The sequence below is a fragment of the Diabrotica virgifera genome, chromosome 8 (genome assembly GCF_917563875.1).
Source record: "Diabrotica virgifera virgifera chromosome 8, PGI_DIABVI_V3a".
In the NCBI taxonomy this organism is placed as follows: domain Eukaryota; kingdom Metazoa; phylum Arthropoda; class Insecta; order Coleoptera; family Chrysomelidae; genus Diabrotica; species Diabrotica virgifera.
In genome coordinates, this window is record NC_065450.1 from 41,004,781 (window position 1) to 41,076,869 (window position 72,089).

Sequence of the window (72,089 nt, forward strand, 5' to 3'; positions counted from 1 at the left end):
AATCAAAGTGGAATTTAAAAAATTATAAACAAAAATAACTTTTTTTAAATTGACAACTAACATACTATTAGATAGAAGTAACTAAAAAATATGAATATGTATTCGATAGAATTTTTAAAATGTTTTTAAGGTAAGAAGTTAAAAAAATATAAAACAATACACATACCTCTCGCACCTTGCAAATATACTTAAGCTTCAGTGGAAGTTGACGACATCAACGTTACATTTCTCATAATTTTTTGCGATGGAAATTTATTTTGGTTAGGTAACATTTTCACAAATTATTGATTCCCAATGATCATCATCTGGAACCTACTGAAATTTGACTGAAATAAATCTACAACATGGAACCAACTGTCGCATGTTACAGATACCTGCCTGCAACAAGGAACCAAAGTTACTTGGTTCGAAATTGAAAACCTGTATAACCGAATTTATTAATCTGCAATATGGTTCTATCATCCACTAGATGGTGCTGACGCGCCAGAACGTTTGGTTCGTTATTGCAGAACATGAATAATATTATTTCCAGTCTATAGGAACCAATAACTCCATTTCCGACAAAATGTTAGTTGGTTCCTTGTTGCATAACTGGGTCCAATTTATCTTTAAAAATTAAGGAAAACATTAATTGCGTGTGATTGAAATGATGTACCGAATTCAACTGATTTATTCTATTACAATGATGAGAATGCGTAATTTTGGGCTCTATTACTCAACGATGGGATGTGTTAGACATAAACAAATATTAGAGTAGCATGATTTGGCGTATTGTTTACAATTTACAATATTCAAATAATAATTATTTTAATTTTGAATATGACTTTTGTCCACCTACTAGCTTATGTGTCCTTAAGTGGACTTATTGTCCACTTAGTAGCTAGGCTCATCGACACACTGTGAGATGGTCACGTTTATTTGTCCCTTGAAAATACCGTAATCATTGTCAGGCCACATGCACTCATGATACTACGACAACCAGAGATAAAGCCAGGCGCATGAATAAGACTGTCTCTCTCTCTCTCTCTCTCTCTCTCTCTCTCTCTCTCTCTCTCTCTCTCTCTCTCTCTCTCTCTCTCTCTCTCTCTCTCTCTCTCTCTCTCTCTCTTCTACGCCTACGTCACTTACCGACAAACGCCAGGCCAAATGTTCGATTTTTAACTTGGGTTTGTTATTTTTATGCAGTTTGCGAAATTTTTCGGAAAGCATAAAGCTGTATTTGCGGGATAAAAGTTTTAAATATAATTAGAAATAGTCATTACTGCCCTTTCAGCATGGTATTATTGTTAGTATTAAATCTTTGCGACTACTCTTTCTAAATTTAAAAAACGATTTTAACATCAATTATATAACAACATATAATTTAAATCAAGATTGCTTAGAAGGACTATTCTCAGTGATACGAGCGATTGGAGGTTTACATGATCATCCGTCTCCTTTGCAATTTAAATACCGTCTTCGTAATTTTATTAAGGGTCGGAACGATCAAGTTATTTAACTCTCAGCTAATGTAAGTAACCTACCAGAAACAACAAACATGTCGCTTCAAAACATGAAAGCAGGAAGCTCTTTGAATCTAGATTGTTACAACAATGACATAGTAGATTCAGTGATGATAACCGAACCACTCTTTAGTCAATTAAATCTTCCAGTAACCTCAGAAAATGGAAACCATCAAACAGATTTTGAAATGGAAGATAGTTGTATCATGATGAACTAGAAAATTTAGCTGGTTTCATAGCTTTCAAGCTACGACATGAAGAGAGTTTGGGCAGTTCTACAAATAGTGACACTTCTTCCTCGTGGGTAAATCATCTCTCAGCAAGGGGTTTGGTGAAGCCTTCAGAAATATTACTTACGAACTGTCGTGAACTAGAATCTATATACTAGAATCTTTATGGGAAAGATCAGTTCATGTTAAAATATCTGGTGATGTGAAAAAACTAGTTTTTAGATGTCGGATGTATTTTCGAATGCGAGTTTTGAACCAAAAGTTGAAAGAAAAATCTAAATTACAAAAAAAATTGCAAAAATCGTTAAGTAAAATGAATCAAATGTAATATTGTTTTTTTTTTGTTGTTTTTTTTTTGTTTTGTTTTTTTTTGGGGGCCGAGGGATGTACTCTTTTTCTAGTCGGCGTAAAGCTGAGCGGGAAAAGAACTAACCTCAGGGAATGAGTTTTGCTTGGAGAGTCTTAGGGCTTTGCACCTCCTTAAACCATCCCAAGACCGCTGGGTACTCCCAACATTGATTGGGGGTGTGTAACTTTGATTGCATCATTCTCCTGGTGGCCCTGTTGAAACTAAAGTTGAAACTAAAGTTAGTGGATCTGGACTACATAGATAGTCGATAAACAATCCCTGCGGTAATATGCAGATAGATAAGGTTATACCTGGAGAATAGGTTAGTAATATCAACTCTAGTTAAAGCAACCATCAAAGCAAGAGTAGGTGGAGGCTGTCCACAAGGAGGAGTTCTGTCACCTCTACTTTGAGCAACCTTGGTAGATGATCTCAAAAATCTCTCCACAGAAGACTTTTTTGCCAAGGATACACTGACGATATATCAATCGTCATCAGGGGCAGGTTTGCCCAGCTTGTGTCTGGGAGAATGTAAGCAGCCCCAAATATAGTTGACGACCGGTGTAAATAAGAGAGACTGATAGTCAATGCTTAGAAAACAAATCGCCAACTATACCCAAAGGACAGCACTAGAAGGCTTAAGACTACCGGTGCTGGGAGGAACAGAGATTTCATTTGCCAAATAAAACAAAATACCTTGGGGTTTATACTGATCATAGGCTGAAATGAAATACTCACATCCTGAAAACCACACAGAAGGCTACTATGTCCTTTGGCAAATGTAGAAGAACGTGCGGTGAGAATTGGGGCTTATTGGACCTTTTAAAAAGGGCCAGACTAAAGAGTGTAATCTAGAATTAGAGGACCACAATAGATCTGAAAAGGTAGCAGTGGAATAGACTAAACGGCCACCTCTTTAAATCCATCTAAATCTATCTACTTAATTTTGTCTTTGTAATTTTAATACTTTTTTGAAACTTTAGTTTTTTTATTATTTGTTAATAAACCATCTTTTATTTGACGCGGTTTATTTAAAGTTTTCTGCATGTCAAGAAACCTCTTTAATTTTTGCAGTGAAAAACTATTACGTTTTTTAGTACAGTACCTACATAATATATTGTATTATTTTACTGGTATGATTATAATAATCATCAAAGTATAAATTAAACAGTGTCACAGAACAGACGAACGGCAATTTCAGTTCTTTAATAACACGAGAATGTATAAAACAGTATAAAACTCTATGCTTTCCCATAAGTCTCCGTACAAGTTTGTCGAGCGCTGACGTCATGCGCGCACCGGTTAAAAGTTGTTCTCGAAGTGGCTTTATCTCTGGTTGTCGTAGTATCACAACATGCACTAACTCAGTAGGTGCACAAAATCCTATGCTAAAACGTTACAGGGAGTACCCTTCTATAAGGTCTATACAGGTCCTTTTATGTAAGGTTCTTTGGTCCTACACAAAATTATGATAGGGAAGCAAAGTATGCTAAATTTGCAGTCACTCGAGCATTATGGGGACCTATTGGGTTGTGATTATTAGGTCCTAAAACCAAAAAAAGTTAAAGAAAATTTTCCATTTTAGTGGGGACTTTCCATTTTTTAATTTAATTTTCCATTTCCAACAATCGTTTTTTCCGATTTAACCATAGTTTGAAAAAATGTCTCGAATAAAAGATGCTTATATTTACGTAAAGGATCCAAATTTGTAATAAAAACTTGGGGGTCCCATTTAAGATTAAAGTAAAACCCCCCACCCACCTCCGTGGGGGGTCGTGTTTGGTACCATTCGATATATTTTTCAAAAACATTTTGAAAGTGTATTTTGCAGTGTTTCGATCTGATGCTCATTATGCGAAATATCGCTGGGTTTGTATTTAAAATTTTAAATTTACCCCCGACCCCTCTCCGTGGGGTGATGTTTAGTACATTCGATACATTTTTGAAAAATATTGAAGACATATTTTTTAGTTTTTCGATCTGACGTACGTCATCAGTAAGTACGTTATCAATAAAGTGAATAGGTGACGAAAAAAAAACAAAAACTGCAGCCCTCCAAATCATTTCTGAGGTTCACGGCGCCACCGTGGCGTAACGGTTTCGGAAAAAAAAATGGGGATGGATTATAGAAATTTGTAAATAACACCAGTACATGGAAAATCGCTGAAAGTTTTTTATTCTAGCATAGGCGGTTCAGATGGTTTTAAAAGGGGTTTTTTAAAATATAACGCCCTGTAAACTGTAACTGAGTTGCCATTAAGTCATTGGAATGTAAACAACTCAATTTGCATCCCACGTGTTGGAAAATTCAATACATTACCTTGTGCACTTTTAATGCATCCATGTTATATTTAAATAGTTTTTACCGGAATATTTTTCTTTGGTGGCTCAGCTAGCATCCAGTCTACCTAACACTAATGATGATTTTTTTATAAAATCGAAAACGTTTTGTTGTGATGTAGACCTTTAAAGGGATTTTAATAAAATTTTATACCTTTTACAAAGGATTTTTTTCCAATTTTATTATACATTTATTTTTGTAATCAGTGTATCAAAAGCTTCTAAGTGAGGTGTCACATGATGTACTTTCCCATTTAAAAAATCAAAGTTATGCCTGTCACCTGAAGACAGATCGCGTAAAGTTCGAAACATTGAAATATACTATTACTATTTAAAAAAGCGACCTGTCCGAGCGTTTTGTTTATGTGCTAAAAATAAATAAGTTATTAAGGGGGGGCGGTAACACTTATTCCAGCGCACTGTATACACAAATAACATGTGTACATAGAACGCGATGATATGGACAATGATCGAGTAATCAGTTCAATTGGTCATTTTTTGCAAAAATTGCATTTATTTCTAACACATAATTAACACATATTATGGTAAACGAGAAAATGTTATTGGAAGTCCGCATTTTGACTGTAGGGCAAATGATTTCTTCTCAAATTCAACTGGGTCAGGAGTATTTTCGCATTTCTCAATATTAAAGTTTAAGAGAATATGTGAGAGACATGAAGCTACAGCTAAAAGTCCTAAGCGTTTACCTAAAAACAATGTTTATATTTTAGTTTATATTTTATAGACGACATCATAATCCTAACCTTCGTCGGGCGGCATAGGTACAATTGTAACTTTTGAGTTTTCAAATTGTGATAACATTTTTTTTTCAAAGACTTTAACTTTTGTGACATCTATATAGTCCAGAAAGCCACTGCGCATCCGCTAGGAAAAATATTCTAATTCGGATTTTTTGCACAATCTTACTCAAAAAGGACTCCTTTTAACAAATTTCCATGTTGCCAGGACCAAAAGGTGGTCAAAAATTTTTTAAACGTTTTTTTTGTTGTTTTTTTCCTAAAATTATTTTTATTGCATGGAAAAAAGTTTTTTTAGGTTTTTTGGATCATTCCAAACAGAAAAGGTCTTTAGTGACTTTTTTCTAAAAATGATAGTTTTTGACATATAAGCGATTAAAAATTGAAAAATTGCGAAATCGGCCATTTTTAACCCTCAAAGACTATGTGAAAAACTGAAAATTTGAATATTGCCAAGGTTGGTAGATATTCTTTAAACATCGATTGATGAAATCCCGAAGAGTTTTTTGCAATACAATATTCAAAACTCCTTTGTTTTTTAATTGCGAATCAAGCGTGCGCGACACTATTTTCCACCGACAGTATGGTGCAAATGAAAGGAATAAATTCGTTATTTCGAAATCGGCGACTTTAAGGAAAAATCCCGAAACAGGTCGATTTTTATTTTTAAGTTATGATATTGTGGCATATATGGTATACTAGTGACGTCATCCGTCTGGGCGTGATGACGTAATCGATGATTTTTTTAAATGAGAATAGGGGTCGTGTGGTAGCTCGTTTCAAAGGTTCTTCAATTCTCCATCAAGTAATGTAAACATTTACATAATTTTTTATACAGGGTGTCCTTCTACTTCTTTTTTTGTCAAATATTTTAATTTAATAAACATTTTTTGGACACCCTGTATAAATAATTATGTAAATGTTTATATTACTGAATAGAGAATTGAAGAACCTTTCAAATGAGCTAGCACACGACCCCTATTCTCATTTAAAAAAAATCATCGATTACGTCATCACGTCCAGATGGATGACGTCACTAGTATACCATATATGCCACAATATCATATTTTAAAATTAAAAATCGACCTGTTTCGGGATTTTTCCTTAAAGTCGCCGGTTTACGAAATAACAGGATTTATTCCTTTCATTTGCACCATACTGCCGGTGGAAAATAGTGTCGTGCACGCTTGATTCGCAATTAAAAAACAAAGGAGTTTTAAATATTGTATTGCAAAAAACTCTTCGGGATTTCATCAATCGATGTTTAAGGAATATCTACCTACCTTGGCAACATTCAAATTTTCAGTTGTTCACATAGTTTTTGAGGGTTAAAAATGGCCGATTTCGCAATTTTTCAATTTTTAATCGCTTATATGTCAAAAACTATCATTTTTAGAAAAAAGTCACTAAAGACCTTTTCTCTTTGGAATGATCCAAAAAACCTAAAAAAACTTTTTTCCGTGCAAAAAAAATAATTTTAGGAAAAAAACAAAAAAAAAACGTTTAAAAAATTTTTGACCACTTTTTGGTCCTGGCAACATGCAAATTTGTTAAAAGGAGTCCTTTTTGAGTAAGATTGTGCAAAGAATCCGAATTAGAATATTTTACCTAGCGGATGCGCAGTGGTTTTCTGGACTAATACATTTATGCAGTAGATTATGTGAGCCAAATATAACAGAAAAATATTTATTCAGTTCCCAGAAGGAGGCTTAAATAGCTCCTACCCCCATAAACGACGACATAGGTACATTTTTTTACCGTGTACATTTAGTGGAGTCAATGAAGGTGGATATAAGTTATTACCTCAGATTTCATTGAACCTCCATCGATTTTCATAAAAACTGGTGAGTGGTTAAAGTATACCTCAAAGAAAAAAGGTGACATAGTGCCAACTTGCGCTTTTTGCATTTTAGGGGTGAAATACACCCCTTTTTTAAAAATTATTTTTTAGATTTCTGAAAGTGCAGTCACTGTAAGTTTTCACTTCCTATTTTGTTGAACCTTCATCGATTTTCATGAAAATCGGTAATTAGTTAGAGGATACCTTAAGCAATAAAAGATATATAGCATCAACTTGCGCTTTTGCATTTTAGGAGTGTAATACTACTTTTAAATTGTAAAAAATGCAGATTTCCGCATTATGGCGCAAGTAATCTCGTTTAATTAAGAAAAATAAATATTTTTTATATATTTGTGTGCATGAGTTACATTTTTTTTTTATTTTTCAAACCTTATAGCAACCAAAAATCCGAAAATTAACAAGTCGAAAATCACGAAAACCTTATTCTTCTATATTTCTGAAAGTGTAGTCACTGAATGTTTCCACCCACGATTTCTTTGAACCTTCATCGATTTTCATGAAAATGGTTGATTAGTTAGAGGATACTTCAAAAATCAAAAGTGATATGGCACCAAGTTGCGCTTTCTGCATTTTAGGGTGAAATCCACCTTTTTTTTTAATGATAAAAATGCAGATTTCAGCATTCTGGCTCAAGCAATCTCGTTTAATTAAGTAAAATAAATATTTTTTTACATTTATGTGCATGATTTATAGTTTTTATTAATTTTTTAAACCTTATAGCAACCAAAAATCAGAAAATTAGCAAATCGACAATCACGAAAAAAATTAATCTTTTATATTTCCGAAAAGGTTTTCTCCCCTGATTTCGTTGACCCTCCATCAATTTTCATAAAAATTAGTAAGTAGTTAGAGGATACCTCAAGAAACAAAAATGATGTGGTACCAACTTGCGCTTTTATCCTGGGGGTGGATGTTACCCCTTCTCATGGGTGAACACTATTTTATTAAAAATAACCCCATAATTAGCTAGAGGAGTAAATTCTAAGCAAACTTTCTTTTATCAAGTTTATAAATTTTTTATTTAAATAATATTTCATAATTTAATAAAATATTGTTGGTACAGTAAAACCTGACAATAACGGCCACTAAAAATAGAAAACAATTGGCCGTTATAGAAATGTGGCCGCTAATGCTAGGTTTCCTTTTCCACAAATACATAAAATATAATTGAAAATTTATTTATTTTAGTAATTAAAGCAAATCTAATTTAATATAATTCTACAAACAAACGGAACATACTAAAACTAAATTCAATTTACTACAATATAAAACAATATATCTATACGAAAAAACAACTACAAGAAAAACAGAATTTTTGTTTGTTTTACATTTTTTTAGATAAACGAAACATACTAAAACTAATTTAATATAGGTAATACATAATATAAAACAACATACTATAGCTACTACGAAAAATACGCTTATCACTAAAGTATCGTCGTGTTTCCATGCTATATTCAACAAAACCAACTTGGTAGGGCCTTTAATTAGATATCGCAAATCACTTTGGCTGATTTTGTCTGCATATATATTATGTTTGAGGAATCCCTTTTTTTGTGAGACTGGATATAGGACATTTCTCAAGTATGAATTCACATTCATGGTATATCGTTGCTATACAGGGATAATAATCTGTGCAATGTTATGGTACAGTCTACGTTAAATATGAAGTAAATGTGGAAGATATACACTGGTTATTCATTTCAATCTAATTTGATTGCTTTTTAATCGTTTACAATATTTAAAATAATTAAAGATATAAAGTTAGGGATTTCAAAAATAAATTCAGTTCTCACTGGCAGGGTGGGAAATAATAAAGTGCCATACAATAGCATTTCATTACAATGCTCATTACAGGCATTACAGGCTGCTCCGTTTGAGAAAACTCATACTCTCAAACTTTGAGAAAACACTCATTCAGTTTCGACCAACCCTGCATTAGCTAAAATTAAACGTTTTGCTAGATTAATAATTTTTAACAATAATAGATTATATTAAAAATCACTTGAACATAACTTGATTTTCGTATGTCAAATCACTACAATTATACAGGGGGTGAATATTGCTATGAAATTTGAAAATAAAATGTAATTACCTTTTAAACTACTTGGTATAACATCACAAAACCTGATATTTTAAGAAATAAAACATAGGGGAGAATCCAAAAATGTAAAAATATACAGAGTGTTCCATTAAACAAAAGATAATTTTGTTTCACCCTGTCAATATGGGTGGCCCTGTATATTTGGAAATGTATTTAAATTCTGATATTATCTATACCCCAATCTCACCTAAATAAACTTTTTTCGTATCTCCTACAACAAACGACTAATTGGACTTCCCACAACCTGTATACATACAAAATCTCCGCTATAAAATTTTTTCAAAGAAAACGTTATTGGTTTTTTTAAAATAATTCCGTTAAATTTTGAAACATGAGATTTATCCAAAAACCATTACAAAGCTAAGTAAAAGTTCTATAACACTGTATTAAACATAATTTTCTAAATCTTTTATTTTTTTTAAATACAAGGTGAAAGGGCCCCGGTTACATGGTTCTCGCAGTAAAATTTAGGTTTTAAATGTTTCTATCTCGGTTATTTTTTGTCGTAAAAAAAATATTAAAAAAAAGAAAAAGCTTGAATAAAGTTAAAACTAAAATTTTATTCTCTACCATTTTTTAAGTATATCGAGTATTTTTGGAGTTATTATTAAAAGAAAATGAAATTCACGAATATTTGAAAAATTCTAATTTTTTTTAATCGTATTTTTTTTTCAAAAATATGCATTCTAAACCGGTCAAAATTGTTGCAGTTATTATAGTCCTGTCGCCAGGGGGGGTACAACGGCCTCGTTAATTCAGATGGACTTACCCAAGTTTTTTTTATGTATTTTGACCCGTAGAACACGAATTTTTTGGGTAACAGTTGATCCGGATGTCGATAAGATTGTTATAGACCAAGAACTTGAGGAATCAAATAACAGCGATTTTTGGCAAAACAAAACAATATTTTGTATTTTTTGGGTCATTTTAAGCAAAAAATATTTCTACAAGTTTTTTAGTAGGATGCACAGTTTTCGAGATAAACGCGGTTGAACTTTCAAAAAATCGAAAAACTGCAATTTTTAAACCCGAATAACTTTTGATTAAAAAATAAAATAGCAATTCTGCTTAGCGCCTTTGAAAGTTCAAGTCAAATTATGTCGGTTTTGATTATTTGCATTGCTAAAAATTTATTGTGTTATTGTTAAACAAAGCTACAAACAACTAGTGCGTGAGTGATGTTTCTATGATTTCTCATTTAAAATCGAACGAGTAGGTAGAATAGGTACTAGTGCAATCAAGACTATTTCTACGTTACATGCGTTAAAACACATGTAAAAGCACGGGAAACCCTACGTGTTTATAGCTTTGTTAAACAATAAAAAAATAAATTTTTACCAATGGAAATAATCAAAACCGATATAATTTGACTTAAACTTTTAAATGCGGTAAGCAGACTTGCTATTTTATTTTTTAATCAAAAGTTATTCGGGTTCAAAAATTGCAATTTTTCGATTTTTTTAAAGTTCAACCGCGTTTATCTCGAAAACTGTGCATCCTACGAAAAAACTTGTAGAAATATTTTTTACTTAAAATGGCCCAAAAAATACAAAATAGTGTTTTGTTTTGCCAAAAATCGCTGTTATTTGATTCCTCAAGTTCTTGGTCTATAACAATCTTATCGACATCCGGATCAACTGTTACCCAAAAAATTCGTGTTCTACGGGTCAAAATACATAAAAAAAACTTGAGTAAGTCCATCTGAATTAACGAGGCCGTTGTACCCCCCCTGGCGACAGGACTATTACTCATATTAAAATAAATAAAGTTTTAAATGGATTACTATAAATTTTAATTTTTGTGGAAATGACGTATGTTTCATTTTTAATTCTTCCCTAAAAAATCTGAAAGGGTCCTCTTATTTCCATCATAACTTGCTTAATTTTGATGCTATCGACTTCTTATATCGCTTTTTGATAGTTACCTTTAAGTACTTAATTAAAATGTTTAATATCTATATTTAACAAAGTGCATCGTTTTCCTGTTATTTAAGCTTGAATACTAAGATTTGAGTACTCGCGGAAAAAAAATATACATTCAATTGCATATAACTCACTTTTTATATGTAGTAATGGATTTTTCGAATAAGGAACTTATTTATTTTTATATTATCTTCGATTTTGGTAATAACAACTATTTTGAAGAAACTTATGGTTTTTGGGTTATTTATGAACAACTGCTTTAAAACATGGATTTTTTTCAGGAAAAATCAAAACTTTTGATCTTTAATAACTCAAAAACTATTGATTTATTGAAATAACTTTATATAACAAATTTTACTTATAATTTGTCCCTCTATCGATTAGTGGTATTATTTTTAATAAAATAATTTCCACTCCCGAGAAGGGGTGGCATCCCCCCCCCAGGGTAAAACCGCAAGTTGGCACCATGTCACCTTTGTTTCTTGAGGTATCCTCTACATACTTACCAATTTTCATGAAAATCGATTGAGGTTCAACGAAATCGGAGGTGAAAACCTTCATTGACTCCACTAATTTTTTTAATTAATATTTTTAAAAAACAATACATTTTGTATTTAAATGAGAGCTTATTTGAATCAAAATACAAAAATGAATGTTACTGTGGATTTTTGCAACACGAACATATCGTATTAGACAAAGAATGTTTGTCACACTCAGGTAGAAAACATACTACACAAGTATTTCTCGGTTTATGCTATTTTTCCGTTCGCTTTGATAAACATGATAACTTCCAGTTACTGGAGTAGATCCACAAAGCTGTGAGATACTTGAGGAGGAGTATCTACATCAAATACATAGTCTGTTTCGACCAAGGACCATTTCTACAGCACCACGAAGAAAATGACTCCTCATCATCATCCGGTTTTTATTTTGAGATTGAAATGAAGGCAACCAAATATCTTTAAAATAATGCTTCAAAAATTTCCTGCGTTAGTCCTTTGTTTTTTGTAATGGATTATGCTCTCGATATACAGGGTGTCCCGAAAATATTGATCATAAATTATACCACACATTCTGGAGTCAAAAATAGTTCGATTGAACCTAACTTACCTTAGTACAAATGTGCTCATAAAAAAAGTTACAGCCCTTTGAACTTTCAAAATGAAAATAAATTTTTTTCAATATATCTAAAACTATTAAAGATATTTTTTATTGAAAATGGACATTATCATTTTTATGGCAGGATCATCTTAAAACAAAATTATAGTGAGATTTGTCCACCCCATAAAAATTTTTTGGAGGTTTTGATCCCTTAAATCCCCCAAACTTTTGTGTACGTTCCAATTAATTCATTATTGTGGTACCATTTAGTTAAAGACAACATTTCTGAAACTTTTTTGTACCTTGGCATTTTTTCGATAAGCGAGTTTTTATTGAGATGCGGCTTCTTTTTTAATATATTTACATACAAAATTTATGGGAGTTTTGTTCCTTTAAACTCCCCAAATGTTTGTTTACGTTCCAATTAAACTATTATTGTGGTACCAATAGATAAACACAATGTTTTTAAAACTTTTTTGACTCTTATTTTTTTTTTGGATAAGTCACCTTTTATTGAGATGTGGCTTCTTTTTCAAAATATAACTAAGAATGTAAATTATAAATACATTTTCAGATTATTAACAGGTATCTATAATCGTACTTAACCATATACAAATAGGTGGTGGATTCGAAAAATATTCAAAATATCTCGATAAATACTGGCTTATCGAAAAAGTCCTAAGAGGCAAAAAAGTGTTAAAAACAGTGTGTTTAACTAATGGTGCCACACTAATAATTAAATTGGAACGTACACAAAAGTTTGGGGGGTTTAAGGGAACAGAACCCCCATAAATTTTTTATGGGGTACACAAATTTCACTTTTATTTTTATTTAAGATGCTGCTTCCATAAAAATGCCCATATCCATTTTCAATGAAAAATCTCTAAGAGTTTTCGATATATGAAAAAAAAATTGATTTTCATTTTGTAACTTCAAAGGGCTATAACTTTTTTTGTGTGCACTATTGTATATAGGTAAGTGAGGTTCAATTAACTTATTTTGACCCCAGAATCTGTGGTATAATTTATGACCAATCTTTTCGGGACACCCTTTATAATGTATCATGCTAAACCAGTGACGTCAATCATATCATAAAAAAAGGCCAAGGGCCAACGCAATGTTCGACATAAAAGTCTTGGTGAGTGTACGGCCAAATACTCACCCAGCATTTTATCCATGGCATCAATCACGCTTTGGTTTTATTGTAATACTGAATTATTTCTGGCTTCGCCATATAAGATATTTGGTTAAATACCGAAACCTCAAAAGCCAAAATTTACAACTTTTCAGGAAAGCGAAAAAACTTCGCTGCTTAGTACATGTTTTTTTCTCAGTATTTATTTATTTATTACTTAAAATAAAAAATATGAAAATAATTTTTTTTTCTACCACCGTGTTAAAAATCGAGCGTTAAAAATGCTACTTTAAAGCACTAGTGCTTTAAAAAAATTTTAAGGCACTGCAGTTTGTTCGTATTGACCGTATTTTGATGTAATGTCAAAAAAATATAAAATTGGAATGTCAGTCAAGTTCAAGTAAAAGTTTTTGTAGATATTGTCCTGTAATTACGATTGTAGAAAAAATATTGTATGATATGCCTGTTAAAAAGTACATTTTTAAGGCACTCATGTGAATTGCAGAACTCGCTTTCGCTCATTCTGCAAACTTTCACATGCGTGCCTTAAACGTGTACTTTTAACACTGATATCATAAATAACTATTAAAAAACGCTTTTCTTTAGTTACGAGTGACTAAAATTAAAAATATTATAAAAAATCAACTAAAAAGCAGAAAATAAAAAAAATCAAACTCGAAGGATTATTCGAAAAAAAACGGTTAGATTAAATATACAAAAATCTCACACATTCGTTTAAAAATTGAAAAAATCCAACATATTCGTTAAAGGAAAGCGTGGAGCGCGTCTTCATCGAATAAACGGTTTTCGCCCCACGCTTTTCTTTAACGAATGTGTTAGATTTTTTCAATTTTTTAACGAATGTGTGAGATTTTTGTATATTTAATCTAACAGTTTTTTCGAGTAATCCTTCGAGTTTGATTTTTTTTATTTTTTGCTTTTTAGTTGATTTTTTTTATAATATTTGTAATTTTAGTCACTCGTAACTAAAGAAAAGCGTTTCTTAAAAACTGTTTTTTTTTCATATATTTTCATTTTTTACTTTTTAGTCTTACACTTTTCAAACATTAAAATATATCGTCATGTTTATTAAAATATGTGTATAAAACATATATATACTAACATGAAAAGTAGTCGGAATCGGCAAAAAAATTTGAAACTTTATTATTTATTTATGAAGCATAATATAAACAATGAACGTAAAAAGTGAAATTATGTATAGCTCATATAATTAGCTACAATCTGTAAAAGTTTCAAGTTTCTTCATTTTAGAAAACAAGAAAATTTGAGAATTTTCCGTTAAAATTGTTTTTTTTTATTTAAACAATTAATAAACATAAAAAAATATTTTTATTAACTATTCGTGTATTGTTCCCGCGAATGCATAATATGTCTGCAAATTTTCATTCATTTGCCTTGAAGAAAAGGCAGTCAAATTAACGTCTAAAGATTTGACCCAAACGATTGAACTAAAGAAAAGCGTTTAAAAATAAATGTCAAGATATACTTTTCTACAGAAAAGAAAAAAGAGAAAGAAAAAACATGTACTAAGCAACGAAGTTTTTTCACGCTCTCCTAAATAGTTGTAGATTTTGACTTATGATGTTTCGGCATTTAACCGTCGATATGGAAGACTAGGCTTTGGAAATAGGAATGATACTGGAGATGATAATTTTCTGATTTAGCAACGGCATTAGATTTGGCGATTGTTATTAACACATCGATTCAAAAGAGGTCAACTTATCACATAATATTATAAAAGTGGACCTAGAAAACTAAAAGAAACAGAGTGTTATACCAACGGACTTCTAAGAAGGATTTGTATTGTATAGAATTAAAAATTTATAGCTTTGATCGAGCAGTACGTCCTGGGTATACCCAGAGGGAGAACGCCTGCGCATTACAAAATTGGGCGTTCGCGGAGTCCAAATCTTTCCCTCTGAACACCCTCCGGATTTTTAATTCGGTGTTCGCGCAGTACAGAAAAAAGATCCTGAACATGTCCGGGATACCCTCTCGACGTTCGAGGATTTTGTTTCGGATTTTAAGTTCGCACAGGCGCACAAAATATTTGGGAAGAATTTCTTGACATTCTGTTCTTACTCCTTCCAATTCTTAACCTAAAATATTGTTTTGTTAAACAACTTGTAGATGTAGATTCTGGTTTTTGAAGTTTTGAAATTATGTAAAGTGTTGTGTCATTTAAATATTCTTCAAAGAAATTTTAATATTTTTTATATTAAAGCTTTTTTAGTTGTTTTTGTCAATGTTTTCCATTTCGTATGTTTATAAATAAGTAGGTACCTTTTCTAGTATTATTTTCATTCGATATTCGATAATTATCTATTACGGTAGTATGTATTACAATAAATTGTACCCTGTTTTTACTTAATTTCTTCTATCTAAATGAGCTTATAAGTACCTACATATTCTTGTGGTTTATTTTTCAGTTTTTATGAGTTAAATTAGTCTCTTATTGAATATAATGAAACATAAACAATACACCAACCTTATTGGGTGAAGTCGAGTTCGCTCCGCTTCGTTCAGGTATATTTTAGAAGGGTACGAATTGGCTCCCGCATGAATGCGGGTAGGCTCTCATATAATCGCGGAAACATTAGACATTGTTGCCAAATCGTGTAATATTTATACTGCTTAGGAAATTTACATAGTGATATAGACTTTTTATAGGAAAATTATACTTTTAGACAAATACTTTTAGAGTTTGTTTTAGTTCAACATTGGCATATGTGGCAATTTTAACACAAATTATCGGTGTCGGCCCGTATGCGCTCGACCGTTTTGCGCTCTTACCTGAAATCGGCCGGTTTGCGCTCTACACTCTAATACCCGAAAGTTAAGTTAGGACCGAAGGGTTAGGTCTTCCTCCTTTCCCATAGATATTTTTAGGAAGGTACCTGTTTCTAACAAAAAGAGAAAATTTGAAAGAAGTGACAACGCTGGGTGATATTTTCGACATGTTTAGGTAAAATAAATTTTGTCTATGGGAGCCAATTCGGACTCCACCTTTTTTAGTTCAGGTAAAATTCTTACCATTGGGAGCGAACTCGACCCCGTCCACTTATTTTGAAACTATTTCTTGTGTCTTGTTATATTTCATTATTTTTGTGGTGTAATAAACCACAACACAATGCCACAACCCATCAAATTCAATACATAGATATCAAAATTGGAAATGATTGTTTTACTAAATTATTCCTTCCTTCAGATAATGTTCAACCCCCAGGAAGTTAAAGGTAATTTTTATATCTAAATATCAACAATCTTTTACTCTCTACAAAAATGTAAGCTGGATTTCCGAGTGGAAATAACCACATTATATTGTGGAAATAATAAAGAAAGACTCTAATCAAATTTCTACCTTCTAAGAAAAGCGTTGAATTATTGAATAGAAAGTTAATCCTTTGCCCGTTGCTTTTATTCTCTTTTATCTTTCTCTTTGTTGACATACAAATTTGTTGCATTTGCATTTTTTTTGACATTTATTTCGAAATAAGAAAGAGACCACAAAAGGCTTCCTTCTCTAACCTTAATGTATGCAACCCGTCATTACATTGCGAATCCGAAAATTGTTCGCGGAGCGAAAAATCCTGAGCATGTCCAGGATAAGTTTACGTTGACGCCTGCGCATTGGAAACTAATGCCGAACTTACTCTGAATACGTTCGATTTGTACTGCGCGAACACTACTATTATCACCAGTAGCGTCACAGATCTTTATGAGCCAAAGTTTTCTTCAGAATAATCCTCCATTCGCCCCTGTCTCTGGCAACTTTGCTCCATGCTCTAATTACAATAGATTTTATATAATTCTCTAATGCCTGGTTGAACCAACAGAACTTAAGCTCCAGCTTAGCTAAGCTCTGCTTATAGATTAAGACCACCGGAAGTATCACTTACGTTGCACCATAATTTTGAATTCTTACCTTGTTTTCAAGTATATCTATTATTATTTATATTCCTATTATATTCCTAATATTCCTAATATATTCCTATTATATTTTATTGTAATTATATTACATTGTAATTGTAATTCTTATGATATTCTCGCCTTAAGCCTAAGATTTGTTGGTGCAAACAGGCATAAGTTGTCTTGGTACCTAAGGTGGTCTTCCTCTTGCTCGTTGTCCTATCGGCCATCTTCGGTTAAAAATTTCCTGACTATGACATCTTCTTCTCCCCTCGCGATTACATGCCCGATCCATCTAAGTCGTGCTACCTTTATGAATTTTACAACGTTAGGTTCTCCAAACCTTCTATATAGCTCAAAGTTGTAAAGACTGCGCCACAAACCTTGTTTTTTATCCCTCAATATTCTTCTTAGGATTTTTCGCTCGAAACGTTTGAGCAGTTCTTGGCCATTCTGTGTAAGTGACCAAGTTTCTGAGCCATATGGTAGCACTGGTCTTATTATAGTCCAGAGAAATAAGATTTTTCTCGTGACACATCCCCCTCCAGGCCGAAACCAATTTTTTTGAGTAGTATGGACATCTATATTAATAACCTTTATGTTTCCTGCAGCCGATTTTGATGATATACATAGTTATAAACAAATGAAGATCAAAAAAGGGTAAATTTTCGCTTTTTTCCTCTATAACCAAAAAGTTAAGCATTTTAAAGAAATTTGAGAGTAAGAATCTCATAAATCGTCTCAAAAATTTAAATATGGCGTTCGCTGAATATGTCTATCCTTATTGGTTGCTTAGAAAATTGCAAAATAAATCATAAATTTTGAGTTTTTATAAATATTCATAACTTATGTAAAAATTTACTTAGAACCTTCTTATTACACGAGTTGCTAAAACTTCGGGTGCTTAAATTATATTTTAAATTTCAAAGCAGTTGGTCAAATAGTTTAAAAGTTATTTAATTTGTTTATCCCAAATTCATTTTTTTTGCAACACTATAAGTCAGAAAATTATGAGGTTACAGTAATACTTCTGACAGTTTATGGAAGAAGAAAGTTTATACTATTGACTTAATTAAAAAAAATTACAAAAAGTAATTTTAATCAGTGTAAAATTATTTTGCAAAAACACGTCGATTTTTTGCTTACTTATAAACAATTGGAATAACTTTTTAACCGTTAGCCGTAGACGAATTATTTTTTCATATTTGACAAGAATGAATTTTTATACTTATTTAGAAAGAAAAACAATTGTCCTAGGACAATTAGGGACGAAGTTAGCCCCCCCCCCCCATTTTTTAATTCACATGCTTTTGCAAAATAATTTTGCAGTATTTAGAATTATTTTTTGTAATTTTTTTAATTAAATTAATAGTATAAATCTTCTTCTTTCATAAACTATCCAAAGTATTAGTGTAACTTCATCATTTTCTGACTTATAGCGTTGCAAAAAAATTAATTTGGGATAAACAAATTAAATACCTTTTAAATTATTTGACCAATTGCTTTGAAACTTAGGGTATGATTTAAGCACCAGAAGTCTCAGCATTCCGTTTAATAAGAACGTTCCCAGTTAATTTTTACATAAGTTATGAATATTTATAAAATCTCAAAATTTATGATTTATTTTGCAATTTTCTAAGCAACCAATAAGGATAGACATATTCAGCGAACGCCATATTGAAGTTTTTTATACGATTTATCAGTTTCTCACTCTCAAATTTGTTTAAAATACTTTTTGGTTATATACGAAAAAAGCGAAAATTTACCGTTTTTTGATCTTCATTTGTTTATAACTATGTAATATCATCAAAATCGGCTGCAGGAAACATAATAGGTTATTAATATAGATGTCCATGCTAGAGCAAGTGGAATATTTTAAATACCTAGGAGTAATAATCGAAGCAAATGGTAAACAAGACATGGAAATAAACGAGAGAATGGGACGAACAGGAAGCTTATTTAACGCTATGAAAACAACATTTTTGGGGAAAAAAGAGATACCGGAGAAAGTAAAAACGGCAGTCGTTAAATCATTAGTTAGACCAACAATCATGTATAGCAGCGAGACATGGACATTGACGGGGAGACAAAAATCCAGAGTCAATGCTCTGGAAATGAGGTTCCTGAGGAAAATAGCAAACAGAAAGAGGACAGACAAAATACGAAACGAAACAATTAGACAAAACCTAAAACTGGAACCAGTCAATGAAAAAATAGTGGAGGGACAACTTCGATGGTTCGAGCACGTGTGTAGACTATCGAACGAGAGGCTTACAAAACGAGTGTTCGAAACGAGAGTGCAGGGGAAAAACAAAAGAGGAAGACCAAGAGTTATGTGGGTAGATGAAATCAGGAAAGAAGTCGAGAAGAAGGGATCGATATTGTAAAGTGCAAGAAACCTAACGCAAGATCGGAAAGAATGGAGACTACAATGCCAAACTCAACTCCACCAGCCTTACACCTAAAGGTAGAAAGGCTTAGGACTAAGTAAGTAAGTAATATAGATGTCCACACTACTCAAAAAATTTGGTTTCGGCCTGGAGGGGGTTTTGGCACCAACAGAATATTTTTTTTCCTTATTTCTCTGAGCTATTAGTGTTTTATAGACAATAAATTTGAGCTTTATAGGTAGTTGTGAAGCCATATGATTATGTCTTCTTAAGCAACAGTAAAACTTATTAAAGAGCACTATTGTTCATTTAATTTCTTCACTGACATTGTTAGAATTAAAAATTAATTGTCAAAAAACCCTTATAATAAATACAGACATAAAACCTAGGCATAAAATACTTCACTTACCAATGCAAGCCTTTGGCCCTTCTCCGAATGGAAAATACACCAAACCATCTGAGTTATAATTATTATCAGCAAATCTGTCAGGATCAAACTGTTCTGGGTTGGGAAAATATTTGGAGTCCCTCATTATAGCAAATAAGGGAATGTAAACGATCATTCCCTTTTCAATGACAAGATCTGTTCCTTCCAGACGATAATCGGTTATAGCCTCTCTATCCATAAATGGTAAGACAGCGTATTTTCTCATAGTCTCTAAAATAAAACCTAACTTAAAGCGAATTTGACATTTTAGATTCAAATTAGCTTTATTATAAATATACATAATACAAGGTGCTTCATTGGAAAAGTAACATACGTTAACTGTAAAAAGAGGTCACTTAGGCGGTCTCAAAAATAGCATACTTAATGGGTCTTACTTCATTAATAACAAAGATACTGGGTGCTGTATCTATTTTGCCATTTTAATATTTGGTTCATAACGTTTTAACCACACCGTATATTTATTTTATATTTAGCACGCAAATATTCTTTAGGTGTCCAATCAACTAATTTAGTTACAATTGCAAAAAAATCCAGGTCCGGATTAAAAAATATTGGAAAAATATTCCGACCCAAAAACAACACCCTGTACATTAAATTTTTTTAAAATGGATTTTGCATTTGAAACGAGGATGAAAAACTAAATGTAGTTGGTATACTTTGAATTTTCGGCAAAATTATTTTTCTGGTAAAATTTTGGATTTGAATCCTGAAATTATTCGAATTGCGAGAGCTCGAAGTAGAATAAATAAATTTAAATACGAATAAAAATTTAAATACGACTTACAACTTGTTAAACACACACAAATATGTATAAAAAATCCACGGCGGGATTAAAAAATATTGGAAAAATATTCCGATCTAAAAATTTTGCATTTAAAAAGTAATAATAATGAGCGCCATGCACGTGTTAGGCGGTCGTAAATTCTGAGTGCGAGAGAGATGCCATTCCGGCAGTCCAATTGTGCATAATACTTGCACTCACATTTACAGCCGCGTCAATACGAACTAACCGCCCATTGTTATTAATTAAAAATAACAGCTTAGTAAGAAAATAATGACAAAAATTTCTTCAGGATCTTGTAGGGGGAGCATTAAACTTTGATTTAGTCACTTTCTGACTTTCATAATAATAACTTTTAACCGAGTTACTAAGCCTTGAAAATTTCCATTTTTCGTTTTTTTCAATTTTAAATTGCTTATAACTCGAAAACGATCAACTTTAGAGAAAAAATTTAAGAGACCTTTTTTATCCAGAATGCTCCAAAAACCCTACAAAAAAAATTGTCCGGGCCAAAAACACTTATTTTTGCAATTTGATTAAAAAAATTGTTAAAAAATTTGGACCACTTTTCAGGTGGGCGACTTCTTGAACCTTATTCTGGGATGTCTCACGAATGTGATTATGTAAAAAAATCTCATGGGAATATTTTTTCCAACGAACCCGTCGTTTTCGCTTGTCTAAAAGTTATTTTTCAGCAATTTTTTTCCGTTTTTCTTTCATTTTTAAGATAGCTCGTTAATTAAAATTATGTATTTTTGTGGACTCTTTATTATTTATTCATTCAAAATGTTAACATTGTAACAATTTAGATAAATAATGATATTAATTAAATAATTAAAATTAGGTCACATTTTAAATTCAAAGTATACCACTAAATTTAGTTTTTCATCCTCTTTTCAAATGCAAATTCCAATTTTAAAAAAAATTAATGTACAGGGTGTTTTTGGGTCGGAACATTTTTCCAATATTTTTTAGTCCGGCCCTGGATTTTTTATAATTGTAAATAAATTAAATGATTGGACACCTTAAAGAATATTCAGTGTTAAAATATAAAATATGTAAATGTAAAGTGTGGTTAACGAGTTGTAAGTCGTATTTCAATTTTTTTTTCTACTTCGATCTTTCACAATTCCGATCTTTCATCGAAAATTCAAAGTATACCAATAATTTTTCATCCTCTTTTCAAATGTAAAATCTATTTTAAAAAAATTAAATGTACAGGGTGTTTCTTTTTGTGTCGGAAAATTTTCCCAATATTTTTTAATCCGGATCTGTATTTTTTTAAATTTTAAACAAATTAATTGATTGTACATCTTAAATAATATTTGCGTACCAAATATAAAATAAATATACAGTGTGGTTAAAAAGATATGAACCAAATAAGAAAATGTCAAAATAGATAAAAACCCAGTATCTTTGTCATTAATGAAATAAGACCCATTAAGTATGGTATTTTTGAGACAGCGTAAGTGTCCTCTTTCTACAGTTAACGTATGTTACTGACTAACATATTACAGGAATACCAGATAGTAAACAACTTTATCTATCTCGGGTCTAGTATAACTAACGATAGTAACTGTGAAGCAGAAGTTCGGAGACGTATTGGTGTGGCAAAAAATACGATGAGTCGCCTAAATAAAGTTTGGAAAGACATATCTATCTCTCAAAATATCAAGATGAGACTGGTGAATGCCCCTGTATTCTCAATATTTCTATACGGAGCAGAGACTTGGAATCTTCGCGCATGCGAGCGCCAAAAAATTGATGCCTTTGAGATGTGGTGCTGGAGAAGAATGCTAGGCATACCTTGGACAGCTCATAGGACAAACGTTTCCGTTCTAAACCAACTCAATATTAAAAAAAGGCTGTCCACAATATGTCTGCAACTAATTCTGCAATTCTTTGGAAGCCATGAAAACAAAACATGTAGAAACTTTTGACGCTGTAAATGCGTTACTTAAAAACTACGGATCCATCAAACATATTTTTCCAGTTAAGCAATAATAGAGACAAAAAATCAGCAGTTAGAAGTGAAGCCAAGGCACTGCATAATAAAATGGATATATTTGAGGTTAACTTGGATACTCTATTGACACTGATTTGTTTTTGAACCCGTCGTTTTCGCCTTGTCTAAAAGTTATTTTTCAGCAATTTTTTTCCGTTTTTCTTTCATTTTTAAGATAGTTCGTTAATTAAAATTATGTATTTTTGTGGACTGTTTATTATGTATTCATTCAAAATGTTAACATTGTAACAATTTAGATAAATAATGATATTAATTAAATAATTAAAATTAGGTCACATTTTAAATTCAAAGTATACCACTAAATTTAGTTTTTCATCCTCTTTTCAAATGCAAACTCCATTTTTAAAAAAAATTAATGTACAGGGTGTTTTTGGGTCGGAACATTTTTCCAATATTTTTTAGTCCGGCCCTGAATTTTTTATAATTGTAAATAAATTAAATGATTGGACACCTTAAAGAATATTCAGTGTTAAAATATAAAATATGTAAATGTAAAGTGTGGTTAACGAGTTGTAAGTCGTATTTCAATTTTTTTTTCTACTTCGATCTTTCACAATTCCGATCTTTCATCGAAAATTCAAAGTATACCAATAATTTTTCATCCTCTTTTCAAATGTAAAATCTATTTTAAAAAAATTAAATGTACAGGGTGTTTCTTTTTGTGTCGGAAAATTTTCCCAATATTTTTTAATCCGGATCTGTATTTTTTTAAATTTTAAACAAATTAATTGATTGTACATCTTAAATAATATTTGCGTACCAAATATAAAATAAATATACAGTGTGGTTAAAAAGATATGAACCAAATAAGAAAATGTCAAAATAGATAAAAACCCAGTATCTTTGTCATTAATGAAATAAGACCCATTAAGTATGGTATTTTTGAGACCGCGTAAGTGTCCTCTTTCTACAGTTAACGTATGTTACTGACTAACATATTACAGGAATACCAGATAGTAAACAACTTTATCTATCTCGGGTCTAGTATAACTAACGATAGTAACTGTGAAGCAGAAGTTCGGAGACGTATTGGTGTGGCAAAAAATACGATGAGTCGCCTAAATAAAGTTTGGAAAGACATATCTATCTCTCAAAATATCAAGATGAGACTGGTGAATGCCCCTGTATTCTCAATATTTCTATACGGAGCAGAGACTTGGAATCTTCGCGCATGCGAGCGCCAAAAAATTGATGCCTTTGAGATGTGGTGCTGGAGAAGAATGCTACGCATACCTTGGACAGCTCATAGGACAAACGTTTCCGTTCTAAACCAACTCAATATTAAAAAAAGGCTGTCCACAATATGTCTGCAACGAATTCTGCAATTCTTTGGAAGCCATGAAAACAAAACATGTAGAAACTTTTGACGCTGTAAATGCGTTACTTAAAAACTACGGATCCATCAAACATATTTTTCCAGTTAAGCAATAATAGAGACAAAAAATCAGCAGTTAGAAGTGAAGCCAAGGCACTGCATAATAAAATGGATATATTTGAGGTTAACTTGGATACTCTATTGACACTGATTTGGGAAAGGGTTTTAAAACCAGTGAATGCAACAAGCAAAACGTTAGAAAGTGTGGACTTGAACGTGTCAATTGGAGTAGAATTAATGATATTTGAGCTTTGTTGGAGACGTAAGAAATAAATTAAGCGAAATTGAACTAGAAGCCAAAAATATTTTTTTGTGAAAGCAATAATCTCACATATATTCTATAGAATTGGCCTTCAAAAAACAAAGAAAAATACATTTTTCGATAAAGCAGTTGAAAGTGAAACAATTTTAAAGGGGCAAGAGATATTCAGAATTAAAGTACCTATTTAATGTTATATGCCACAGTATTTCTCAAGATCTTTTAAGGAGAATATAATGCTACAAAGATGTTCAGATCAGCTGTTACATGTTTTTTACGCTAAATAAAGAAGAGGTCAAAAAATGAAATAAAATAAAATTTTATGCGAGGAATATAAAAAAGATGTTGATGAAACCAAAGAGAACTTGCATAATGAAAGTATTCATTTTAAAACGGTATGCCAAAATTTGAATAAACATTTGAAAATTTGGTGTCATCCAGGATGTAAAGGCAACTTTTGCCAATTTTTAACTTTACTGCAAGTTTATTTGACGATACGAATTTCTAATGCGTCAGGCAAGCGTTCTTTTTTGGCTTTAAACAGCATAAAGATACATATTATATTGAAGGTCAAAGGGTCAAGAAAACCTAGACGCATTATCACTATCGTATTATAAAAAATGAAGAAGTGGAGCAACTGAATTTTGATAGTATTAATATGGCAGTTTGCTAATGCCTAGTCAAGAAAAAAAGTAAGCTAATTTTTGTCTTATATATTTTTTAGAATATGTTTTTTGCTTGTCATGCGTTTATGACAGCCCTGGCATTAAGGCTATCTTCTCCCGGTGAGGGTGGTTATCCCTTATCCGAGGGGTGGAATAATTGATACGCTTTCACTTGTTGAGTTGTTTTATTTACACTCGCATGAGCATAAGCTGGTAGCACCGCCCCCAAAGAACGTCTCGTGAAGAAAAAGAGACACTATCTTTAATGTGGAAATATTACGTCTGATCACAAAATAGAATGACGAATGTGTCATATAATAATAAGAATTCCCTTGTTATAGTTTTGCTGTTTATATATTTAGAAATGCCTATTCAGCATCGACCATGAAAAGTGTTTATAATTGACTCTACAATTATTAGTGAATCGTGATCTAGGATAACAATATTTATATAATCGAATGAAGGTTGTAATATTGTTATGATGACATAAATAACTGAAAGTAATTATCGTAGATAATTACAGGGTGTTTTTAAGATATATCTACTGAGTACAGATGAATTCTTGTACACCTTCCCTTTTTAGGAATTTTCCGACTGCGGGGAGGGAAATTTGCAAGTAGTGCTACCAACCCATACTGTGTTGTAATCAATACAAAAAATTTATTTTATATACAAGCTTCCTAAGCCTACGCAAATACATAAATAATATAAAATGTTCGTTTAACAACATTGTTTCGTAACACTTGTCACTCACTGTGTTTTCGGATTGTAAGCATATAATCTATTCTTATGTATTTCCTTGATTTTATTGTTTTCTATTCTGATTTTACAATTAACGTTATTTACTTCTGTTATCGTGAAAGGACCTACATAAAGACTATCAAACTTACCATTCTCTTCCCTTTTTACAAGGACTAGGTCTCCTCTTTTAAAGTGTTGTGGTGTTGCTTTGAGCTTATTCTTTTCTTGCCGCTCTTTTTTGTGTTTTAATAAGAAGGTTCTGGCTCTCTCGTGTGCGCTTTGTAGTTTGTATCGTAACTCATTGTAGTAGGCATCTATATTGTAACATGATTGAATCTCATGTGTAAGGTCTTCCGGTAGGTTAACCTTCCTGCCATATAACAGTTCGAACGGTGTGTATCCATGATACGCGTTAGGGGTTGTATTGTAGCAGTATGTGAACATTCTGCAACACACATCCCAATTTTCTCTGTCTTCGTCTATGAATGCTCTTACGTACTCGTTCAACGTTCTGTGTAGTTTTTCGCAACTTCCAATGGACTGTGGGTGGTATGCCGTTGAAAAGTTGTGTTCTATTTTTAATAGCTTTTTTAATTCCTGCATTACTTCGTTCTTATACTCTGTGCCTTGGTCTGTTCTTATTTGCTTCATGAGTCCGTATGTTGGTATGAAATGATCAAAGATTCCTCTTGCTATTGTCTCTGCTTCTTTATTGCACACTGGTATGCTGACCGCGTATTTTGTCAGTTCACACAACATTGTGATACAGTATTTATTACCTTCATTACTTCTCGTGAATGGACCTATTGTATCTATGTATACTATGTCCCATGGTTTGGAAGATGTGTCCGATATCACGAACTCTTCGACATGTGTTCTTTTCGGTTTGTTAATTTGACATTTGTGGCATTGTTTTACGTATTTTCTTACGTCTTTTTCCAAATTTTTCCATCGGAATCTTGCCTTTAGCTTCTTAATTAGTCTGTTATTCCCTACGTTTCCTCCGAACATCGGGTGATTATGGTATTCTCCTATTAATCTGTGTTTTTCTTTGTCATCTTTTATTGTTTCTGGTACTTCACATATGTATATTTCTATATTCTTCAATTTTTTATTTCCTTCTTTAATAAATTCATCAATTGTGCACATTTTAAAAATAATATCATTTACGTATATTTTTACTTTACGTACTGCATTCTCTACCGCCAGCTTATCAAGCTGTACCAACGCTTGGTTTAAATCGAAATGATTCAATCCTGTGGCTATGCTTTTGCTGCATTTTATTTTGTTTTTGGCCCTAATGCTCAGTCTTGGTGAGATTAGTTCTGCTCCAAAGGACAAAATTGGTAGTCTATGCGCCTCTAAATTATTTAATACCTTCCTTACTGTCTGTTTGGTGGCTTCTGGCTGTAGTGCGAGTTCACTTTCAGCCTTTGTTTGTCTTGCTTCTTTCTCCTTTTCTTTTGCTTGAGCTCTTGTTATAGCTAGTATATGGGCGTTGTCGATGTATAGGTTTTTTAGTTGATGCAATGTTATTCTTAAAAGGCTGTCTGCGTAGTTACTTTTCCCTGTTATATACTCTATTTCGAAGTCATATTCTTCTAGGTCTAATCTGATCCTCGTGAGTTTTGAGGTTGGTTCTTTCATTGCAAATAGGTGTGTCAAAGGTTTATGGTCTGTTTTTACTTTGAATGTTGGTGCTCCATATAGATAACATTTAAAATAATTAATTCCCCAATGAATCGCTAGTAATTCCTTAACGATTATAGGTTTATTACATTCTCCTTTACTAAAACTTCTTGATGCATATGCTATAGGTAGGTCAATTCCGTTATAATCTTGACTTAGGATTGCTGAACAACTCTCATTGGATGCGTCTGTTGTTAAGATAAACTGTTTGTTGAAATCAGGATATTTTAAAATTGGTGGTTTCGTCAGAGATGCTTTAAGCTTTTTGAATGCTTTTTCACACTCCTCGGTCCACGAAAATTCTACTCCTTTCCTCGATAATTTGTTGAGTGGTCTGCATATTTCCGCAAAATTTTTAATAAAACGTCTGTAATAGTTGCAAAATGCTACAAATCTCTTTGTTTCTTCCGCTGTCTTAGGTGTCGGATATTGTTCAATTGCTGCATACTTCGCTTTGTCTGGTGATACTCCCTCTTGAGAAAGATCATGTCCTAAATATGTTACTTCCCTTCTAAAGAATTGACATTTTCCTGGGTTAAGTTTCAAATTTAATTTTCGACATGTCTCGAATGTCTTTTTCAGGTTGTCTAAGTGATGTTTTTCGGATATTCCAATTACTACGATATCGTCCATGTAAAGAAATGCTTTGTCTGGTGTTAATCCTGAAAATGCTATTGACATCATTCTTGAAAAGCTATTTGGGCTTACATTTAATCCAAAAGGTAATCTGGTAAATTGAAATGCTCCATTTTCTGTGCTGAACGATGTGTATTTTCTCGATGATTTTTCTAATGGTATCTGGTGAAAGCCTGACATTAAGTCTATAACTGAAAACCATTTTGCTCTTCCTAGTTGATCTAATATCGAATCTATTCTTGGTAATGGAAATTTGTCTGTAACTATCTTCTTGTTCAGTTGTCTAAAATCTATGCATAATCTCCTTGCTTTTCCTCCATCTATAGCTTTTTTCGGTACCAGTACTACTGGGCTGTTGTACTCGGATGTAGATGGTTCTATGATTCCTTGGTCTCTTAGGTTTTGTACTTGTCGATTTAATTCCTCTGTTTGCGCATGAGGTGTCCTATAATTCTTGATATATACCGGAGTTTGGTCTTTAACTCTTAGTTTTTGTTCGTAGAAATTGTTACAGGTTAACATATCATGCCTTAGGGCGAATATGTCTGAGTATTCCTCGCATAACGATACTAAGTTGTCTCGTATGTATTCTGGTATGTCTAATTTCAGTGATTCTCGTAATTCTTTTTTTCTGTCCTTGCTGTCGTTGACTAGCCTATATATATTGAATAGTTTAATATCCAACGTCCTGATTGTGCTTGCGTCTACATTTACTGTTTCGTACGTTGTGTTCAAAATTTTGATGTATGGATTATTACTTGAAATAATTGCTCTTGCTATGAATATTCCTGGTTGTATTTCTTGCTGTTCCACTATCCTGTCTTTCTTTAACGTTTGAAAAATTTTTACGATTCTGTAAATTTCACATCTAGGCGGTATTATTATGGTGTCATTGTCTATATTATCCAGAATTTTCGTACTAATGTAACAATCGTTGTCCTCTTTAATGTGCATTTTAAGGTTTGCGTAATCTAGTATACATTGAAAGTTAGAAATAAAGTCTCTCCCAATGATTCCGTCTGTTGGAATTGGAAAGTTAGGTTCTACCAATTGAAAGATGTGTTCGAATCGAGTTCCTTTTACTTCGAGTGTTGTCTCAACTTCTCCCATTGTTTGCAACTCTCCTTTAGTGACTCCTTTTATTTTCGCCTTTGTGTTTGGTTTCACCTGTTCCTTCATAAAATCTTGTGAACATTTTAGTATTGAAATGTCAGCTCCTGTGTCTATGATAAAAGTGCTTGTGTTTTCAAGAATTCCTGTTTTCATTCGTACAAAGTTCGTTAGGTTTAGGTCGAAGTTGTAAATGTTATATTTTATTTCTGCCTGTGTGCTTCCAACTTCTTGTTCATTCAAAACCCCAACTGCTGGTTTTCTTGCTCTTCTTGACTGTCCTCTATTTCTAGTAACCTTACGTTCCTGTTACGTCCGCCTCTCTGGTTTCCTCTGTATGTTTGATTGTTAAATTGTCTGTATCCTCTGTTCGAATAATTTCGTTGATTGTCCGTTGCTTCTCCTTCGTTCCGTTGTCCGAAGTTATTTCTTCTTCCTCTGTCATATTTGTTATGGTATCCTCTTCTGTATTGCTGCTGTCCTCTCCTATTCTCGTAGTTTGTCCTATAATTTAAGACTCTTCCTTGTGCATTTTCTTCAGTCGTATCGATCGACAAAAATTTAGATACTACTTCCTGCGGTGATGTAAAGTTACCTGCTTCCAGTATTAGCTTAGCTTTCTCTGCATTAGCGTTTCGTTTCATTGTTGTTACTACTGCTTCCGTCGTATATTTCTTTGCCAAGTCAAGTGGCATTCCTTCCGCTATGTATGCTACTTTTAATTGTTCTGCAAACTCTTCCACTTCAGATGCGTACACTGCTGCATCTCTATGCCCTTGCCTTTTTTTGGCTAATTTGGCTATTAAATTCTTCGGATTATCACCTTTTAATTCTTTCTTTAGTGCTTCAGCTATCCGTGGAATCGTATCTTCTGTGGTTATTAGGTTCCTAGCCTTATTGGTGAGTCGCGTTTTTATTAGCGTTACAGCTGTGTCTTCATGACCTTCTGCCAATTTTCCAAGTAGTTCTAATGCGTCTAAAAATGGTTGTAATTTCCCTGCCCTTCCATCGAACTCGTTGGGCAATATCTTGCTTGCGATATTCAAAAATTCATTGATTGTCAAAGCCATGTTTAATATTGTTATATCTTGTTTTATGTCACCTTTTTCCTCTTTTATTCCGTCGTTAATTATTTCTTCTTCTATTTCCTCATCGCTTTGTTCCTCTTCAACTTCCTTGTCGATTGGTTGATGTATTGAACTTGGGACCACTGTTCTCACATTTACTGCTTGAAATGATCGTATAACTTTGTCTCTGATTTTTCCAAAATATTTGTTGCACGATTCCCTTTGTTTGTCCGAAAGTGCTTCCCAGTTTTTCCTAGTCAATTGCGTGAACTTGTTATAAGCTTTAATTAGCTGTGTCGTCACTTCTTCCTTTATGTCCTTAGATTTCGGAACTTTTTTCTTTAAGACTCTTCTGCTTTGCCTGTCTATTTCTTGTGCAATTTCCTCAACTATTTTGACAAAATCTTCCCAAGTAACTTTGTTGCTACTCATTTATACATAATTTTTTTTCTTTTTTCCCGCTTCTGCACTTCTTAGCAAAAATATAAATTCGATAGTCTTACGGTGTATATAGATATGTAGTATATAGATATATAGTAAAAAAATATGGAGATAAAATAATAAGTCAATATATGGTAAAAATATGTAAAAATTGCAGTGGTAATAAAAAATTCAAAAATAAATAACGTTATATTAACCCTTGTAAATAAGTAGTTAGAATAATAATTTAAATGTATTATGCATATAGCGTATATTTGTTATATATCGTATATTTATTTTGATAGGTATATTTACGATAGAAAATATTAAAATCATAAAAAATTGCAAAAATGTACTAAAAATCAGTAGTCAAATAATAAATGAATAAAAGTCAGCAAGGATAAAGTATACGTTGATAGATATGTAAAAAAAAATCATATAAAATTGTATCATTGCGTCCTATAATAACTTAATGTGAGGGTAAAAAAAAAATCTTTGTATATTGATAAATATTGGTAATAGAATAGAATAATTAAGTAAAAATAGGTAAACTTGAAATATATATTAATGTAATTAAGGTAACACATAATGTTTATACCTTATACTTTATATTAATCAGGAAATACCATAAAAATAGCTAATATGGACTTACCACTTTTACACGTTTGTGTTCGTATCACCCAAATGTCCTCGCTGCACGTTCCATAGCATTGTCCATTGTCCCACGATGTTCCATCTCCATACCAAGTTCCATTTTCCATACCATACTCAGCTCCGTCTCGGGCCTGACGTCTCCATCCTTTTTCTATATACCACACTGTTCTAGGGTGGTCGAGGTGCCAGAACATTGACGTGTTTCTCCATACTCGTTGCAGTTTACTTCAGTTTCTTCCCTGGTCTTGGATCGCCATATGACAGCCCTGGCATTAAGGCTATCTTCTCCCGGTGAGGGTGGTTATCCCTTATCCGAGGGGTGGAATAATTGATACGCTTTCACTTGTTGAGTTGTTTTATTTACACTCGCATGAGCATAAGCTGGTAGCACCGCCCCCAAAGAACGTCTCGTGAAGAAAAAGAGACACTATCTTTAATGCGGAAATATTACGTCTGATCACAAAATAGAATGACGAATGTCTCATATAATAATAAGAATTCCCTTGTTATAGTTTTGCTGTTTATATATTTAGAAATGCCTATTCAGCATCGACCATGAAAAGTGTTTATAATTGACTCTGCAATTATTAGTGAATCGTGATCTAGGATAACAATATTTATATAATCGAATGAAGGTTGTAATATTGTTATGATGACATAAATAACTGAAAGTAATTATCGTAGATAATTACAGGGTGTTTTTAAGATATATCTACTGAGTACAGATGAATTCTTGTACATGTTGTTCTGTAGAACTTTCCTTTTTTTTATAATTTTAAATGTATTTTTTTAAATATTTTTTTGTTTGCTATTTTTCTCGTTTGTTTTAAAATCTTTTTTAAAATTTTTAAAAATGTATGGGTTTAACAATAAACGTTACTAGTTAATGCAGGTTAATGCATGTGTTTTTTTTTTGTTAAAAAAATTGACAACGAATAGCAATGAAGGGGGCCCCTAAATCTCTAGTGCCCAGGGCCCGAAGTTAAGTTAAACCGGCACTGCGTGGAGGGCCAAGCATTGTGACTGGTAAACTTGTCTCTTCAATTCAAGTGGGAGGTGTTTCCTCATCCGCCGTGTAGTCCGAATCTTGCACCTAGCGACTACCACCTGTTTCGAACAATGAAGGTCTGGCTTGCAAAAAATTTTTTCTTGTACTTGTTTTTTTTTTCTTCCAAAACGTAATGTACTTTTTGAATAGCCTGATACTAAGAAGTTATATTATGCCGGACGCATATTTACAGATACTAGCGTGTGTAGACACCAGGGTGTTGAAATCAGTTAGGGTTTAGAAAAACAGTACATTTACAGATACTAGCGCGTGTTGACACCACGATGTGCCGCGGTGTTGAAATCAGTTAGGGTTTGGAAAAACAGTACGTTTACAGATGCTAGCGCGTGTTGACACCACGATGTGCCGCGTTGTTGAAATCAGTTAGGGTTTGGAAAAACAGTACGTTTACAGATGCTAGCGTGTGTTGACACTAGGGTGTTGAAAGCAGTAACTGCTAGTTAGGGTTTGAAAAAACAGTACATTTACAAATACTAACAGATTTGGACACCAAAGTGTTGAAAGCAGCTAGCTTTTTTAGTGGTTATACGTGCATATATGCTAACGGCTATTGACATTGATTTTATATACCTACTGCTGTGGAAAAATATTTAAGTGATTTAGGTATTAATAAATAATTAAACGTTGTTGGGATATAAAAAATGATATATTAACAAAAAAGAACAACATACAAAATAATGTTGTTCTTAGGTTATTTCCTTGTGGCATTTTTATAATTAACTATTTAGATAGGAAAAACTAGAAAATAAGCCACAATTAAATTAAAAAAAATAATTTTATTAACGTTTCGATGCCCAAATCGGGTGTCGTTGTCAAAATACAAAATACTACTAAATTAAACAAAAATGTTGTTGCTTAGTAAAAAATTCTTTTAATAATTTATTTAATCTGACTCATTTATATTGGCAAGGCTATAGTAATTTTGTTAATGGCAGCTCGGTAAAGGGATGGAGAGAAAATGTTAAACCATTCTCACAGGTGTCTAAGCCATGACGGTCTTATTCGACCTGGCCTTTCTTCTTCCGTATACCTTGCCTTGTATTATTAAATGGAGATTACACAGACTGAGTTTTATATATGGAAAGCCTCAATTATCTCGAAAACGGCATGCACGATTTTTTATAGATTTTGGTGACAAAGGGTTTTCTAATGCGGACGATATAATAGTGACAATTACATTGTTGTCAGAACTTCCGTTTTTCTGTAAATCTAATGAATTTTATTTTTTCAAATGGAACACCCTGTCTATTTTTGCGTTTTGAAGTCCTTAAGAAATGCTGATTATTTTTCGTGTTATATTCCCTATATCTAAATACCATAATTTCGTAGTCATTTAGCTACATTTAATAAAAAAAAATTTAAACAAATTAAAAAAAATCAATTTTTTCAACCCGGGTACATTATTTTAGGTTCTTTTGATCATTGGAAAAAAAAAGGTCTTTTGTAATTTTTCTCTAAAGTTAATATTTTTGAGTTATAAACAATTTAAACCTGAAAAAGACGAAAAATATTTCATACCTTCTTCTTCCATTCATGAATCGTATTTTAAATGTTACATACCTCCTTCATCCACTAGAATATCTCTTATTAAGCTTTTTAGAGATACAGTATAAGTGTCATATGATAGTGAAGTTACATACCAAATTGATTCACTAAGAAACTCAAAATTTTAGAAAATGTTACATACCCCCTTCTTCCACTTAGGTCTTCATAGTATATTATTCAACGAGCATGCATTGATAGGCAGCTACTACTCACGATTAAGTTTGCGGTACGAGCCGAAGGCGAGTGTCGTAATTCATCAGAATGAGTAATTGCCATTACATGAGAGTAGAATACTATACTTTTTCTACGACGTTTATTTTAATTAGTAAAAAAAATAATATTTTCAGCTAGGTACTCGAGATTAAAATTATAATATACAAAAATAAACGTTGCTTTATAAAATAAAAAAAAAACGGCAAATACTGTCTTATGTATTGTAAAAATACAACAAGAAATAGTCAATTCAAGTTCTATTCGTTTACGAAAATTTTAAGCACTTTGTACCTATTGTCAATGTAATAAATAAGAAATGGCTATTATTGGTGGACGTATGTTATAAAGTTATAATGTACGTTTTTAAATTTAACTATATAATATAATATAATAATATAACTATCTTATAATATATTTAAGACAATATAACTTTATAAAATAAACACAATAAGTGTAAGTTATAAATTCCAATAAACACAGTAAATGCGCTAATGTCACTCTCACTAAAAATGATAAAGGTCAAAATTCATACATATTAAACAAGGTATAAACGTAAAAGTATACTCAACCATTGTTACATTTTTTATAATTCTGTATAATTTTAATCTCGAGTAGTTGATAATCATGTTTTTACTAATTAAAATAAAAAAAGGTCGTAGAAAAAGTATAGGATTATACTTGCACGTAATGGCTATTATTCACTCTGATGAATTACGACACTCGCCTTCGGCTCGTGCCGCAAACTTCATCATCGTGAGTAATAGCCATCATTACATGATGAAGCTCGTTGAATAATATACTATTATCTGCGGTTTATATACAACTAGTATACTAAAAGTGGCATGCACTACTTGAACCTTACTTCAGCCCGTGAGTAATGACCCGTGAGTAATGAAGTAGTCCTCACGGGTAAAGTCTTGGGTGTTATTATCTATTTATATTTCCCATCTAAATAGTTAATTATTATAAAAATGCCACAAGGAAATAGCCTCAGAACAATATTATTTTTTATGTTGTTCTTTTGTGTTAATATATTAATGTTTATATCCCAACAACGTTTAATTATTTATTAATACCTAAATCACTTAAATATTTTTCTACAGCAGTAGGTATATAAAATCAATGTCAATAGCCGTTAGCATATATGCATGTATGTTCACAGGTACATTGTTATTTTTATTTATATTATTAACTTAACATAAAAAAATACTAGATCTAAATATAGTTATTGAAATAAAAATACTTTTTATTCGTATATTTTATATTTAGTTCGTATTAAATACTACTCGGAACATCCATCTGTCATTTTTAGCCTTAAAATATATTATTAAATGATCTCTTTTATTGATTATATACACTTAAAATTATTATTTTTTGGGATATTAAACTTAAATAATTGATTTCTAAAATTTATATTATTGATAATAATAAATATTTTTGGTTATTTAATTAATATAATTCTAAAATTCTCAATGCAATCGCGATTACGTTTTTCTTATTAAAATACCATGTGGACGCTTATACAAGATCGGGCAGTTCCGTGTTGGTGTGGTATTTTAGCTGTGCTCTAGAGAAATTCAATTCTAGAGTTGATGTTATGGAATATCATTATGTATTTTCGGTAACATTAACAACTATTTTGGGATATGAATAATATATTTCCGCAATTGATGAAATCCGATTGACATCATTAATTAGAATAAAGAACTAGAGATATTATTTGTACAGTAAACAAAAACAAAGAAAACTATCAAGTAATGACATTAACGTGGCCATGATGAAAAGTCACAATCTAATGTTTTGACAGTGCTTTTACGTCAAAAATTGTGACCTACGTAATATCGCTTTTGTAGTAAAAATACTATAAATATGCGTCCCGCATGATTACTCAAAACATAGGTATCATTTTCTTGTTTCGGACCGTATCATTCATTTTATTGGAAGTCTTCCATTCATTATGTTGGTGATCGCACATGGTGTCTATTCCAGGAGCCTCTTTGTTCATCGATCTTCTGTCATTCTCGTTGCATCCACTTAACTTTTAGTGTGGCTATTTGAGTAACCTTGGTTTTTTTCTTATATCTATAACTTTTTCTCGTACATTTATTACCATCATCTATTGTTCTCTTTTCCCTTATCACTCTCGGTTAAATGGCTAAAGTTTTTCTCAGAGTAAGTGCTTCTGCATCGCATCCCTAATAGCACACGACGTCCAATGGACGTCCAAAATAGGTCCATTTTTGGTCCTAACGTCCATGGACTATAAATGGACGTCCTTTGGACGTCCCACGTTGGACGTCCTTCGGAAGGAATAAATATGGACGTCCTTTGGACGTCCGACTTTGGACGTCCTTCGGACGGAATAAAAATGGACGTCCTTTGGACGTCCGACTTTGGACGTCCTTCGGAAGGAATAAATATGGACGTCCTTTGGACGTCCGACGTTGGACGTCCTTCGGACGGAATAAAAATGGACGTCCTTTGGACGTCCGACGTTGGACGTCCTTCGGATGGAATAAATATGAACGTCCTTTGGACGTCCATATACTGGACGAAATACGGACGTTTTATGAACGCTTCCCTAATAGCACACGACGCACGTCCAAAATAGGTCCATTTTTGGTCCTAACGTCCATGGACTATAAATGGACGTTCTTTGGACGTCCGGCGTTGGACGTCCTTCGGTGGACTAAATATGTACGTCCTTCGGACGTCCGACGTTGGACGTCCTTCGGTGGACTAAATATGTACGTCCTTCGAACGTCCGATGTTGGACGTCCTTCGGGTGGAATAAATATGAACGTCCTTTGGACGTCCGTACTGGACGAAATACGGACGTTTGCTGATCGTCTATATTGGACATATTATACGAATTACGGGATAAAATAGCAAAATAATTCAATAAAATATTTTATGTTAATAAAATAGTTTACATCGAAAAGATAATTATATTTAATTCAAAATTGCACAGTTTAATATTCTAAACATGTTTTTGTTTTTTTTTTGTAAAGTGTGAAAATCTTATTTGTAAATTATTTGTTACAATGTTTTATTATTCTAGTTACCAAGATCACATAAGTTTGCTAATTAATTCTAGTAAGCAAAAATATAATTTTTATCAATGTATCCGTACTACAAATGAATCTTAAGAGCATCTTTTTGAAGTTGAATATACGTGCTCAAAATAGGTCCAGTCTTAGTCCTAATGTCTATGGACTATAAATGGATGTCCTTTGGACGTCCGACGTTAGACGTACTTCGGGTGGAATAAATATGAATACGGTGGACTAAATATGTACGTCCTTCGGACGTCCGATGGTGGAATAAATACGAACGTCCTTTGGACGTCCGTACTGGACGAAATACGGACTTTTTGTGGACGTCTGAAAATCACCCCCACTACTTGGTTCCTCTGTTGACAAAACTATAACGATAGGCGATAGATTTTCGATTCACCCACCGATATCAGTATCAGTTCGAAGTTGGAGAGTTGATCTCTCAGTCGTTGTCGTCGTTAGGGCTCCGCGTAGAGTTTTATTCATTAACCACTGATTTTCATAATGTAAGAAATTATATTATATACGAATTAAAGTGTAATATACTTATACATATACTATATATTACGTAAAACTATGAAGACGCTGTTTCACAACATAACACAGAGTCCGACCGCCTCATCGGGCCATTTAGAGCATCAATGCATAAGTCCATCCAATGGATTATTATGTGCCCCTTTGACATAGGCGCACAACATTTTAATCTACCACCCTGAGGATTCCTGCTCCTGGAGATTTTCTGAAGTGCCGAAACAGTCTATGTTCCTGATTCCTCGATCAGATGAGAAGTTTTCGGAGCCATCAACCCCAGACAGCTACTGGAGCTCCACGTTGCAGCCAGTCACTTCTTGGTAAGTGAACGCCAAAGAGGAAGCATTCAGACTCTGCTGCTACCACCGTCTGGACATAGCCTATCGATTCCTGATGGCCTAGAGGACAAACTCGCCGAGAATGGTGGACAAAACCACCAGCCAGGACAACTGGTATCCAAACATTGGTATTATTTACGTTTTTTATTACATTTACATATTTTTTCATGCTCTTTGATATATTTCTTATGCTTTCTGGTATATTTTTCATACATTTTTCAATCTTATGGGTGTTTGGTAAAGAATGGGCCATAGCTTAACCTTGGATTACTGAGCTTAAAATAGGTCGATTTAAGCTAACTTACTTTAGTACGAAAGATGATAATAACCGAAATACAGGGTGTCAAATTTAAACTTTTATTTTATTCTTGATTATTTCCTGGGCAATACATCATTTTTGGTGTTGAATTTAGATTTCTTGTCCCAAAAAACCCCCGCTTACCAAATTTCGTGATATTATCCCATGCTTGTTAGGAAATATTCAAGAATAAATAAAATAAAAGTTTAAATTTGACACCTTGTATTTCGGTTATTATCAACTTTAGTACTAATGTAAGTTAACTTAAATCGACCTATTTTACCCTCCGAAATCTAAGGTTAATCTATGGCCTATTCTTTACCAAACACTCTGTATAAGTACATAATTGCATTCTAGCCAATCTTTTTGATTTTCTATAAAGTATAGACTTCCTTGAATTTTTACTGCAATGTAACTTCTTGGATTTGAATTTAAAATTTATTGTTAAAGGAAATTTCCGCTAGCTCGGTGGCCCCTTTGTTCGTCTTACTACTTACCTCTACCCAACGGTTCTTTTGTCAAACAGATTGGGTTGGTATGTACCTGGTAAGCAAAAGGTATTTAATTATCTCAGTATTTTATAATCTATTTATATTATTGAAATATCTAAGCGAAGGCGGATGAAAAAAAATTAGAGAAAAGTTGAATGATTATTATAATATTATAATATAATATTACACTATATAATAAGTATACATAGATAGAATATTTTCTTTTTAAGAAATTGTCCATTATCTCCAAATGAGCAAGGTGTCGATTTGAAATATATGTATAATATACAGCCCATTACGCACCACCTTAAAAATTGAGCATTTTTGATGTCTCGAATTTCCTAAACCAGTTGTCCCATCTAGGTGATTTTTTTTATAATATCCTCCTTAAGGTGATACAGTAGCGATCAACAGGTAGCAAAAACGCGTTCCAAGATTGCGGCTGTAATTTTGAATATTTTTTCGAGATATTTGGCACACGTATTCGTAATATAATAAAGAATGGCGGTACAGAGCCCAATTTGAAAAATATATTAATATGTGGAAATTACTCTGTAATTAAATACAATATTAAAAAAACAAGCCTGTACCGCCATTAAGAAGAACAAAAAATACACTTTCTTCAAATAAACTTTTTTATGCGATGCCTAGATTTTGTGTCATTTTGGAACTACTAAAATTTTTTATTTCATTAGTAGTTCCAAAATGACACAACATCTAGGCATTGGATAAAAAAGTTTATTTGAAGAAAGTGTATTTTTTTGTTCTTCTTAATGGCGGTACAGGCTCGTTTTTTTAATATTGTATTTAATTACAGAGTAATTTTCACATATTATTATATTTTTCAAATTGGGCTCTGTACCGCCATTCTTTATTATATTACGAATGCGTGTGCCAAATATCTCAAAAAAATATTCAAAATTACAGCCGCAATCTTGGAACGCGTTTTCGCTACCTGTTGCTCGCTACTGTTTCCTCTTAAGCTTGTCATGCACGGGGAGCTATATACTGTAATATATATTATATCACATCGCTCTCTATAGTAATGAGTGAGCCTGCACATACGGAACCATTAGTTCCGTGTGCCACATCAATGAGGGTTGTTTGTCTCGTTAATTTATTGACTAATACGAGATCTGGTCTATTATGCGCCACTGTTTGGTCTGTGAGCACAGTGGGGTCCCAGTATAGCTTGTAGTTGCCATCCTCAAGCATACTCTCAGGGACGTATTGATAATATGGGAGATGGTCGGTTTGGAGATATGGGTTTATTATTATTATTATTATTAATTATTATTGTAGTACCATTTAAACACAACGTTTTAAAAACTTTTTTGCCTGTTATTGCTTTTTCGAAAAGTTAATTTTTATCGAAATATTTTGAATATTTGTCAAATCCACCACATATTTGTATATGGTTAAGTACCATTATGGAGACTTGGTAATATTATGCAAACTTATTTATGCTTTACATTTTTAGGTATATTTTGAACCATATTAAAAAAGAAGCCAGATCTCGATAAAACGTGCCTTATCGAAAAAAATACAAAGAGGCAAAAAAGTTTTAAAAACATTCTGTTTAACTAATGGTACCTCAGTAATAGTTTAATTGGAACGTACACATTCAAAATTACTGAATAGAGAATTGAAAACCCTTTCAACTGAGGTGCCACACAACCCCTATTCCCATTTAAAAAAATCATTGATTACGTCATCACGCTCAGATGGATGACATCACTAGTATGAAATATATGTCAAAAAGTTGTAATTTAAACACAAAAATCGACCTGTTTCCGGATTTTTCTCTATAGTCGTCCATTTTAGAGAAAATTAATTTATTCCATAATTTAGGACCTCTCTGTATATATTATATCACATCGCTCTCTATAGTAATAGTAATGAGTGAGCCTGCACATACGGAACCATTTGTTTCCTGTCTGCAGGCTCACTCATTACTATAGAGAGCGATATGATATAATATACATATATTACAGCATAGCTCCCTGTGCATGACAAGCTTAAGGAGGTAACCTATAGCCTAGGCTATAATATTATAAAAAAATCACTTAGATGGGACAACAGGTTTAGGAAATACGAGACATCAAAAATACCCCATATTTAAGGTGGTGCGTTAATTTCTTGGAGAAGTGTATTGTAATTTAATGTAAATAATGTAATATCCAATAATTGTAATTTAATATAAGATGTAATATAAGTTTCTTAAAAAATATATTTTTTATTTCCCACAATATATTCTTCACAGGTCTAAATATCAACTATAGACGTCCACCGAACGTCCTCCCAGGACGTTAGATGGATGTTCGGCAGCAAGACATTGGACCAAACTGGGACGCCCTATGAAGGCCCAATTGACGTCCACCGAACGTCCCCTTGGACGTTAGGTGGACCTCCATTGGACGTTTGGCAAAGTGGAATTTGGACCAAAATTGGACGTCCTGTTAAGGTCCAATTCACGTCCCCTAGGACGTCCGATTAAGGTCCGATTTACGTCCGATTAAGGTCCAATTTACGTCCAATTAAGGTCCCATTTACGTCCGATTAAGGTCCAATTTACGTCCGATTAAAGTCCAATTTACGTCCGATTAAGGTCCAACTTACGTCCGATTAAGGTCCAATTTACGTCCGATTAAGGTCCAACTTACGTCCGATTAAGGTCCAATTTACGTCCGATTAAGGTCCAAGTTACGTCCGATTAAGGTCCAATTTACGTCCGATTAAGGTCCAATTTACGTCCGATTAAGGTCTAATTTACGTCCGATTAAAGTCCAATTTACGTCCGATTAAGGTCCAATTTACGTCCGATTAAGGTCCAATTTACGTCCGATTAAGGTCCAATTTACGTCCGATTGAGGTCCAATTTACGTCCGATTAAGGTCCAATTTACGTCCGGTTAAGGTACAATTTACGTCCGATTAAGGTCCAATTTACGTCCCCTAGGACGTCCGATTAAGGTCCAATTTACGTCCGATTAAGGTCCAATATACGTCCCCTCGGACCTTAGATGGACGTCCAATGGACGTTCGGTAGCGCGACATTTGGACCAAAATAGGACGTATAAAGGACGTTCCTCGGACGAAAACGGACGTCCAATGGACGTCCCTAAAGTACGTGAAGGACGTCCAATGGACGTCCATTGGACGTCCTTGTGCTATTAGGGATATAATATATGTGTAGTGGTAGAATGCATTGAGCATATGAGCATAACCGTTCTTTATAACGCAGTTCTTTGTAAAATCAGTTATTTACGGCTAGAGCAATCCAAAACTATTTTCAAAATGATCATGGGTAGACATTAAGCACTTCTGTCGTGAGTAAAATGTTGAGAGAATTTGTTCTAACGGCTCGCTGCACAGCAACAGGACTTTTGTTAACAGCAGCACATCGATAACGATGACTTCTGTTTGCTAGAGACCACGGGCATTGGACGATAGAAGATTGGAAAAATGTTTTGTTTAGTGCTCAGTCCAGGATGGTTCTTTATGGCTAAGGTAGTCGCATCAAACGATACTGAAGATGTGGGGAACGATAGCCTGCTTGTGTTCAACGAGCACGTGTTGTTTTTGGAGGAGATTTAGTTATATTTTGGGCAGGCATTTCATTAGAAGGCCGTACTGATCTCGTGTTTATTAATAAAGGAGCGTTGAATGCTCACCGATACACTACCGAAATTATAGATGAGAATGTAACGCCATTTGCTGGGTCTGTGGGCGAAAACTTTATTTTTATGCAAGACAACGCGCGGCCACACGTAACTAGGATGGTGACGCAATACCTGGAAACCGCCAGTGTGCCAAAAATGAATTGGCCGGCTCAAAGACCAGATCAGAACCTGATTGAACATGTTTCGGACCAACATGCTCAATCGTATAGTAATATATCATTATATTTACCATGAATAACCATATCTAAATATTTATTTTTCAGAACTCCTTCGTACGTAAAGCCTTTGTACATTTCATAATTATCTTTAATTTCATTTCTTAACTTTCCTTGTATACCTGGATGTAAAGCTAATTCATATAAGGCAAAAGAAATTATAGAAGCAGATGTTTCTGTACCAGCTATTAATAAAAAGATGGCATTAGATACAAGTAGATCCCGATCTGAAAAAAAAATAAGACAATCTTTAGAAAATTGTATAAAATATATTATTAAAATTACTTGTCCCAGAGAACGGCAGTTCTCGCCAGTGGCGCACAACCCCCGTACATGTGACACTATTAGGTCTGGATCCCGCGTATGAAAACAAAGTTGATTAATAGCAAGCTGAAAATTTGTTAATAGCTTAAGGGTGTCTAGTCGGACAAACTTTGATGTATGGGAACACTGCAACAGGGGAAGTTTTAATTGTGGAACAGGTTAAAAATTTGGAACGGTCAGACCACGAAAACGGCACATGTATTTTGTCCGACAGAACAGACTTAAACTCTCCGAACAGAGATTAAACTCTCATGCAAAAATCAGACTGCTATTTATCACCAAATGGGCGTTTTAATGAGTGGAACATGTAGAATATGTCAAATGACAGGAATTATGACAGGTGATAAATAGCAGTCTGATTTTTGCATGAGAGTTTAATCTCTGTTCGGAGAGTTTAAGTCTGTTCTGTCGGACAAAATAAATGTGCCGTTTTCGTGATCTGACCGTTCCAAATTTTTAACCTGTTCCACAATTAAAACTGCCCCTGTTCCAGTGGTCCCATATATCAAAGTTTATCCGACTAGACACCCTTAAGCTATTAACAAATTTTCAGCTTGCTATTAATCAACTTTTTTTGCATACGCGGGATCCAGACCCATATACAAGGTGTTCGGTAAAGAATTGGCCATAGCTTAACCTTAGATTCCTGAGATTAAAATAGGTCGATTTAAGCTCACTTACCTTAGTACGAAAGTTGATAATAACCGAAATACAGGGTGTCAAATTTAAACTTTTATTTTATTTATTATTGAATATTTCCTGACAGGCATGGGATAAAAACACGAATTTTAGTGAGGGTTTTTGGGACGAAAAATCTAAATTCGCCACCAAAAATAATATATTACCCAGAGGGCGCCACATACTTATTTCAGCGCTCATTTAATAGGTTCAATTTTTGTTATCCCCCACTCTACATACTTTTTGAATCAAAACTTTTTCTCTTAATATTTTTACGTAAAAAAGATAGACTACATTGGTCTCGCTGAACTCAACTGTTTTCGAGATAATAGTATATTAAGTATGGAGAACGGTAAGGGTTTTATACCGATCGAAGACAATTGTTTGGAGGAGGAGCGGAACGACGACTCCAATTATTGTCTGAGATCGGTTACCCTTAACGTTCGACATGCTTATAACGTTTTTTGCACGATTGATACCATTATAAATTATAAAATTAAACCTTTTCGTCATATTGACTAGTTTCATTCATTTTATCAAGATAGATACTTTGGTTGTTAGGTAGTAACTAGGGTGCATAACAACAATGGACAATTGAGTTTTTATTTAGTTGTCAATAATTTTAAGTACAATTTTGATTATTATAAATTAAAATATGAGCGTAAGTGAATTTGAAGAAATTGAACGGGCTTGGGAAGAAGGGTGTTCCACAATTATTCCCGAAAAATCCAAAATCCGTTATCAAAATACCTACCAAAGTTTTAAAAAATGGTGCGAAGGCAAGAATTTAAGAATCGAAGAAAAGACTCTATTGGCATATTTCGTTCAAAAACATATGCAGTTGAAAGCTCCTGGAAGCCTCTGGGCAGAATATTCAATGATTAAATCCACCGTTTTTCTTTATGATGGCATTGATATTTCCCAGTTTTCAACTTTGATCGCGTATTTGAAGAGAAAAAATGTTGGATACTACTAATGTATGCGATTCTGCAGGAGTTTTTGTTAGAAGTGAAACCACAGCCCAAACAAGTGGGATTTCATTAAATAATTTAACAAATTGTACCATAAGTTTCAATATTAATAAAAATAATTCGTTAGTTTTCTTTATTCTTTCAAAAAATAGATTAAAATTAAGAGATTTTTTAACTCGACGGTAAGTGAATTACTTACCGTCGAGTTGGATTACTTACCGTCGAGTTGCTAGTAAATGTCACCTACTGACGTAAAATCTGTCACGGTAAACAGTCAAAAATGATCAATCGTGCAAAAACGCATTTTAAGTCTGCGATACAACATATTAGTTTTTTTTGCATAATATCATTGTAGTTACACCCGAAAAATAACTCAAAACCATAATAATTGTGTCAGTTCTCATATTTATGTCATTTCATCGCAAACTCCATTTCAAGAAATCTGCTATACATTTTTGGAAATTTTTATGGTTTTAAGTTATTTTCGGGTGTAGCTTCAATGATATTATGCAATAAAATTATGTTGCCTTACAGATTTAAATGCGATTATCTCGAAAACGGTTTAGCGAGATAATGATAGTAGGTATACCTTTTTTAAGTAAAAATATTAAGGCTATGGGTACATAATTCGCAAATATTTTACGTGTATCCCTACTTTTTCTGTCTTTACACGGCAAATTACGCGTAGTAAGATTCACACTGGTATGGATATGTAAACATTACTAGAATGTCATTCTACTTGAAAATGTCATTATTAATTTCAAGAGATGGGTTTTGAATGTTCTTGGATAACTGTTATTTTTATAATTGGAAATTATTAATTCAGTTAATAAATGTGATAATTTTTTCACTAACTATGTATTCAGTGATTGTAATAATTTATTTGTACAACAAAGACTAATACTCAATCGAGAAAAGAGGAAAAGTGTTAAAGTGATTTTTTAATAATATATTGTTATGGAACGCTTACAGTTTTGAACATCTTTAACAACAAAATACTTGGATCACAGAATATATTATCCTGATGTATTCTCTGCTTGGATCTTCCACAAATAATACACAATAAATAACTTTTTATTAAGTTCTCGTCTTAAATCAATTATTTATCAAATACACTATATTTCAATAATATTTAATCAATAACTCAACATATTCCCGATGCAATGTCAAATATTTAAAATTGTCACTGATTTTCAGTGTCTGACTGACAATATATGCTGACAATATTATATTCGGCTGAGTGCGTTGTAAGACAAAGATAGATTTGGAAAATATTACCACGGCATTGTGTTTATTTTTTTCGAATCCTGAAAAAACCAATAAATATTTTTGAAAAATTTAAACGCAGAATGAAAGACTAAATTATTACCGAGGGCCGAAAGTCCCTTAGAATAAATAAAAAGTTTATTTTGAATGATATATTTGAAATTAAAAATCACACTAAATTTTCTCTTAGTTTTTCACCCATGTAACTTATTAAAATAAACATTATAGAAGTTCTCAGGGACTTTCGGCCCTCGCTAATAACGTGATCTTTCATTCTGCTTTTAAATTTTTCAAAAATACTTATTAGTTTTCTCAGGATTCGAAAAAAATGAATCCCCATTTGAATTGCATTGCAGCCGAAAATACGTACCGATCCTCTTAAGAGAATAAAAGTTTTGAAAGAGAATTACAATTATATGTGGGGGCTGTCAAACTAACGTCAGAACGTATATGTATCGATCTGTAAATTGGTGCCGAAATTTGTAATTATTACTGTAAATACTAGTTATTAAAATTAGTTTTCGCTCAACTCAAATAGTGACTAATAACAATTGTGTTACGTGTTAATCATCAAGAACAAGCTGTAACTTCGGTCAGTAAGAGATGTTTTACTTACAGTCGGAAAAATGAAAGAATACCCATGAACGAACATATAAAACACGCTGTATTTTCCTGTCACCGTGTCACACAAAAAATTGGCCAGCGCAATTACATGTAATAATTATTGTTACATGTACTTGCACTGGACAATTTTCTTTGTGACACGGTGACAGGAAAATACAGCGTGTTTTATATGTTCGTTAATGGGTATTCTTTCATTTTTCTGACTGTAATAATCTTCCAACTTAAACACATTCAGTGTCAAACTGTCAATAGTTTTCACTGTTGCTATCCCGTCCCAACATGGTCCCAACGGATGCCAACGGTTAGGCAACCAGTATTGCAGTGATGTATCCAAGTTTATCACTTATTTCCAGACATCCAAAGCGTTAATATAAACAAATTCAAGTTACTTTTGGCTACATGAGTAACAATTTAAATCAATGTTCCCCCACTGTTAGCAACACCATGTCTAGACTCAATTCTTCCAGTAATATTACTAGTTCATATGCAACTGCTACTATGACTAAACAACGTCCGAAGTATCCCAAGAAGACCGAAGCAATTTTATAATTAGTTGTACGTCTCTATAGTATCCAATAATTGTATATCCAATTTTTTTTCTTGATAATTTTTACCTAATGTTATTTAAGATTTAGAAATTAACTGTTATAATAGTCAGTTTTAAGTCCTTATTGTAATTAATTATTGTATAACCAATATTGTTTGTGTCAATGGCCATTGCTGCCGAGACACATAAATTTAAATAATAAAAAAAATATATGTGGTGTTCTTTGAATTAAAAATAACCAATGCAAAAAACTATTGTCTATTATAGAGCTTCCAAAAAATAATTGTTTTAGGCAAATTGGCAACGTGTTTGTAAAATTTGACTTCTTCTCTATGGCATAGGAAATGCATCAAACTTTGTAACGGGCATGTTCTACGTAATTTAGACCCCTATGAATTTGCTGGTGGTCGTCTCAGTCGCCTTTCCAAATTCATCTAGTGAGTAGATTTTTTTGCTAAGTGTATAAAAATTGTTAAAGCTTATAAATTAGAAAATCTTAAACAATTTCAAAAATTAAGGGAGAAAGGTAAATGAAACCCTGATATAGATTAAAAGCTCAGCAAATTTTCCACATGACTAAATAATAAAATACATATTATTCTGTTTAAAATAAGTAGGCTGTTACAGCTTGAACTTTCTAATAGAGCAATCTAACATTTTGACCCCACTGTAAAAAAATTGTTGTAATAAACATCTGTTTAAATATGACAAATAGTTTATTATTAAGATCCAAGAAAAAAATATGTGCAATTCTTAGATATTCGTCGATATCTATTTTTTAAACCTTACATTCTTAGAAAAATCGAAATAAATCCCAACGCCCTGTTTTTAGGTATAAAGTATCCTTATAAAGGTATAGTTTATTTTTTTTAAGGATAATTCAAAAATGTTATGAAATACAGTGTGGGCCAAAGAAAACAGTCCACCCCGATATTTGGCAGTATTTATTAGATTTTAAGGAAATGACGAATCAAGTCGATTTTTGATCTAAGGGGACACATTTTTACGGTACATAGATCTATCATTTGTCAACCCCCTCCCTTTCACTTCCCCCACCCCTTATTTTTGAATAGGGTATAGGGGTCCTGTGCTTGCTCATTTGAAAGGTTATGCAATTCTCTATTCAGTAATATTAACACTGACATAATTATTTGTACAGGGTGTCCAAGAAAAATGATTTTGAATTAAATTAATTGACACAAAAAGAAGAATGTATGTAATTTATTTAACTCAAAATACATTCTACTGCTGACAGAAAACAGAAAAAAATGCTTATTTGATAAATAAACATTGTTTGTTGCTTAAATTCAATATTCAACCTACCAAGAGGCAGGTGGGTGGCAGGTCTTTTTGTCTCAATTAATTTAATTAAAATATTTTAATCTTGGACACCCTGTATAAATAGTTATGTTAATATTTATATTACTGAATATAGAATTGAATAACTTTTCAAATGAGCTAGCACACGACCCCCATTCTCTATTTAGAAATAAGGGGTGGGAGAAGTGGAAGGGAGGGGATTGACAAATGACAGATTTATGTACCGTAAAAATGTGTCCCCTTTAGATCAAAAATCGACCTGTTTCGTCATTTCCTTAAAATCTAATAAATACTGACAAATATCGAGGTGGATTGTTTTCTTTTGCTCACTCTGTATAGGGTTTCCGTAAGAAAAAAATTTAATTTTGATATACTACACTTTTGGAGCACCCTGTATAATTCAATTTACTTTTAAATTATGGTGATCATGGTCCTATATATTATATTTCTATGAGGAAAAAATCTTGGGATATTATGTCGTAAATATAAGCAGATTGCAATATACGCAGATGATGTAAACTTTTGGAACTCTTGATATACTAAAAGAAATAGGGCTGGCTGTCAACGGAGATAAAACTAAAGCTCTAATACAAACAAGGAATTAACTTAACTTGCAGAATTTAACAATAGACGACGCTAACATAAAAGTAGTAGAACAGCTCACATACCTGGGTGTACAGAAAACTCAAAAATGGTAACGAGGAGGAGGAAATACGAAAACGGATAATGCTTGCTAACAAAGCACACTTCTCTCTGTCGCAGGTGTTTGGATACAAAGACATTCATCGGGAAGTAAAGTTTAAAATATATGAATAGGGAAAGACTGTTTGACTTGTACACACTTCTATATAATTTGATTTTTTTGGTAATTTGATTTAATTTTTCCCGTTTTGATTTAAAATAGGACCGTCATACGGCCTATAGCAACATATTATAGCGTAGAAACATGGACATTGACTGAAAAGGCAATAAATTTTATTAATACTTTAGAAAGAAAGATGGAGAATATTGGGATCCATTTGCGACAATGGTATATGGAGAAGGAGGTTCAACCATAAGTTGCAATATTACAAAGAATCCTCTATAGCAAATTATGCAAAAATAAAAAAATTTACCTAGGCAGGTCACCTTATAAGAATAGATAACAGCAGAACACCTAGTAGAACGCTTATCGAACTATGGTGGGACGTCGGACAGTTGGAAGGCCAAGGAAGAGGTGGATAGACGAAGTGAGAACCGATGCTAAAGAGATATTTAGGGTAGACAACTGGAGGAGAGCAGCCAGGACAGAGATAGTTAAAAGCGGATGCTGGGGGAGGCCAGCGCCCGACTTGGGCTGTAGTGCCATAGAAGAGAGATTATGTCGTTTTTCGTACAGAGACAGAGGAATATAAGATGGGTCACCATGTATATATTACTTTTTCACAGACCTAATATAAGCGCATATTAAAATAATTGTTTGTTACTACTTACCAGGAAAATCTCCATCATGTTTCTTTTGTAAATCATTTACTAGATCCACCATGTTGGCCGGTTTTCCATTATATTGCTTCCGATATTCCATGGCTTCCAAAAAAGTTTTTTCAAAATAATTCATGACTGAATTTTGAAGAAAGTTTACTTTCAAGAACTTTACCAAACTGGGTTTGAAAAAATAGAAACTCTGTATAACTCCGTTTCTTACACTAAATTCAAATATTCGATGAACGGAGCTACCATTTCAGTGGTAAAATGGCCCGCTATGAATTTTGCATCTACGGGGTCAGAAATAGTCTCTAAATATTCAATAAACCTCTTATTTATTAATTCTATATCTGCAAAATACGTTTTTATCATTGTAGAACTAAATATTGGAGACATTTTTCCCCGTGTATACTTCCATGACTCTCTTTTTTGAAAAAAGATAAATTTGGACAAGTGATCATGGTGAGTAGCAAGTGCAGCACTTCTATTACCAAACGTGTTAAAATCTTTTATCAATATATCTTTAACTAATTTCGGTGATTTAACTACCAGAATCGGTTTATCAAAAAGAAACATTCCAAAATATGGTTCGTCAGTCTCATCGTGAAGCTTTTTCACCAATTCATATAAAGGTAATTTGAATGTAGCAACATCGTAAAGACTGCCAAAAAACGGAACTGGTTTTGAAGTATACACCCCTCGCTTTTTCCAATAGTCAAAATGTCTAGTGAAATATTTGTATCCAAGAAATATTATTCCAATACAAAATATTACAAAATATAGCAACCATACAGAATTTAGAAAAGACATCTATCTGCAACAGAAAATATTTATATTTTTATAATTTTACTCGTAAAAAGAAATAAATAATTGTCAAATATTGTATTCCCCAAGGAATATAATGTATCCAAATGTTATGACGGGTGGTTATTTCAGGACAAGGGCGTAACAGAGGCCCCCGCAGCGTGAAGCTTGCGGGGGCCGCAGTCGCACAGAGGCCCCATTTTGTCGTCTGATATTATGTAAAAATCTGTTATAGGTATATGATTTAACTTTTTGTGTTTAAATTTGGAAACGTAAATTTCTAAATAGGCGTACTCGGCAAGTGAATCATCTCATATCTAGAAACTTAATCCTTTCCGGTCTCACGAACTTTTATGGGTGCGACAATAAACTATAATGCCTTGTACGTGACTATTGAAAGATTTGAGAATTGCAATTTTAGAACAATATTTCTAAATCTAGAAATTGGGTTTCTCTATCTTTACCTACGTTTAGTATTTCGATAAAATTATCCAGAGGCGTAACAGAGGCCCCCGCAGAATGAAGCTTACGGGGGGCCCCAATATATTAAGAGCCCCATCTTGTTGTCTAATATAATATGTAAAAATGTATACGAATTAATAAAATTGTAGATATATTCGCTGATTGTAGATAGTGCACGAAGATAGTTGTTCATCTCATAGAATAATATCTACTAATCTAATCGTTTATTAATTTTTGTTCTATTATTTTCTATACCAATAAAGACGAAAAATGTAAGTCGTCATAAACAATGCAGGAATACACCAATAGCTCAGTGTGGTATTATAATATCACCCTGTACAAAATATGTTTAAAACTCATTCAAAGTCATTAATCCATGTAGTATCTGTTCTTGTATCAATAACCGCAGGTAACATTGAATTGTCATGTTTTGTTATTATTTAAATGTGTATATAAACATTAACTCGGTGGAGAAAGATTATTGTACTCAGTATTTAATTATTGTACTAGGTCGTTACTGTTATATGTAAACACGTTGTTATAGTTAGTCATTGATGGACTTGAATGTAAATATAATGTATCTGAACCAAGAAAGAGAGTTTTAATTAGTTTGGACCTAAAAGGCATTATACATCACACTATTTAATACATGGCTGATCCTGCAGACTAGAGGAGGTCTTCTGAAAGGATCAGGGATGGCGGCACCAGCTTGGAAGTACCGACGGCGGAAAATGGACCAGACCAGGACAGGAAGAATGCAGAGAACCCAGTGAAAAAAGACACAAGTGATAAAATGTAAGTAAGAATGTCTATCTTTATTAAAAATGCTTCCCTCGTTTTATATTATTATTGAACATTGAATATTTATCTTTGCTGATTTTTGAATAATTTATGAAGTATCTATTTTTTTTTATCTATGAATTTTGAAATAGGAAGTGATTTTTGATTTGAATATTTTTATCAAAGTTTATTATATATGCTATTATTGAATTTTTATTGAATTTGAATTTTTATTGAATCTATTTGAAAATCTCTATCCGATTTCGATTTTTTTAGTACGGTTATTTTTGAATATTTTATGGAATATCGAATTTTTTTCAAAAATTTCTATCGAATTTTGAGATATGAACTGATTTTGAATATTTTTATCTAACTTTTGCATATGCTATTTTTGAATTTTTATTGAATTTTTTCGAATATGTATACTATTATTGAATTTTATTAGCAGTTGTTTTTGTTATTGATCTTTTAGATACATTTTTATCGATTTTGTGTTAAATTTTGTATGATGTGAACCTGAATTAATAATTTTTGTGTGACTAATGATATATAAATGATATTTTTTAATGAATAATGATTAGTGATGACATACGTTGATATAAGAGCTTAAGATAAACTTTGCTGTAAACAAAAAATACATTTTTAACGAACCGACCTGATGAGTCGAGATAAAGAATTTGGAGAAGAACTATATAGATAAGAAGAAGAACTAACAATATTATAAGCTAAATATTATGAGGCAACTTGAGACAATAAGAAACCCACTGCTCTTGTCAAATTGGGAAGGTACTAAGTGATTTATAGAAGCTTGAAAGCTTATTAGAGAAATAGAGAAATAGTGTTAGTAGATAGTAAGCAAAGGGACACAAAAAGTGAAGTTCTTAGAGAGATTAAATCTTTATTGTAGGTACAAGAGAGTTATTAGAAGTTTTTTTAGAGACACATATTAAAAGTTTTAGAGAGATTACATTTTTATTATAGGTACAATATTTTAAAGTTAGTAAGGCGTATATAAATAAATCAAAATAAGACTGAAATAATAAGATGAAATAGTAAAGTAACGTTAAATTATTTTTTTATATACTATTTAATAGAAGTTTAGGTAATATTTAGCTTAGCTTAGGAAGTATTAAAGTCGAGATTTTATTACAATTAGATTAGTTACGGCCTATAGGCACTAAAAGACTATTTAAAAGTTAGGATCAATTTCATTCACTGTGGACACTGTTTTGATGAAGTGAATTAGTGAACGGGAAAAAGGACGAAAAGACACGACGTGAAAGTACGTGAACTAGTAATAGGTTATAAAATACCAGTTTTAGTATAGGGAAAATATGAACTTTTGTGTAAAATAGGAAAAAGAATATACATGTTTAGGGAAAAATCGATTGATCTGAAATGTACCATGTTACAGTTAGTTAGGATAGTTAGGAAATTTAATTTTTGAAAATAGTATTAGGTAATCGTAAACACTCTGTGAAAGGGAAAGAGGGATATACACTCAGATATTCTTCTTCTCTTCTTAGGACTTTCTTTTTTTTTTTTAAACGGCGATGATAGACAATCAATCTTATTTTAAAAATATGTAATTTTAACAAAACGGGGAGGTGTGGTATTATAATATCACCCTGTACAAAATATGTTTAAAACTCATTCAAAGTCATTAATCCATGTAGTATCTGTTCTTGTATCAATAACCGCAGGTAACATTGAATTGTCATGTTTTGTTATTATTTAAATGTGTATATAAACATTAACTCGGTGGAGAAAGATTATTGTACTCAGTATTTAATTATTGTACTAGGTCGTTACTGTTATATGTAAACACGTTGTTATAGTTAGTCATTGATGGACTTGAATGTAAATATAATGTATCTGAACCAAGAAAGAGAGTTTTAATTAGTTTGGACCTAAAAGGCATTATACATCACACTATTTAATACATCAGTAAATGACAGTTTTGGAGTGAAATTATCAGCGTCACCACGGACGTATTTGCTTGACAATTTGGACTTAAGTTCTAGTTACTTCAGAGTTGGATTTTTGCCGTTGATTGCTTTTACTTTCGGGGGTGACACAACTCTTTGGGGTCAAAAACATAGGTTTAACCTTTAACTACCCGCGCATCAAGTTATAACATAACTACACGCGTGGCGTACTTTATACGCCACAAGAAAATACACTTAAAAACAGCGGATTTGTTTTTTTTTTGAAAAAATACACTTAGTTGTTTGTTATAAACCTTATTCGGCATCAGTGAATAATTGGAGTTCCTTCTTAGTAAGCCGATTGGGATTTATAACTGGAATCATGGAATAACTGGATTCCATGATAAATAAAATTAGTAATAAAAATTTTTTTGAAATGTGATTTTTTACAGGAGAAAAAGTATTGTTTATAAAGAAAAATATATTATGTGCCATAATGACTAAAAAACAATTGAAATATGAACTTATATTACTACTTATATTAATATAATCGTGGAGTATATCGTCCACCACCGGAAACAACAAACAATAAACTGGAAATTACGATCTTCTCAGAACGCCGATTATAACGAAACTAAAACCAAATTGTAAAGCACATTCCAATGATAGGTTAGAGAGATAAACAAGGTCAAAAATTAAATTTTTAAATATATTTGCAGTAGAATTCGTATATCTGGCGTACAAAATACGCCAGCGCGTGTAGTTAAAAGTTAAAATACGTCCGAAAATGTATAAATTGACTAATTATAAGCAACTTTTGTTCTATAGAGTTTCTTTATGTATGTTAATACTTTTTTTTGTTTATTTATGAAAATGTGTATTTTTGAACAAGAAAACAACGTTTTCAGACGGGGTTTTCGCAAATAACTCAAAAATAAGTAGGTATTTATCGAATTTAATATTAGATATCGAAAATATATTTGTAGCAAAAATGTAGCTTATAATATACAAAAGAATGGTGTACTTATTCATGAAATCTATCGACAGCAATAGCACAGTTGAAGCTCATGAAAAATTATTCTTATTCGTCCAATTCCAAATCTAATATTTCAACCTGAAATAACCAAACAATGAGCACTTTTCGGGAAAAACGCATTAAAACTTTTTTTAAATGTTTAAAGAAAAGCTTTATTTTAATTTTTTATAAAAGTTTCTAGCACCAAAACTATACGAGTTACGCTCAAAATAAAGTTGGCCCCTTTTTTGTTAAAAAAAAAATCGTGAAAAGCATTAGCGCTTTACCATTTATTTTAAATATTTATTGTTTATATGATCTGTAAGTTTGACCCGTTAAAATTCCTAATTTTTGAAAAACTATGGTTTCATGGTAAAAGAAGTTTTTTATTTCGGAAAAATGCTTTTTTTTCAAAATATCTTAAAAAGTATTAGTGATACGAAAAATCTCAAAGGGTAAAGAAATGTAGGTCTTGCTTTTATAAATATTTTGCCTTTATTTTGTTTTTCTGTAAGACAAAAATTGGTTAAGACGTGGCTGTTTAAAATTTGCATATCTCGTGATTAGTGACTCGTTCAAGCCCTTTCAACCAGAAACTTTTTAAAAATAAGCACTTTGAACCGGTAAAACTTACAGGTCATATAAAAAAGTTAAGTAATTTGTAAAGCGATAATGATTAGTTTCATTTGGGGTGCTAAATAGGGGGAGATTTTCACAATTTTTTTACCAAAAAATGGGGAAACTTTTGTAAAAAATAAAGCTTCTTTTAAACACCTTAAAAAAGTTCTAATAAGTTTCCCCGAAAATTATTTCATTTTTTGGTTATTTTACGTTGAAATATTTGATTTGAAATTTGACGAATAAGAGAAACTTTTCATGAGCTACAAGTTTTCTGTTACTGAGTCGATAGACTTCATTTTGTTTTATCGTTTTATAAGCTAGATACATTTTTGTTAACAATATTCGTTTCGATCGAATACTTACTCTTTGAGCTATTTGCGAAAAATCGCCTAAAAACGTGTTTTTTTTTTGTTGAACAATAAACATTTTTTTAGTCATAAATAACTCGAAAAGTCTTGAGTTGGCCACTTTCGTGGTGACACTGAAAATTACACGGTATCGCCATATTTTACGCTGATTTACTGGGCTGTAAATCAACGTAAAACACATATAGGTATTTGTTACACATGTCGCATTTAGTAATTTTTTAAAGGAGGCCCTATTTTCAATTCTGCGGGGGTGCCCGACGGACTTTGTTACGCCACTGTTTCAGGAGAACAGACTTAGTGCTGTGCCGCCAGGGGGGTATAAGTATAACGGTATTCTTTATTCAGATAGACCCTACCCAAATTTTTTATGTATTTTGACCTGTAGAACACGAATTTTTTGGGTAACAGTTGATTCGGATGTCGATAAGATTGTTATAAACAAAGAACTTGAGGAATTACATAACAGCGATTTTCTCAAAATAAAACATTTTTTTTGTATTTTGTGGGTCATCCATCCTAAGCAAAAAAAGTTTTTTTGTAGGATGCATAGTTTTCGAGATAAACGCGGTTGAACTTTCAAAAAATCGAAAAATTGCAATATTTGAACCCGAATAACTTTTGATTAAAAAATAAAATAGCAATTCTGCTTACCGCATTTGAAAGTTCAAGTCAAATTGTACCTGTTTTGATTATTTGCATTGCTAAAAAATAATTATTTTATTATTAGACAAAGCTATAAACACATAGTGCTTGAGTGAGGTTTTCAATACATCTGTCATTTAAAATCGAATGAGTAGGCGCGCCTACAAACAGGCAATTTCTTTCTTTAAAACGCATGGATTGGACAGGCAAACACTATTTTGTGTTTATAGCTTTGTTTAATAAACAAATTAATTTTTAGCAATGCAAATACTCAAAACCGATATAATTTGACTTGAACTATCAAATGCCGTAAGCAGAATTGCTATTTTATTATTTAATCACAAGTTATTCGGGTTCAAAAATTGCAATTTTTCGATTTTTTGAAAGTTCAACTGCGTTTATCTCGAAAACTGTCCATCGTACGAAAAAACTTGTAAGAATATTTTTGCTTAGAATGACTCAAAAAATACAAAAAAAATATTTTGTTTTGCGAATATCGTTGTTCCGTAATTCCTCAAGTTCATTGTTTATAACAATCTTATCGACATCCGGATCAACTGTTACCCAAAAAATTCGTGTTCTACGGGTCAAAATACATCAAAAAAACTTGGGTAAGTCCATCTGAATAAAGGAGGCCATTATACCTACCCTTGGCGACAGGACTAAGTCGCCAACAGGTTCAAAATAAATAAATATATTAAGGATATTTATATACAGTTTAAAATTAAAATAATAAAATAAAATAATATTATGTCTTCGCGCCGCTCTGAAGAAAGCCTCCTTGGAGGACGTCTGCAAAAGAAAACTAAATTGTATTTACTATCGTCAAGAATGTAATAACAATATTATTAAAATACAGAAAGTAAAATAACTTAAATAACATAGTAATATAAAAGATCCTTTCGTATAGATTAGAATTCCAGAAGCCGATCGAAATTGAATAAACAGTTTAGCAACAATTGAATTGTTAATTAAAAATTTACGGGCGCTATAATAACCACAATAATTATGATACATAAGAATAACTTTGATTTTTGTATAAAAAGACACTGTACCTATCTAATCGATGCTATAGTGCACAGAAGTGGTAAGTACACCTTTTTTAAAAAATTAGTTAAGTACACATAGTACATTATTTTGACTCAATAACCACAATAATTATGATACATAAGAATAACTTTGATTTTTGTATAAAAAGACACTGTACCTATCTATCGATGCTATAGTGCACAGAAGTGGTAAGTACAACTTTTTTAAAAAATTAGTTAAGTACACATAGTACATTATTTTGACTCAAAGTTTATTGTGCACAAATGTGGTAAGCAAATAATGAAACGTGTAAGAAATACAGGTTGACATAATGTGGTAACTGCTAAATATAAGAAAAATTAAATAAGCCAAATGTTGTATGTGCCCTTACCACAAATGGTTTCTCTTCACTGTTCTAATATTATGATACTTCTGATGATGAATAAATATTTGTATTCATTATTTTTGCGAATTACACAATTTTTCCTTGATATTTGTTATTTAATTTCATTTAGAAGCTTGTAGTATATACCTGTCAAATGGGTTGTGTACAATATAAGAAACTCCATATATGGTAAGTACATACCTATAACTTTCAAATGGCTGTACTGTAAAATGTTAGTTTTTGCACTTACCACTTCTGTGCACTATACCATCGTAATGTACTTTACCGAATTAAAATTAGACTATTTAAGCGGCCTCAGGAATATTTTAAATTTATAAACAATTTTTTGGTTCAAAAACAAATAGAATATCTCGGGAAATAATAAATTTAATTAAATCTTGAAAACGTTATTGGAAAAAAGCTACAGGACGCTTCTTTAAAAGAAAAAACGTTTAATTGGGCTGAGTGGTTCCTGAGATACAACCGGTCAAAGTTAACCGGCATTTATGGCAAAGATATAAACAATAGGATCATAATTTTCGAACCATCACCTTTTTATTTTTATCCTTATTCTCCACACCAATTTTCATATCTTTAAAATACTCATAACATATAATATTATAATAAAAACTATCGATATTATGAGTGAAAATTGCCAAAAATAGCAAAATTCCAATCAAAAATTTAGTTGGAGAAAATGTAATCTCAAAAAAAAACCTTGACTTTGTAACGCTAGTTCGCGTCCGCAGGTAATACTACACGTGCACCCTGGGTAAACTAAAGAACTAGTACAAGAGGCTCCAGACAATATTTCCAAAGATCTCCTGGCAGAAGTATATCGCAGTTTTTTAGAATAATTCATGGGCGTAACCAGGGGGGTTTTGGGGGTTATAACCCCCTTTGGGATGGACTTTGAGCTCTATACGCTTAACACCATACCCCTCAGAGACTTTCCAGTAGTTGTACCCCCCCTTTCCAGTAGTTGTAACCCCCCTTAGGATTATCCTGGTTACGCCTATGGAATAACTAAAGATGACACAGTTAATAAATGGACTTTCCAAGGAACAAATTACAAAAGAAATTGGACCCAATATAAGAGTTTGCCAATTAAATAATAGAAGGTATGAGTAGAGCAAAATGTCAAATTCTATACAGACTATTAAAGGATGACGATGTTGATCTGGTAGCAGTGCAAGAACCACACACAGAAAACAAATTTCAACTAAATTTTCGTTTATAAAAATTAATTATTATTTATAATGTATATCTTTATTTATATACAACAACTGTGATATAGCCATACGCTAAATAAAATAAATTTAGGTAAACTTACTCAGAGGCGGCTCTAGCCCATGTAGCGCCCGTGTGCAGTCGATGCTCTGGCGCCCTTTGGCGCCAGAGCAAATTGGAATAGTCGAATAGGTACCTACCTATTCCTAGTACTAGTACATAGGGTATTAGAGGGTATTAGGTACACTTATATTGTAAACAAAAATCCGGATGTAAATAGTCCAATATTAAATGATGTCGGGAGCCAATAGGTATTCACCGCGTCAGAACATCCTACCTAAAAGAGCCCCTGCAGACTTTTTATCGGCAGATAGTTTGCCTTCAAACTAATTTGTCGGCCAAATATCGGCCGACAGTTTAATCAGTGTGAGCTAACTAGAACTTGCGCATACACGACAATTGTTTATCGGTTGATAGTTCAATTCTCTCCTAGTTTTGGTATCCAATACTTGTGCAGTACGAATATTTTTTGAAAATTTTGAGAAAAAATGGCGTCGTCTAATTCACAATCGTTAATTGTAGAAACCTGCATGGCCCAATTAGCATGACTAGTTAATTGAAAGTGACTAAGATCATCCGATAAAAGGCGAAAAACTTTTTTGGGTAATCAAGTAATTTAGAATACATTGTGTAGAATTTGCCACTAAATAATCTATCACTGAGAATTCATCATCAGCATCATCAAAAGCTATTCCATCCATCGCCAGAAGGAAGCCTTCCTCAGGTATTCATTTTAGTTTGTTTTTTGCATCCATTCGTGACCAGCCATTCACTTGATGTCATCAGTCCATCTTGTTTGAGGTCTGCCTCTACTTATTTTGCTAGTCATTGGTCGCCATTTAAGAATTTGCTTCGTCCAACGGTTGTTTTCCATTCTTATTATGTGTCCTGCCCAGTTCCATTTTAACATGACAATCTTCTGGATCACGCCTGTTACTTTTAACCGTCACGTCGTCTTATTTCTTTCAATGTAAATTATGATGCACTCAATACTCTCGGAATCTCTTCTTGAATTTTCTCCTCCGTTATATGAGAGCGATAATAACATGTCTGGATAATTTTTTCATTGTGCGACTACTAACTTCAACAGTCAAATAAGAACTTTAGTACTAAATCGTTCGAGAATAGTCGGTCGGCTATTGATAGTGTGCGCCCTCTTCACCAACCCGACTGTTTAGTTGGCTCAGTAAGCGAACTAACAGCCCATCCCGACTAAACTATCTGCCGATAAAAAGTCTGCAGTATGCGGGGCTCCGCTTACTTCAGTGTTTTATCCTTCCAGTGTTTTAATTTTTGAAGGAACGAAAAAGTGTCATTATTTTGCTTTAAAAGTTTGAAGCGTTCGTCAAATTTAGTAATTGCGGTATCTAATAGGTAATAGTAAAAGTTTACTTTAAAATGTATTTTCGCGTCAGTTACTGATTCATCTTCCGCCTCCTATTTAAAAAAAATTCATATTTTATGTTGAAACAAAGTAAAGGACCCGCTCTTTGGCGCTCGGCGCCCCCAATATCCTGGCGCCCGTGTGCACCGCACACCCTGCACAATAGGTAAAGCCGCCCCTGATGCTTACTACAAGTGTACCTTTTAACGTTACAAACACAAATATTCTTATTTGAAAGCTGTATAGTTATTTAAACAATAATTATTTAAACAAATTAAAAAATTTTGTTATAATAAATAAATTAATTTATTATAACAAAACAACAGCAACTTTGACACTTAATAATGTGTTAGTTGGATGGCTCTACTCAAGTTACTTGGGAACAAAAAAATAATGAAGAAAATTGCTCCATAAGAAGCCGAGAAAATGTATTTTTTCGTATACCGATTTGCCAGAAAACGTATACCGATTTTTAACTTTGAGATTACATTTTCTCCAACCTAATTTTTGATTAGAATTTTGCTATTTTTCGCAATTTTCACTCGTAATATCGATAGTTTTTATTATAATAATATATGTTATGAGTACTTTAAATATATGAAAATTGGTGTGTAGAAAGAGGACAAAAATAAAAAGGTAATGGTTCGAAAATTGAAGGAGTGGGTGCAATAACCAGGTAGCTCCATATTTTAAAACTTGTGAGAAATCGAAAAAAACTTCCTAAAAATTCAAAATTAGTTTATTTTTGATTATTTTTTTTCTGCGGTGAAAGCATGTAAAGAGAAAGTTTTTGCGTAGTTTTTGTAAATATTATTAATATCATACTTTAATAAAATAAAAAAAAATGGAGCTGCTTTGCCAAAAATATACAAAAAAAAATAGTTTTAGGTTTATTTATAGGTTATTTGGATACAAGAAGTAAAGAAACTATATAAAATGTCCTTATTACATTATTATTAAAATACGAACTAATCAGTGGAATATGAAAACATAAAAAACAGGTAATATTCTCCTTAGGTTACTAGTGTTCATCTTCAGTTTCGGAAGTTTGGCATTCTTCTGGCTCTACAGAAACAAGTTGTTGGTAGTAGCACATTTCAGCCTCGCCAACATACTGTCTGGCTAATTCCATGACATTTAATAGCTTATCCCTTTTCAAAGGCAACGGGGCATTATAAACCGTATTGTGTACTTGTGGAAAAATCGGTACACAAGATTTCTTTAGAAGAACGAAATCCTCAGTCACAAAACCATTCGCTGACTCTGAGCACATAACAGTCTCTCTATGTGTATCACTAAATTCGATAACTTTATATTTCGATATGGTAAATTTTGCACCAGAACTATTTTTAATATTGCTTTTCTTAAAAAATGGCTCCAGAATTTCTTTATAGTTTAGAATCATATATTGTTTAACAGTTTTCACAATAAACTTCTTACTGGTATTTGCTATCATGCGACTCCATTCCTCTGGCAGATAAACTCTTTCTTTCTTTCTTTTTTCTTTTTCCACCAGAGCAAACGACCTGTCACAGGGCAAAAAACTATGCCCAGGTTCGGGATAACGATGTCTTATTCTCTTGAATCTTCCATGCAATAGAAGAGATTGCCAAAAGTGAACAAGAACGGAGTTCTTGTTCTGCGCAGCACAGTTGTCACTAAAAACGTAAAGGGTTGTTACCTGCGGATCAATGTAGTTATTAATAAAATCGTGTAAGCAACTTATCACTTCATTTGGAGATTTCCGACCCGTTATTTCATCGAAAACATAAAAGTAACTCTTCGAAACGCTGCCCTTATGGATATTTTATATCTTTTCAATATTTTCTATTATATTATTTTGCCAACAGTTAAGTGCAAGAACCAGGCAGCTCCAGGAACTGCCCGGTTCTTGCTACAAACCAAAAGCAAGGTAGTTCCAAATATCGTTGCCATTTATGTGCCGTTATTAAGAGATACCCGATTGTTGCAGGGAACGATCGGCCGATTTTTTTAAGAGTAAGTCACTAAAAATCTCATTTTCGTAAAAAAGTGGTGCCTGGTTATTGCACCCACCCCTTCAATTGTGATCCTATTGTTTATATCTTTAATCGGTCAAATTTGACCGGTTGTATCTCAGGAATCACTCATCCCAATTAAACGTTTTTTCTTTTAAAAGAAGCGTCCTGCAGCTTTTTTCCAATACCGTTTTCACGATTTAATTTAATTTATTATTACCCGAGATATTCTGTTTGTTTATAAACCAAAAAATTGTTTATAATTTTAAAACATTCCTGAGGCCGCTTATATAGTCCAATTTTAATTCCGTAAAGTACATTAGATAGGTACAGTGTCTGTTTATACAAAAATCAAAGGTATTTTTATGTATCATAATTATTGCGGTTATTATAGCGCCCGTAAATTTTTAATTAACAATTCAATTCTTGCTAAACTGTTTATTCAATTTCGATCGGCTTCCGGAATTATAATCTAAACGAAAGGATTTTTAGATTACTAAGTTATTTAAATATTGATGAACAAATACTTATCTAAAATTTTAGTAGAAAAATAAAAATTTTGTTGGAAAAACCCGCATTTTCCGGGGAAAATTTTCGTCGAGGTAAATCGGGAAAAACACGACTCTATGTAGAATTTAATTACGGTGAATTTTTATTGGGGTGTTTTTTGTGTAAATATCAAATATTTGGAGTTATAGAGCAAAAATTGAAAAAACACGATTTTCAGGCGCCATTTTGTTTATAAAAAAAGCAGCACACTATCTGCGGACTTTGCATACCTATATTATTAATATATATACTATCATAAGATTCGATTCCAGCAATAAAATTGCTGGTAAATAACTTTTCCCAAAAACGGCCTATTCTCCGATAATCTGCCCAGACTATTACTCATTACCCGTTAAAACCTATTGGTCGAACACGGGGATAGTGTGTGACAATGTGTAGTTTTTAAATATAGTATGTGTATACTAAATACCTAGCTACAAACATTCTACAGTGAGCACGTAAAGGTTGGAATAAATTCATTTTCTCGAGAATGGACGATTTTGGAAAAAAATCCCAAAATTGGTCAATTTTTATTTTAAAATTGCAACTTTTTGGCATATGTATCATACTAGTGACGTCACCCATCTGGGCGTGATGACGTCATCTTAAAAATTTTTAAATGAGAATAGGGGTCGTGTGATAGCTCATTTGAAAGGTAATTTAATTCTCTATTCAGTAATATAAACATTAACATATTTATTTATACACAGTGTGTCCAAAAAAAAATTTTGAATTAAATTTATTTACATAAAAAGAATAATGTGTGTAATTTATTTAACTCACAATACATTTTACTGCTATCAGAAAACAGGAAATAATGTTTATTTGACAAATAAATATTGTTTCTTGCTTAAATTCAATATCAAAGCCGCCACCCACCTTCCTCTGGACAGTTTGAACATTTAGTTTAAGCGAAAAACAATGAATATTTTTCAAATAAACATTTTTTTCTGTTTTCTGAGAGCAGTAAAATGTATTTTGGATTAAATAAATTACATGCATTTTTCTTTTTATGTCAATAAATTAAATTAAAAAAATGTTTTCTTGGACACTCTGTATAAATAATTATGTAAATGTTTATATTACTGAATAGAGAATTAAATTACCTTTCAAATGAGCTATCACACGACCCCTATTCCTATTTAAAAAAATCATCGATGACGTCATCACGCCCAGATGGATGACGCCACTAGTATGATATGTATGCCAAAAAGTCGTAATTTAAAAATAAAAATTGAACTGTTTCGGGATTTTTTTCCAAAGTTGTTCATTCTCGAGAAAATGAATTTATTCCAACCTTTACGTGCTCACTGTATAATCTTACATGTATTTATTTTTTTTATTTTTTTTTTATATTATACATAAAGGAACTGGGTAAATTTAACAAACAAGAAAAAACATATTGCAAACATTTTTTTTTAATTTTATTCACTTGTTAAGTCAGATTTTTTTATATTACACAGGGTGTAACAAAAATAAAGGTCATAAATTTAATCACATATTCTGGGACCAAAAATAATTCGATTGAACCTAACTTACCTTAGTACAAATATGCACATAAAAAAAGTTACAGCCCTTTGAAGTTACAAAATGAAAATCGATTTTTTCCAATATATCGAAAACTATTAGAGATTTTTTATTGAAAATGGACATCGGCGTTATCGAAATGCCTCCCACTTTTTCAGGTTAATATTTTCATACATGAAATGCCTCCCAGGTACAATCGAAATGCTTCCGTTTCGTTAATCATTTAGGCTGATATTTTGTCTATTCAACTCTGTATAATGACACAATGTTGCCAAATCATAATTTAAATAGGTAGTATCTATCTATTTTGATTTTTCTAATTATTAATGCAGTGTACTTATATAAAATCGTCGGTGATTCTGCAAAACCTCGTATGAGATTTTTTTTTTCCAGAAGTTAGATTTTTGCCCTGTCTGAAACTCCGTTAAAAAATACACATGTTAACGTAATGAAAATGTCATTTCGTAACTATGTTAACGTAATTAGGTTTCTTGGCATTTTCATTACGTTAACATTTGTATTTTTTAACGGAGTATACGAGGTTTTTGCAGAATCACCGACGAAATTTGTTTCACATAAATATTTAACAGTACGACATATTTCTTTTTAGAAAAGAAAGTTGTTACCCGACAATCTAATATCCAGCTTTTCTGGGTAATTCCAATTTCGATTCTAATCTCTTCTTAATGATTCCATAAATAGCTACTTTTACCTTAATCTTTTTGTTTGTTTTTATTCTCTGAATACGAGTTTATATTTTCTGAGTTTACATATCTGAAAATTCGACATTTCCTCTACATCTTTGGGCCGAGCACTCTTTATCTTTACAAAGAACCACAAACCCATGCGAAAGTTTTCATTCCAAGTATGATTCTTCTTTCTACTGCCCTCATCCTAACATTAATAATTTTATTGATATAATTTTACAATTTCAAATAAATATCTACATTAAAATGAATTTTGTTTCGACACCAAAAAAAATTGTTGCGGAAAGTAGAGCAAAAATAAATTTCTAAATGAAAATATTTTAGAATTAAGAGAATGTAAAATAAATAGATTAGAATTTGTCAAAGTAGTATCATATAAATTTAGGAAAAATATTTCGTAATTTTCAAATAAGTTTTTTGTGACATTATTTTTAATAAATCTATAAAATACTTATTATGTTTTTGTATTTTTTGTTAATTCATTAGTAACAAAAAATATTGGTTATTATAATGGATATAAAACTAATTGTATATGTATTAGTTAGTTGAAATTTATAAATACCGCCTAGTGTGAATATATGTTTAATACATAAAGGTTGAAAATAAAATAAATTAAATAAAAAAATACCAATTTTGCCAAAAATTTAAAAAGGGACGAAGATGTGGCAACGTCTCAGCTTCACATAAAGATTAGAAGCATGTAATTTATTTAAAGCTTGGGAGGCAATTCGTATGTGACCATTTTAGCGACAGGTAAGAAACCCTTTTTCCGGAGGCATTTCATATGCTGCCATGGACATGTGGTATTTTTATGGCAGTAGTATCTTAAGAAAAAATTATAGTTAAATTTGGACACCCCATAAAAATTTTATGGGGGTCTTGTTCCTTTAAACCCCCCAAACTTTTGTGTACGTTCCAATTTAATTAATATTGTAGTACCATTAGTTAAACAAAATGTTTTAAAAAATTTTTCCTCTCAGTACTTTTTCGAAAAATCAGTTTTTATCGAGATATTTTGAATATTTGTCAAATCCACCACATATTTGTATATGGTTAAGTACGATTATGGAAACTTGGTAATAATATGAACATTTATTTTTGATTTACATGTTTAGGTATATTTTGAACCATATTAAAAAAGGATCCACATCTAGATAAAACATGCCTTATCAAAAAAATACAAGGAGGCAAAAAAGTTTTAAAAATACTGTGTTTAACTAATGGTATCGCAGCAATAGTTTAATTGGGACGTACACAAACATTTGGGGGATTTAAAGGAACAAAACCCCCATAAAATTTTTATGTAAACATATTAAAAAAGAAGCTGCAACTCGATAAAAGCTGCCTTATCGAAAAAATACCAGGAGACAAAAAAGTTTTAAAAATATTTAATTCAACTAATGGTGCCACAAAAATAATTAAATTGGAATGTACACAAAAGTTTGGGGGGGTTTAAAAGAACAAAACCCCCATAAAATTTTTATGGGGTGTCCAAATTTCACTATATTTTTTTCTTAAGATACTACTGCCATAAGAATACCACATGTCCATTTTCAATAAAAATCTCTAATAGTTTTCGATATATTGGAAAAATCGATTTTCATTTTGTAACTTCAAAGGGCTGTAACTTTTTTTACGTGCATATTTGTACTAAGGTAAGTTAGGTTCAATCGAATTATTTTTGGTCCCAGAATATGTGATTAAATTTATGACCTGTATTTTTGTTACAACCTGTATATAAAGGAACTGGGTAAATTTAACAAACCACTCTATTGCAAACATTCTTTTTTTTTTAATTTTGTTCACTTGTTAAATCAGATCAAATAATTTAGGTACAATAAACGATCTAGGTTTTACCTATACATACAGTGGAACCTCGATAACTCGGATTAATCGGGACCGCGACCGATCCGGGTTATCGAAAATCCGAGATAGCCGGAGAATATGGTAAAAATTAATAAAATACGGTATACTTACAGATAAACTCCGTTAGAATTGAAATAACAAATATATTTATAAATATGCACTGTACCTACTCATTAAAATTACTAAAAAAAAACCAAACACAAACGTAAGCAAATGGAAGCGAACAATACAAGACACACAATACAGTCACAATGATGTAATGTTATTATTTAAGAACAGTGAAATAAAGACCATTGTTTATAAAAGAATTTTTTAAATAGTCTTTCCTAAACAATGCTGACAGTTTGAAATAAAATGAATAGATACTACAGACAGGTGGCTGTTGTTTCTGCGGTGTGTGCTATGAGTCATTTTTAATATCGTATAGTTCAAATTACACACATACACATTATCTCTCAAATATTATATTACATACATTTTTATTGTTGAAAGGTTTGTCTGATAATTAACTATTTTGATGGGAAATAAGCCACAATTAAATTGAAAAATACAAAATATTGAAAACCAAAATGTTTATCTGATGAAAATCGGTCCGGGTTAGCCGGACTTCCGGGTTATCGGGGGCCGACTTATCGGGGTTCCACTGTACATACTTTTTGAATATATAGATTTTACCATACTTAATGAATTAAGAGTATTAAATATATCTTGTATAAATATGTTGGGCAAGTGATTAAATACTTTTGGAGCAAGATATATTTTAATATTTCCCAATGGCACCTGTTAGTAGGTTTTAGTGCGAGTCTCATAGTGATGAGGTAATGTATGCATGCAGGATATGTTTATAGTTGTATGTGTATAATAACAGGGAATACATTTAAAGTTTCCTCGTATCCATTACGTTAGTATCACAGAATAATAAATGAGACGGGTATGTCATTGTTTTGTTAATTATTATTCTCAATATCTTTTTTTTGTGAGATGTCGACTGTCTTTAAACAAGTTTTTTTTGTTTTTTTTTTACTTAGCTAATGCCTCGACAATTAATGGCCATTGGCATGGTAGGTACGGTGATTTTTTGCAGTCAGGTACCCAGTGTCATGTGTAGTGTGTGTTGAGTAAGTGTCTTGTTACTTTGCAAAGTCGACGTCATTGTCTTTGCAAAGAGGCGCTAATTGTATCCGAACGTCTGCTGTCCCTCCGGTGAGTACCGATCCCACAAGGACAGAAACTATCTTCATTTATTAATTTATAATAAACGAAAAATACCTGACCCTGGTGAGATTCGAACTCACGACCATTCGGATCTTTCGATCCAAAGGTAGGCGCTCTTATAACTAGGCCACAGAGGGGGTAAATAAGTTTTTGTACACCGCCCCACACAAGTATTCCAAGTATCATCAATCAGTCTTAATAATAATAGGGCTTTTCATCGCTTGTCATTTGTTTAGAGCTTCTGTCATGTGTCACATAATATTAATATCTCTACGTCATACGTCTTTGTTTTGTATCATTGGTTATATCAATAACGTATGACGTAGATATATTAATATTATGTGACACATGACAGAAGCTCGAAACAAATGACTGTGAATGAAAAGCCCTATTATTTTCAGTCGGCTAGTAATGTAAAAATCTAATTCTGGTCACATTCATTACAAATAAAATTATTATCAATATTTTTTGTAAATCCTACACATATCTCATTTTCGAATCATGATTTAAAATGTATAAACATTGTAAATCATGATTACAATTTAGTGCAAAAAACGCTATTTTTTTCGATATTTTGCACTCCGTTAAGAAGCTAAATAGTTGACATAAAATTACAAAATTTATTTTTTTAGAACATTGAAAACCTTTAAAAGCGCCGATTTTTGAAAGTTGGAAAGTTAAGTTTTTGCTTCGCAAAGTGCAAAATAAGTGAAAATCTTTATTTGTTAATAACTTTTAATAAAACGAACTTAGAAATTTAAGGTAACTAGGTAACTTTTACTAAATTCAACATAGAACTTTGGAGTTTCACCCAAAGTTGGGTATTGGGGTACTTAACAAACCCTCAAAATTTGAGATCGATCCATTAATTAGTTTAAATGTTATTCTATTTGAAGTTATTCTATTTGTTTATTTCAGAGACCTTTGTTTTGCAATAACATAAGACAGAAAATAATGAAGATGGGGCAATTCTGCGTATGCCAAATGAAAGTAGAAAAATGATACTATCAAAGTGTACTAAAAATAGATAAAAAAAATTATCTAATATAGTCAAAATCCGAATGCCAAATTTTGGAAATTTTGTGGTTTATAAACATTTAGAATAACTTTAAAAATATTGTCGGTAGAAAAAATCTTTTGACATATTCAAAAAGCTGGTATTTTGCACGAATTTTAAAAATGTAGTTCAAACAGTGACTAGTCGTGGTAAGTGAAGGGGGAGCTGGAAGCCGACAAATGCATGAGTTCAAAAACTAAAAAATCAACTTAAAACTACTACCTTAATGTTGTTCTGAAGCTATTTCCTTGTGGCATTTTTATAATCAACTATTTATAATGGGAAATAAGCCACAATTTTACCAAAAAAAAGATTTAATTAACGTTTCGAAGCCCAAATCGGGTTTCGTTGTCAAAATACAAAATACTACTAAAATAAACAAAAATGTTGTTGCTAAGTAAAAAAATTCTTCTAATAATTTATTTAATCTGACTCATTTATATTGGTAATTCAGACGTATATTATACATTTTAAATAGAGCCAATATTACTTGTTCTAACGAAAATTCATTTTTAGAAGAAAAACAATTGTTAACATCTGTTTTATTAAAAAATGATTATCCTTTATCGTTTATAAATAAGGAATTGTCAAGATTGGATCGAATGGAACAGAACAATTTAGAACGGGATCCTACAACATTCACAAGTAATAATACGAGGAAAATATCAATACCATATATAAAAGGACTATCAGAGAAACTTAAAACAATAGGAAATAAATTCAACATTTCAACAACATTCAAAACAACACCCACATTGAGATCTATTCTATCTAAAACTAAACCTAACAATGAACAAGAAAAAACAAAGAATTGCATTTATAAAATACCTTGTGAATGCGAACAATTTTATTTAGGTGAAACATCAAGACCATTAAACGTTAGAATAAGTGAACATCAGTCTTATATTAAAAAGAGAGAATTCGATAGATCTCAAATATGTCAACACGCATGGGATAATGAACATAGAGTTCAATGGAAAGATTCAAGTATAGTCCTGAAAGAATCAGATAGTAAAAAGAGAAAAATCAAAGAAGCGGCTCTAATTATGCTAAATGAAACCAATTGTGTCGCAAATTCCTCGGTAGAATGCAGTAGGATGTGGTTACCCATACTGAAAGAGGAAGTCAATAGAAAGAAAATACCACGATTAGTAAGTCAATAACATATCGAGTTAGTACAAATTTTATATTTTAGTATTACTTATTGTGTATCTATGAATTATTAATATTATTTATAATTTAAACATATTAAAGTCAGAATTTAGTATTAGTTTTTTTAAAGTAAATTAAATGTAAGACCAAATACTTACGAGGTCGGGATAGTATTACGAGGTTTTTTCCTGGTTTTCCCTCGTGATTTACTATGGAATCTCTAACGCGAGAATTTTACTGTCATCGTTACATTTGGTTGTCTTTTTAAAGACAGATCACATGCTATGATATTTTTTGTGACAGATATTCTTGAGTTGGGATTGATTTCATGTAATCGAATGAACTATCTTTTAGTAAAGTCGTCCCTGGAACGCAACTCATAAATATTGACAATATCATTTTAAAGTCTTCTACTTTAAAATATATAATATACTTAAGTATTTTCTATGGGAAATAAGCATATTTATTATTTATTATTTAGAACATTATTTCCCATAGAAAATACTTAATTATAAAAATGCCACAAGGAAATAGCTTCAGAACAACATATAATATACGTCTGAATTACCAATATAAATGAGTCAGATTAAATAAATTATTAGAAGAATTTTTTTACTTAGCAACATTTTTGTTTATTTTAATAGTATTTTGTATTTTGACAACGAAGCCCGATTTGGGCTTCGAAACGTTAATAAAAATCTTTTTTTGGTAACATTGTGGCTTATTTCCCATTAAATAGTTGATTATAAAACTACTACCATTTTCTATATCTCGGGATCTACTAAAATGGATTTTGATCTTTCTTTTTTTTTAATTTGTATGTACTTTTTGTGCACATTACAAATATGCAATTTGTCTAGACATTTATTAATTAATAAACAGTCTAATTTGTTTAAAAAATAATTTTTTCCCAAAAATATTGTATGTACATTTTGTGTACATTACAAATATGCTATTTGTCTAGACATTTATTAATTAATAAACAGTCTAATTTGTTTACTATTTTTGAAAATTAATTTTTCCCAAAAATCCATTTTTTAATCATATTATCATTATTCATCATAGAAAAAGTTATGGTATAATTTAATAAATAAATTAGACTGTTTATTAATTAATAAATTATCTTCAATAATAAATTATTTAACTATTTTCTATGGGAAATAAGCCACAATTTTACTAAAAAAAT

The 72,089-nt window shown here is 32.0% G+C and overlaps 1 protein-coding gene across 1 annotated transcript; it reads right to left on the bottom strand.

Annotated features, from left to right (window-relative positions):
- Positions 1–4,961: 4,961 nt before the first annotated feature.
- On the bottom strand, positions 4,962–50,935 carry LOC126890140 (cytochrome P450 6j1-like). The gene is made up of 4 exons (XM_050658990.1): positions 50,617–50,935; positions 42,946–43,158; positions 20,032–20,280; positions 4,962–5,128 (listed from the first exon to the last, which is right to left on the bottom strand). Exons 1-4 carry the CDS (start codon positions 50,933–50,935, stop codon positions 4,962–4,964), a joined length of 948 nt encoding a protein of 315 aa, XP_050514947.1.
- Positions 50,936–72,089: the final 21,154 nt, after the last annotated feature.

Bases quoted from the DNA above. Each gene is read 5' to 3' on its own strand.
- LOC126890140 (XM_050658990.1), bottom strand. From the start codon at position 50,935: ATGTCTTTTCTAAATTCTGTATGGTTGCTATATTTTGTAATATTTTGT. The intron at 20,281-42,945 runs GTAAATATAATG...GTTTTATTTTAG, and splicing joins TTTAGATATGGTTATTCATG to AGACTATGAGAAAATACGCT. The intron at 5,129-20,031 runs GTAAGTGAAGTA...CATTGTTTTTAG, and splicing joins AGGGCCAAAGGCTTGCATTG to GTAAACGCTTAGGACTTTTA.